Source organism: Sceloporus occidentalis, unplaced genomic scaffold, assembly GCF_023333645.1.
Source record: "Sceloporus occidentalis isolate IW3139 unplaced genomic scaffold, rSceOcc1.0.p SCAF_3, whole genome shotgun sequence".
NCBI classification, from domain to species: domain Eukaryota; kingdom Metazoa; phylum Chordata; class Lepidosauria; order Squamata; family Phrynosomatidae; genus Sceloporus; species Sceloporus occidentalis.
The window spans coordinates 241722854-241779893 of NW_028316983.1; the positions used below are offsets into that span (position 1 = coordinate 241722854).

General features: G+C 40.0%; 4 protein-coding genes across 4 annotated transcripts; all 4 read left to right on the forward strand.

The window, feature by feature from the left end:
• Positions 1-1033: 1033 nt before the first annotated feature.
• On the forward strand, positions 1034-1927 carry LOC149317675 (mas-related G protein-coupled receptor member H-like). Its single transcript, XM_089518400.1, has one exon. The coding sequence runs from the start codon at positions 1049-1051 to the stop codon at positions 1925-1927; it is 879 nt and encodes a 292-aa protein (XP_089374526.1). The 5' UTR covers positions 1034-1048.
• Positions 1928-18331: 16404 nt separating this feature from the next.
• LOC149317676 (mas-related G protein-coupled receptor member H-like) lies at positions 18332-19318 on the forward strand. The gene has a single exon (XM_089518401.1). The coding sequence runs from the start codon at positions 18332-18334 to the stop codon at positions 19316-19318; it is 987 nt and encodes a 328-aa protein (XP_089374527.1).
• A 3234-nt stretch (positions 19319-22552) lies between these two features.
• LOC149317677 (proto-oncogene Mas-like) lies at positions 22553-29334 on the forward strand. The gene is made up of 3 exons (XM_089518402.1): positions 22553-22655; positions 24094-24180; positions 28319-29334. The coding sequence occupies exons 1-3, from the start codon at positions 22553-22555 to the stop codon at positions 29332-29334; spliced, it is 1206 nt and encodes a 401-aa protein (XP_089374528.1).
• A 23092-nt stretch (positions 29335-52426) lies between these two features.
• LOC149317678 (mas-related G protein-coupled receptor member H-like) lies at positions 52427-53407 on the forward strand. The gene has a single exon (XM_089518962.1). It carries the CDS (start codon positions 52427-52429, stop codon positions 53405-53407), a length of 981 nt encoding a protein of 326 aa, XP_089375088.1.
• Positions 53408-57040: the final 3633 nt, after the last annotated feature.

Here is a 57040-nt window from a genome sequence, read left to right on the forward strand (position 1 = left end):
AACATCTCATCAGAATCCATGCCAGCAGAAGAAAGCAGACTCTTTTCCTTCAGAAGTCTTTCACTGCTTCAGGGAGTTGCTGATACATGTTGCTTCACAGGTATGTAGGGTAAAAATATTTATAAGAAACATCAGTAGCGCCATACCTCAGTGACAAGGCCAATTGCTTTGCATTAGTGAATTTCATTCTGGCATCTCAGATTAAAAGGAACTCAAATGCAGTATTCACAAAGACTCGATATGAAATTTTATAAGTCAGAGAGCCCTGGGCTAGAGTGACCTATGGTCTCAGTGAATAAAATAGTTTCATATATGTCTTTCTCTATATAACGATGGCATGTTACATCCTAATAAAAAACTGATGGTGGCGTGTCATAGATCCAGTTTGCAGTGTAGCCCGTCTTTCACATGACAGCCCTTCAAATATGTGGAGGGCTGTCATGTCGGAAATAGAACAAGCTTGTCTCTTGTTTCTACAGAAAGTGGGACCTGAACCAGTAGATTCAGATTACAGGAGAGGAGATTCCAATTGAACATTAGGAAGAGCTTCTTGATGGTAAGAACTGTTTCACAGTAAAAGAGATTGCTGTTTTGGGTGGTGAACTAACCTTCTTTTTGGTTTAGAGGGGGTATTCCATTGCCTCCCTCTGAGGCTAAGATAGTGTGACTTGTTCAAAGTCTCCCAGTGGATTTCCTTGGCAGAGTGTGGATTTGAAGCTGAGTCTGCCAGAGTCTTGGCCCAACACTTCACCACTTCATCATGCTGGCTCTCCATTTCTGTACTAAGCAATACAGAAGTGAAAAGGTTTAGTTGTAATATTTGTTAAAGTTCATAGGAGGAACAAAATCCAAACCTCTCTGTTTTCCCTTTGCAGAAGTGTCTACAGTAGAAAAAAAGCACAAGAAAGCAGAAGTTTGAAGAATGATCAATTTCAGCCTAGGATTCCCATCCCCTTTGGATTCAAGCAATGGATTTTATTCACTGGATCCTGGCAATGAGTCTTATCCAGGTTATGGCTATACATTTTATCAGGCATTCAATAATGCAATGGCATTTGGCAACATTTCACATTATGATACAGGATATATCTATTCATCTTTTGAAATATGCGTCAGTGTTCTGACTATTGTTTTCTGCATTTTTGGACTTATGGGGAATGGAACAATCATCTGGCTTCTCACTTTCTGCATTCAAAGGAATCCTTTTACCACTTTCATTCTAAATTTGGCTGTTGCTGATTTTGGAGTCCTTCTGTTCATACCTCTCATTATTAGTTTATATCTTTGTAACCTATATAAAATTTTCTATCCTTATTTTTATTTGGAAGATCTCTTTATGTACATATACATCCCTGACCAATTTCTGCTGACAGCCATCAGTATGGACAGGTGTGTGTCTGTCCACTTCCCACTTTGGCATCGATGCCATCGGCCAAAACATTTCTCTACCATTGTATGTGTTGTAATATGGGTCATCTCTTTCTTTCTCTGTGGAATTCCATCCACTCTCAATCTAATTGATGCAACTCGATACTATACTGCAATGGCCTGCCTATCTGTTTCAATTTCCCTACTTTGCCTCCCACTCATGACTATCTCCACTCTGTTCTTGTTTATCAAAGTCTGCTTGAAACCGAGACAGCACCGACGTGGAAACATTTTAACTGCCATCTTACTTACTCTCCTCTTCTACATCATTCTTGCATTTCCATATAATATATTCTTTTCTATCTTTTATTTTTCAAGTCATTCCCCCTTTTCTCTATCTATATATGGGTTTTTATGTGCCTCCTTAAACAGCAGTGTCAATCCACTGATTTATTTCCTAGTTGGAAGACAAAAGGGGCAATATAGGGAGACCATGAAAGTTATACTGCACAAGGTTTTCAATGAAGAGCACGAGCCCCCAGTTCAAATCCCATTATGATTTCTCCATTAGAGTGCAAGCCTATCAGTCTAGGAAAAGACTGACTAGGGATGTGGAACGTCTTCTAGATTCTATTGAACTGCAGTTTCCAGCTCCCATATTTCCTCACTGTTGGTCATTCTGCTTAGGGCTGATGGCAGCTGCAATTCAACATATGTTCACATGTTGAGTTTATTTGTTTGTTTAGTTACTAGAAAAGACAGCTTGATCTGTTCTAGACTGGCTACTACACTTTCTGTGGTAAGTCTTTGACTTGCCATTTACCATGTAGTTCGGTTCATTTTTCATGGTACACACATTACAGTTAGATAATTTGTGTCATTCCCTTCTTCCAGTACATGGGCATGGAATTACTCAGAGACTGAAGCAGTGGACCTTCTTGGACCTGCTGCTGAAGTGGAGCAGGAGGAGGTTCCAGAGTCACAAGTCTCAGATACAGACCAGAGTGCAGTATCAGCATTGGCAGAGGCTCCAGATACTCTGTACCTGACTTGGATATTGCTGAACTCTCTTGCTGGACCTGAAGCTTGTGAATGAACTCTGTTTAGGACTTTTGTGTTTACTAAGTAAAGTAAATGCCAAACTGTAAGCTGCTCTGTTGTTGTGTATGCTCATTAGCTGGTATCTGTTAGCTGAAATATAACATGAATATAGATAAATTATTGTTATTGCTGCTGTTATTGCTATGGTCATTATGTCATTTTAAATCACAGTATTATCATGATGAGATGAGTAAAATGATACTTACTATGCTACTGCTCTCTTGCTATTTGAGAATAGACACAATTTTGTTGCACAAACTGATCATAGAAAAAGATACAGACTGATATAGATGTACAATAAGCATCTTTAACAATGTGGGTTTGTTTGTTTGTTTGTTTATGTTTCCATTATTTTGTACATCTCTTTGAAGGCCCTTGTGGGCAGATATTTTTTAATAAGTACTAAATGAAGAGCCAGTATGGAATAGTTATTTGAATGATGGACTATGACTATGGAGACCAGTTTCGATTGCCAGCTCAGCCATGAAACCTACTGAATGACCTTGGAGAAGTCACATTCTCTCAGCCTCAAGGGAAGGCAATGGCAAACCTCTTCTGAACAAATCTTGTCAAGATAACACTATGATAGATTGACCTTAGTGTTGTCATATGTTAAATGACTTGAAGGCACACAACAACAACAACAACTTCAAACAAATCAATACTAGATATAAATAAATACTAAATATAAAGACACTGGACATATCCCCATTGTCTATTTATGTTTGTAAATGAAAGGGATGCTATGTCAACTGGCATCAGCTCCAGTAATCTCAGACATGTGTACATTGGCCAAATGTTGGGGTTGTTGATTTCTCCTCTGACTGCCTGCCATTTTCCAAGTGGTCATGTAGAAAAAAGACACTGGTTGACATCTCAAAGACCCAACCCTAGCTTTACTACTTCTCCAGAATCATCTGTGTGCAAGCACTTTCCATTCATGTTTTATGCATTTGGCACATTTGCAACTGAACTGATTTCTTCCTTGTTGACATTGTTCTCCAGAATGCATTCCCTATCTTCACTTACTCATTTGGATTTGTGCAGTGTTGTACATTTGCTGGATATAGAAATGTCTTATTTTGCAGCAGTCTGTGCTTTTTGTCCCAGGCTGTGTAAATTGAACCAGAATGGTAACTGGCAGCAATTTCCTGATCTGATGTACTGAGTGGCTGCTGTAAAATTGCTGGTTTGTCCAGCTGCTGAAACACCTGCAGTTGGAAGGAAGAGGTAAGGAGGCAAGCGCGGCCCTTGTCCTAAATGCATTATGGAGCCCTTTGAAAATTTAGGGCAAGGGTCATGATTTGCATCTTTCTGGATCCTATTACAATCCTATTACATTACATTCAACTTCCACCACTGTATAAATATGCTTTACACCTGAGCACTTATTATCACTCTGTATTGCATCTGAAGAAGTGAATTTATAACCACAAAAACTCATACAGAAATAAAAGTAAGGCCTGTTACAGACTGCCAAAATAAAGCTGCTTCGGGTCTCTTTGGAGGTATGCTATTTAAATGATGCATGGGTCCTAAGAGTCTGGCGGTCACGCCAAAGCCACACTCCATTCCTAAGCACTGGAGTGCAGCTTTGGTGCAGCTTCCGGATTCTTAGGATGCATGCATCATTTAAACAGCATACCTCCAAAGAGACCCGAAGCAGCTTTATTTTGGCAGTCTGTAACAGGCCTAAGTTAGTCTTAAAGTTGCTTCCACATTTCTTTTTTGTTTTCTCCACCCCTCCTTCCCCAAACAAAATCTTGTTAGTGAATTGTGAAAATGTGTCTCAGGGCACTATGAAGAGTGTACTAATGCACATCAGACACTTCTGATGAACACTGGGCTCTTCTAAAGTGTGTTGGACCCTTCCACTGTATATCAGCCCTCTTGTTGGCTTCCAATACCTCCCAGTGTCTGGGTGTGCACTAGGAGATGCCTCACAATGGTTCCCATTCTTCCATGACACTCCACCTTTCTGCAATAAGTGCTCATATGTTGTAATGTCATTGCAACCTATAGGTGAATACAGGCATTGTGAAATTGCTCAGTTCTAACTCCATCTATAGTTAGAACAATAATAATAATAATAATAATAATAATAATAATAATAATAATAATATTTATTTATATTGCCCCGCCTCTCCCTGTGGATCGAGGTGGGATTACAACCTGATAAAAACATAGAATACAGTCATAAAATCCAACAGTCAATTCAATAAATACATCAGTGGTTTATTTACAGAGGATCATCATCACAAATACGGGTAGTATCTTAATCAGGCACAGAGGGGATAAGCCTGCTGAAAGAGCTCCATCTTGACTGCCTTCTTAAAGGCGTCCAAGGTAGTAGGAAGATGGATTTCTTTCGGCAGGCTGTTCCACAATTTAGGGGCAACAGCAGTAAAAGTTTTTTGGGAAGTCGTGTGCAACCTGGTAGTTTGTATTTCCAGTAAGTTTTTCCCTGAGGTTCTGAGAGTGTGGGGCGGATTGTGTAGGGAGAAGCATTCCCGCAAGTAACTCGGGCCCAAACCATATAGGGCTTTAAAGGTCATAACCAACACCTTGTACTGTGCTTGGAAGCTAATTGGTAGCCAGTGAAGTGATTTTAATATAGGTGATATGTGGTCAAATCTAGAAATATTAGTGACCAATCTGGCTGCCATGTTTTGGACTAATTGAAGCTTCCGAACTTGGCACAAGGGTAGACCTATGTAGAGCGTGTTACAGAAATCAAGACGAGACATTACCAGTGAATGTACCATTGCTTCAAGGTCCCTTTGTTCCAGGCAGGGACCCAGCTGGAGTATCAATCAAAGTTGATAGCAGGCACTCCTGACTATCGCATCGACTTGAGATGACAGGTGTAATGATGAATTCAGGAGTACCCCCAAACTGCGAACTTTGTCCTTTAGGGGGGAGTGTGACCCCGTCCAGGACAGGTTGGCAAATTTCCCTCCCTGGTCCAAGGGTGCCTATCGCTAGTACCTCTGTTTTCTCTGGATTCAGCCTGAGTTTGTTTTCCCTCATCCAGCCCATTACTGACTTAAGACAAGCATTTAGAGGAGAGATGCCATCCTTTGTCACTGCAACAGTCAGGGACATAGAGAAGTAGATTTGGGTGTCATCGGCGTACTGGTAACACCACACCCCATTTCTCCGGATGATCTCTCCCAGTGGCTTCATGTAAATGTTGAACAGCATGGGGGACAGAATGGTGTCTTGAGGGACACCAGATGTCAGCTCTCTTTTTGAGGAGCAACTATCCCCCAGCATCACCATCTGGAATCTACCTGAGAGGTAGGAACAGAGCCATTGGAGTGCAATGCCCCTGATACCTAACTCCCTCAGGCGTTCCAGAAGGATACCATGGTCAATGGTATCGAAGGCCGCCGAGATGTCCAAGAGCACCAACAGAGTCATACTTCCCCTGTCGATGCCCAGACAGAGATCATCGACCAAGGCGACCATGGCTGTCCCAACTCCATATCCCACTCTAAAGCCAGTTTCAAATGGGTCTAGATAATGGGCTTCATCCAAGACAGCTTGGAGTTGGGAGGCAACTGCCCTCTCAATCACCTTGCCCAAGAATAGTAAACGGGAGACCGGTCTATAATTGTTTCGAATCAGGGGATCAAGGGAGGGTTATTTCCAGAAGCGGTTTAACCACTGCTTGTTTAAGTTTTTCTGGAAATTTTCCCTCCATGAAGGATGCATTTATTATGAGTTGTAACAATCTTTTTATTGCATCACCTCCTTGAATGGTCAACCATGAAGGGCATGGGTCGAGGGGGCAAGTTGCTCCTTACACTACCAAGAAGCTTGTCCACTTCATTGGTATTTACAAACTCAAATTGATCCAGTTTAACATAGTCTGCGGAGTCACTGGATGCCTCTCTTATTGTTTCTGTTGTAATGCCTGCATCCAGATCAGTCCTTATCTGAGAGATTTTATCTGCAAAAAGTCATTAAATTTGTCACAGTAAGCTTTTGTTGGTTCTAAAAAAAGGTTCTGGGTGGAAGGTAGTTGAGTCAGCTCTCTTACCACCCTGAACAGCATTGCTGGACAGGACTGTGCAGACGCAATACGTACAGCATAGAACAAATTCTTTGCTGTATCTATTGCCACTCCATAGGACTTCAAGTAGTCACTATGGCGTGTCTTGTCAGGTAGTAACTGATGTTTCCGCCAGCGACACTCTAGTCGTTAAGCAGTCCGCCTCATATTCAGAAGATCTTGGGTGTAACATGGTTTTCTATTAGGAGAGGACTGGAAAGGACGCTTCGGAGCGATAGAGTCTGTGGCCCTGGTAAGATCATCATCCCAGGTATCAACCAGGGCTTAGACAGAATCGCCATTATTCCCAACCATATAACCATCTAGGGCTTCCTGGAACCCATCAGCCTTCGAGGACGGACCATTCTAATAGGCCCTCCATCCCCGAGGGGGTTCTGGGTAGTGGCCTTCAGTCCCACTTTAACCAGGAAAGGTCCATCCATGACAGGGCAGTGGTAGAGATAACCTCTGCCCACGGATATTACTGATCCATACTGAAGACCACATCGAGTGTATTACCCGCACAATGTGTGGGGCCCGAGACTAATTGGGATAGGCCCATGGCTGTCATGGAAGTCATGAACTCCAGAGCCGCACCTGTCAGATTTGATAAGCCAGCCTCGAAGGGGATGTTGAGGTCCCCCAGAACAAGAAGCCTAAGGTACTCCAGCACCAGCTCCGAGACCAGCTGTGTCAGCTCGGGCAGAGAGTCTGTTAGGCTATGGAGTGGACGGTAAACCAACAGAATCCCCAGGCTGTCCCTAGCCTTCAGGGCCAGGTAAATTTATGCTGATCTCCCTATGAAGAGATAAGTCAAATTCTGAATTCCAGCCTAAGCTTCCATGGAGAATGGCAAGCTGGCAGTTCAGAAGCTGTAAGATGCCACTTACATACCCAATTGAATTTTCCCCCTATACATCTGTTTCATTATCTTTTATCCTTCTGTTCATGCTTTAATTCTAGGTATTTCTTAGATTGCCAATTGTAGGTAGTGCCATAGGCTATATTTCAAAGGAAGGAAACCCACTTCTAAGTATTCCTTGTATAAGAAAACCTGGTGAAATTAAAGGGGTCACCATAAGTTGACAGGCAAATTGCAGACAGGCATATACATACACTGTTTAATTGTATTTTATTAATAATTTTTTATATGTTCTTACCTCTTTTGGGGTAACTCTTTTTAATTATATTTGTTTTCACTTTTGTAAGTTGCTATGGATCCCAATAACAAGGGAAAATATGGTATATAAATGAAAGGAATAATAATAATAATAATAATAATAATAATAATAATAATAATAATAGTCCCTGGGGGTGATTTCAGTAGGCAAGCAAGTCTCTGCGTATGAAAATGGGGTTTCCAAAGTAAGCTGCTTTTACTCTATGCAGATAGGATAAGCAAATGCAATGAGCCTGGGTATCACTTTCCAGGTTCATCAATTGCTCAAGGACCACACCTTTTCCTTATTTACCTTTTCTATCTCTATTTACGTACACTTTTTATTACTCTACTTTTTAGTTTTTTTAAAAAAAAATCAAGTAGAATTGATACAGTTAAAGTTATCTAGGTATACATTGTTGTTATTTCTTCCACATCATCAGCAGTGTGAATACACTTCTGAATTGATTCGGTTGCTGTGTATCATTAAAGGAAGGGAGGCAGATCCATTTTAACCTGAAATGATGGCATGTGTAAATAACACAAGGCAGGGGTTAAAATGACTCAAAGAAACTTACCAACCCAAAACGTAATGGAAAGAAAAAAACCCAATATGTATCAGCATGGCAATCCACATCTCCCCAGGACAAAAGAGTGTGAATGCCCCCTTTATGTCATTGAACTAAAGACTTAAACCAAATGAAGTGCTTTGTTTTGCTCTTTTAAGGCAACAGTCTTGCCTTATGCATTTTTTAAAAAATTGATCAGCCTCATTGCTGTTCTTCTCTAATGTTTTGTAAGATTTTGCCATGTTGCAGAGGCAGATGTCATCTGTAAGTAAAATAAATAAATATTTTAATCAATAGATGGGACACCTCTAGAAACTATCATAAATCTTCAGGGAATGTGAGGAAAGACTCCTGCCTGAAACTGTAGAAATACTATTCTAAGTAGCCATCTTGGGGCCAGTATGTCTTCTGAGGTCAACTGCATATGATCTGGGACTGTGGCTAGGATATATCTGCTTGAGGTTTGAGGAATTTTCATTCAAAAAGGTTGGTGTGCTGGCAACGAGAGATCACCAGAATTTCCACGTTGTTCTTTCTTGGACTGTACATTCCCCAATGGCCAGATGCTTTGGCTGTTTGCTAAGGCCAAGAAGTTGTTGCCTATCATCATAATAATCTTGCTATGGCATGTGAAGAGGAAATGTTGAGATCTTGATCATGTGAGAAATTTCGTTTGAGAGCAAACACAGACAAAGAATGCCACGGAACAAACTCATGCCTTGGAACTGGATCTATATCATTATGTTGTTGTTGTTTTTTTTAAAAAAAAGACCTTTCAGTGATTAAAAACAGCAAAGCCAGCCCCAATCACACACTTTCAAGAAGACACAAAACTCCAGCCAGATGCAGCATTGCCCCCAAACCTTGTGGTGACATCTGAATTTTATACTCAAGACATCACTAATAAGAAGTTTCTTTGGAATGTCAAGAAATTCGGTCAGCCTAAGTAGTCCTAGTCAAGTTAAACCTTGCCTCAATGTTAGGGGTTCTGGCATTTTCCCACCACTACCTGAGGCATTCTTAAATGGGGTCCATGAATAGACCTTTTCTGTGGCTGCTTGGAGACTCTGGAACCCCACTGAGCTACCATTCTGTTGTTCTTCGACCAGCAGGCAAGGACAGGTGAGCTGCTTGGAGACTCTGGAACTCCTTACCAAGGGAGGCCACATTTGCTCCTTTTCTCTTTTTCTTGTGCTAGAAGAATAAGACCAATAAGGACATTTTAGTTCAACAGACCTGTAACACTCAACTGGTCTGAGCTAATTGGTTGGGTGCTTTCTATTCCTTTCTTACGTTCTCCATTTCCTAGTAGCCTACCTTCCTCCCCCTAATTTATTTTCTTATGTTTTATTTATAATGCTAATGTTATTAATCCAGGTTTCATTGCTGTTTGTCATGCTAAGACCATTGTTCAGAAGAGGTGGAGAGAGGGAAATAATTTTAAGAAATCATAGAGCTGGAAGAGACCTCAAGGGTTATCAAGTACAGTAAATAGAAATAAGTAGCTTAGTATACTTCTGTACACATATTAAAAATTGTTCTGACAGAATGCTCTCTTTAAGCCTAATGGCCATGCAATAGTGCAGTTCCTGTCCAATGGATAAGGTCTCAGTGTACAAGAACATTTCTTATTCACTGCTCAGCACTCTGACTGGGTGTGAAAAATGGTTCCACCTGATGCCTGATACAAGTCAAGCCTATCTGAAAGACTGCATCTCCCTATACAAGTCCACCAAAGTTTTAAGATCTTTGGAGGGGGCTTTGTCTCAGTCTACCACCATCAGAGGTATGTCTGGGGAGGTCTTGGGGGAGGGTCCTTCTTATTTAAACAAGCATTTTGTTTAAACAGCAACAGGTGTGCGGAGTTTTAATGTGTAATAGGCTTTAATGTATTTTAAGTGTTTTAAATGAATGTTTTTAAGTAGCTTGTTCTTTATGTTTTTCAACCATTTGCACAGATCGCTTTATTTACATTATTTTAGCATATGGTATAAGCTACTTTGGGTTCCATATAAGAAAATTAAGAATAAGAATGTTATATAGAATCATAGAATGATAGAATCATAGAGTTGGAAGAGACCACTAGGGCCATCCAGTCCAACCCCCTGCCATGCAGGAAATCCAATTCAAAGCATCCCTGACAGATGGCCATCCAGCCTCTGTTTAAAGACCTCCAAGGAAGGAGACTCTATCACCCTCCGAGGAAGTGCATTCCACTGTCGAACAGCCCTTACTGTCAGGAAGTTCCTCCTAATGTTCAGGTGGAATCTCTTTTCCTGTAGCTTGCATCCATTGTTCCGGGTCCTGTTCTCTGGAGCTGCAGAAAACAAGCTTGCTCCCTCTTCAATATGACATCCTTTCAAATATTTAAACAGGGCTATCATATCACCTCTTAACCTTCTTTTCTCCAGGCTAAACATCCCCAGCTCCCTAAGTCGTTCCTCATAGGGCATGGTTTCCAGACCCTTCACCATTTTTGTCGCCCTCCTTTGGACACGCTCCAGTTTCTCAATGTCCTTTCTGAATTGTGGTGCCCAGAACTGGACACAATATTCTAGGTGGGGCCTGACCAGAGCAGAATACAGTGGCACTATTACTTCTCTTGATCTAGACACTATACTTCTATTGATGCAGCCTAAAATAGCATTGGCCTTTTTAGCTGCCGCATCACACTGTTCACTCATGTTCAACTTGTGGTCTACTTGGACTCCTAGATCCCTTTCACACGTAGTTTCATTCAGCCAGGTGTCACCCATCCTATATCTGTGCATTTTATTTTTCCGCCCTAAGTGCAATACCTTACATTTCTCTGTGTTGAATTTCATTTTGTTAGCTTTGGCCCAGCTTTCTAGTCTATTCAGGTCATTTTGAATCTTGATCCTGTCCTCTGGGGTATTAGCTATTCCTCCTAATTTGGTGTCATCTGCAAATTTGATAAGTATGCTCCCAATTCTGTCATCCAGGTCATTGATAAAGATGTTGAATAGCACTGGGCCCAGGACAGAGCCCTGTGGGACCCCACTGGTCACTTCTCTCCAGGATGAAAAGGAGCCATTGTTGAGCACCCTTTGGGTTCGGCCGGTCAACCAATTACAGATCCATTTAACAGTTCCTTTGTCTAGCCCACATTTTACAAGCTTGTTTGCAAGAATGTCATGGGAAACCTTGTCAAAGGCCTTACTGAAATCAAGATATACTATATCCACAGCATTCCCTTCATCTACCAAGCTGGTAATCAAAGAAAGAGATTAGGTTTGTCTGGCATGACTTGTTTCTCTGAAACCCATGTTGACTTTTTGTGATTATGGCATTGCCTTCTAGATGTTCACAGACTCTCTGTTTAATGATCTGCTCCAGAATCTTTCCTGGTATTGATGTCAGACTAACTGGACGATAATTGTTGGGATCCTCTTTTTTCCCCTTTTTGAAGATGGGGACAACGTTTGCCCTCCTCCAGTCAGCTGGGATCTCTCCTGTTCTCCAGGAGTTTTCAAAGATTATTGCCAATGGCTCCGATATTACATTTGCCAGTTCTTTTAATACCCTTGTATGGAGTTCATCTGGTCCCGGAGACTTAAATTTATTTAGATTAATAAGGTGTTCCTCTACTATCTCTTTACTTATTCTGTGCTGAAATTCCCCTATTCTGTCCTCTGCTCCATTATCCTCAGGTTGAGCACCCTTTGCCTTTTCTGAGAAGACTGAGGCAAAGAAGGTGTTGAGTAATTCTGCCTTTTCTCTATCTCCTGTTAGCATTTTGCCATCTTCTCCACGCAGTGACCCTACCGTTTCCTTCTTTTTCCTCTTGCTGCGGACATATCCAAAAAAGCCCTTTTTATTGTTCTTAACCTCTCTAGCAAGCCTGAGTTCATTCTGCGCTTTAGCTTTTCTGACTTTACCCCTACACATGCCTGCTATTTCTTTGAATTCCTTTTTTGTGATTTCCCCCTTTTTCCATTTCTTATACATGTTCCGTTTCAAACTTAGCTCAGTTGAAAGTTCCTTAGTCATCCATCCTGGTTTCTTGAGACACCTCCCGTTTTTCTTTCTCACTGGAACTGTTTGAAATTGTGCCTTCAGTATCTCTCTTTTGAGAAACTCCCATCCATCCTGAACTCCTTTATCTTTTAGTATTTCTGACCATGGAATCGCCCTCAATACTTCTCTAAGTTTACTGAAATTCGCTCTCCTAAAGTCTAGGATGCGTGTCTGACTATGCCTGGCTTCTCCTTTCCACTGTATTACAAACTCCAGGAGAACATGGTCACTTCCACCTAATGATCCCACCACTTGCACCCCATTAACCAAGTCATCCTTGTTGGTTAGGATCAGATCTAAAATAGCTGACCCCCTTGTTGCCTCTTCCACCTTTTGGACCATGAAATTATCTTCCAGGCAAGTGAGGAATTTGCTAGACCTTGAGGATTTTGCTGAGTTTGACTTCCAGCAAATATCAGGGTAGTTGAAGTCGCCCATCACTACTACATCTCTCCTTTCTGAGTGTGTGGTCATCTGTTCTAGAAAGGCATCATCCAATTCCTCAGTCTGACTTGGGGGTCTGTAGTAGACTCCCACTGTAACATCCTTGTTGTTTCCCTCCCCTTTGATTCTTATCCAGATGCTCTCCACCTGGCTTCCATGATTGATGTCCAGGATCTCTTCACTGGTGTAAATATCTCTGACATATAGTGCTATTCCTCCTCCTTTCTTGTTTGGCCTATTTCTCTTAAAAAGGTTATACCCCTCCATTTCCACATTCCAATCATGAGACTCATCCCACCAGGTTTCAGTGATGCCTATTATATCATATTTGCTTTGTTGTACTAGGAGTTCGAGTTCATCCTGCTTATTTCCCATGCTCTGTGCATTAGTGTAGAGACATCGCAGACCATGGTTCCCTTTTACTTGCTGCCTGTGCAAGTTTTTTTGCCTCCCACTGTTGGGTCCTTGCACTGTTTGCCTTGTTTCCTCTGTGTCAGTTTGACTATTTTCGCCATCCCTTTCGCCTTCCTTAATATTGTCTCCCTTCCCCTCGGAACTCAGTTTAAAGCTCTCCTGATCAAGTTCTTGAGACTGTTGGCAAAAACATTTCTTCCAACTGGCGTGAGATGCAACCCGTCTGTTGCAAGAAGTCCCTCCTCATGGAACCGCAGCCCATGATCGAAGAATCCAAATCCTTCTCGGCGGCACCATCTGCGAAGCCAGTTGTTCACATCTGCTATTTTCCTCTCCCTTCCTGGACCATGCCCTTCAACTGGCAGAAGAGACGAGATGACAACCTGTACATCCATTCCTTTCAGCTTCCTACCAAGCGCCTCGTAATCCCTTTTGATGTTCTGAATGCTGTCTCTAATAAGAATAAGAATACTATCATAAGTGTTCTGAGCTTAATTGCTGAGGTGGGGAAAGAAGGCCAGGGGAAAGAGAGGAGGGGCTTCTATGCCGTTTCCTATGCAAAACAACTATGTGTAAATTTTAAGCAGAGTAAATCGCCAATGCACTATTTTCTCTGCAGAGAACAGTATTTTCTGTGCAGGAATTCTATTATTCTAATCTTGATGAAAAGATTCCTTGTAAAATGAGAATCTTCTCAAGACTTTTTTTCCTGGGCAAAATTCATGGTGGTTTTGTGCACAGTCCAGCATTTTCTAGACACAACTATTTAAAAAGATATTTTTGAATATTCTTTCCTTCCTTAGTAAAGATTTTATTGGGAGGTTTTCCCCCAGTTTCCTATGGATTTGAAGTTTATGACTGTGTACAAGTGTGTCTATGATGGCTGCATATTTATTTAATATATTGTGAAAATAGGATGAAGGGTTTTCACCAAGACTGGATTCATGTTTTATAAATTCATTAGAATGCTAGTTTCTCCAGCTTTGTAACTGGGAAATCCTTTCTCTCTTTAAAATGGTTAAATAAGGTATATTTTAGAAAGTTAATTAAAGCAAACTCATTTATTATTATTATTATTATTATTATTATTATTATTAACCTTTATTTATAAAGTGCTATACATTTACTTAGCGCTGTACATACTATGTTTTTAATTAGACGGTTCCCTGCCCTCAGGCTTACCATCTAAAAAGACATGACACAAAAGGAGAAGGGAGTGGTGGCGGGGAAGGGGATGAGGTCCAGCAGTTCCTCTCTACCTCCAAGGCCTGGACCAAGGCAGATGGTCTGGAGGGAGGGCTTGGCTTCATAATGGATGGTCAATCTTCTTCCAGGGAGGCCTGTTGGAGTTAGCCTGCCTCTGTACATAGCAATACAGGAAATGGTTCTATAAAACAGGTACCAAAAGAACATCAAATAGCAAGCGACAATTATGCAATGCCTGGGAACGCTTCTATGAACAGGATGGTCTTCAACTCTGTTTTGAAGCTGGTTAAAGAAGCAATGGCTCTTGCTCACGGGGAAAGAAGGTTCCAGGAGTGAGGGGAAGCGAGTGAAAAGGGTCGAATCCGAGATGGGGCAGAGGAAATCCTGGGCTGAGACAGCAGACCTTGACTACCAGAATGGAGGGCTCGAGTGGGAAAGTGAGGAGAAAGAAGGTCTGATAAGTAAGGAGGGGGCAGCCTATAGAGGGCTTTAAACATCGACAGCAAGAGCTTATACTGAATGCGGAAAGGGAGGGGGAGCCAGTGAAGGGATGCCAAGACAGGAGAGATGTGGTCAGAGCGCTGGGCAGTAGTGATAATGCGTGCAGCTGAATGCTGAACAGAGATTAAAGGACGGAGGTGAAAAAGAGGAAGCCCAGCCAGGAGGATGTTACAGTAATCAAGTCATGAGATCACTAGGGCATGGACCAGGATCTTGGCAGTAGAGGCGGAGAGATATGGTTGGATTTTGGCAATATTGTACAAAAAGACTCTACAAGCCTTGGCTGTGGTCTGGATCTGAGGGACACACAACAGAGAAGAATCAAAGATAAAACCAAGACTGCGGGCTTGTTGGACTGGTTGAATAGAAATATTGTCCACAGAGACAGAAAATGAGTGTTGAAGGGTGGACTTAGGAGGAAAGACAAGAAGCTCCGTCTTGGACATGTTGAGCTTCAAACGGCGATGGCACATCCACTGTGAGATAGCTGTGAGACATGACAAAATTTGCTGTTCAAGCCTTGGAGAAAGGTCGGGGATGGAAAGATACAACTGGGTGTCATCGGCATACAGATGGTAGGAAAAACGAAAAGAGTGAATGAGTTTACCTAAGGACAGGGCGTAGAGAGAAAACGGAAGGGGACCCAGAACAGAGCCCTGGGGAACTCCCACAGATAAGGGAACAGGAGATGAAGTCTGACTGCCTGCAACCACTGCAAAAGATCTATCTGACAAATAAAATCTAAACCAGTCGAGAACAGAGTCTGAGAACCCAAGGTCAGAAAGTATATCAACTAGAAGACAGTGATTATTATTCCATCTCTAAATGACATTATTATTATTATTATTATTATTATTATTATTATTATTATTTCTTCCCTAACTCTCCCCAGGGAGCAGGGAACAACAACAAATAAACAATTCATAACATTCAAACACATTAGTTAAATATGCAACAGTTTTATGGCAGCTGGGTATGTTTAGCCTGGAGAAGAGAAGGTTAAGAGGTGATATGATAGCCCTGTTTAGGTATTTGAAGGGATGTCATATTGAGGAGGGAGCAAGCTTGTTTTCTGCTGCTCCAGAGAATAGGACATGGAACAATGGATTCAAACTACAGGAAAAGAGATTGTGCCTCAACATTAGGACATACATATTCTAAAAGAATCCACAGTTAAAACCCATCATTTAAAATTCATAATTTAAAAATCATCTGGAAGAGACTGGTCTTCAATGCTGTTTAAAATTTGGACAGTGTCATCCCACCAGCTTATTACTTCTTCAAAGTAAACAGAGTTAACAAAATGAAAATCTTGATAATCTTTTTCCTTTTTAAAAAAAACTGAAAAATACACATTTTCACGTAAAGTCCCTATGTTGCATTTATGGCCCCTAAACAATGTGTGCTTTTAAAAAATCTTTTCTTTTCTTTTCTTTTTCTTTTGCCTTCCCTCCAAGAAAACATTGTTTAAAATTTGGAGAAATATATTAGTAAATGACGGATGTGTTTCAATCTCCATATTAAATATAAAATATGTGAATTTGGTAAATTTCCATTAAAGTGCAGAGGGAACACTTTTTCTGGTTGTCCAGATGTTCCTGGAATGCATCCCAAACTCTATGCAATTATCATAATGTCTTAGATGTACACCTTGTCCTACCACACAGCTATTCTCAACTTTTCCTCAACAGTAGAAATCTATATAGATTAATATTTTCATCAATGCATTTCATATATTGTGTATTGCCTTTTTAGGGTCTTTAACTTACATTTTACTAAGTAGCTGGCAGTATGGTATACTTTAAGCCAAACAAAAAGCCTCAGCTTCTACATCCACATGGGAATGCAGCAGTTTTATCCCCTTTAAATGTAAATCCACAGCAATTTAAAAACAAAACAAAACAATAAGCCCACTTATAGAAATAGTTCCATAATAAGTTTGGGGTAAAGATGTGATCGGGTATAGGCAATCTTTACCCCCAGCTTGCTATGGTGCCATTTGATATAGGCAATAGATAGCCAATATGATGTAGTAGTTTGACCACTGGACTTTGATTCTGGAGATTAGGGTCCAATTTGTCGCTCAAGTAGAAAAACCCACTGGGTTGACCTTGGGCAAGTCACACTCTCAGTCTCAGAGGATGGCCATGACAAATCTCCTCCCTCTGAAGAAACCTGCCAAGAAAACCCTATGATAGGTTTGCTTTGGGTCACCATAAATAAAAAATAACTTGGAGGAACACAACAACAACAATAGGCAATAGCTCAAATGGCAATAGGCAAAAGGTCAAAACCTAGAAGGATTTGAAGGGGAACCTGATCAGGGATAGACATTTTATGGTGCTGTCACTGAGCCAAGGAGTGTGTTTGTACATGTTGAATGGAGGACTGGGAATTTCTCATGGTCCATTTCTCCTACCTTACCTTTGAGTCTGAGGCAGGAATAAACCTTTAAATTCTAGATTTAGATTTTGCAGATGTGGATATAGAGTCACAGGTAAATATTTTAATTAATGATTTTTAATAAATTAATAAATATCAGGAATGTAGGAAGCTGCCTTATTCTGACTTAGCCATTGTCCAATCCACACTAGTATTGCTAACTCTGAGTGGTAGTCATGGCTGTCTAGGGTTGCATCTGCACTGGAGAAATATTGTAGTTCAACACCACTTTAACTGCCATGGCTCCACCCACTGGAATCTTGGGAATTGTAGTTTGTTGTGGCACCAGAACTCTCTGCCAGAAAATGCTAAATATCTCACAAAATTACAAATCCCAGATGCCACTGAGCCATGGCAGTTAGGGCTGTCAAACTTCATTATGTCTCCAGTGCAGATGCAGCCAAGGGTTCCCATCAAGATTCTTTCCCAGTCCTACCTGAAGATCCCCGCAATTCCTTGGTGAGCTTCCATCCAAACACCAAACAGACATGACCTGCTCATCTGTCAAAATTAGACAACACTGCCTGTGTTCAAGGTGGATATTGGGGAATTGTATGCTGCAAAGAGGAATGGAAAGGAAGACTGCAGACAGAAAAGGGAAGACAGATGCTTCTGATACAAACCCACATCTAATTCCTCTGTGGGATGTAGAATCAACTGGTGTAAGAATTTTAGGTCTCATAGAACCATCCTCATGTGAGCAATGTGTATGCAAAATCTCCAAATGCAGTGCAAAATTGATGTGAATTTTCACCTCTTGTGATGCAAAGAGTATTAACCAGCTCCATCTTTCAACCTGGCAGTCACAATATGAATTGTGAAATGCTGATTTAGACTTTTTGTGGGAAGGAGGTTTGAGCTAATATATATTCCTAGATCTGTACAGTTCATGAAGCCAACAATGCAAATGTGGAAAATGGAATTAAGTTAATTCACTTTTATAATAACAGAATACACATCTTTTTCTTCTCCCATCAGGATCTTCTCTTCCAAGAGAAGAGAACCAAATTTCAGATGGAGAGCCTGGGCACAATGATGAATATCAACATGACATCCCAACCAGAAAACTCTGGGGATGGTGAACTATCCCTGCACAATACCTCAAATATTAACACAGGAGAGGACCCTTATTCTGGATTCGAATTTTATATTGGAATAGTCATTTTAGTAATCTGCTTTGCTGGATTCATGGGAAATGCAGCTGTCATCTGGCTTCTTGGATTCTGCATTAAGAGAAACCCTTTTACCACCTACATCCTTAATCTGGCTGTTGCTGATGTTGGAGTCCTCACTGCCATTGCTTCCCGTTATATTTTAATACATACGAGGGGGAAAATGTTTCTGCTGTTTCTTTGTCTGTATCTATTCCTATTTATGTTCACCACTAGTCAAATTCTTCTGACAAGTATCAGCATTGACAGGTGTGTGACTGTCCTCTTCCCAATGTGGCATCGCTGTCACCGACCAACACACTTGTCCACCATTATGTGTGCCTTCATCTGGCTCCTCTCCTTCCTGCTTTCTGCAGTTATCTTAATTCTTGATGTAACTAATTCCTTGGTATATAATGACAAAATATTCTACTGCTTTCTTATAACTTCTCTCTTCTGTCTCCCACTCATGACTATTTCAGCTGTGACTCTTTTCATCAAAGTCTACTGTAAATCCCACCAGCGGCAACGACAAAAAATTATAATGACGATTTTACTAACTCTCCTCTTCTTCTTTATGCTTGATTTCCCATTTAATACCCTTCTTCTCATTCATTTATCTTTTGAAGCAGTGCCTTCCCTTTTCTTCACATGTGGCTATTTGTGTGCTTGCCTAAACAGCAGTGTTAACCCACTGATCTATTTCCTAGTTGGGAAAAAGAAGGGAGGCCATTCTAAGGAAAGCATGAAGCTCATCCTACAAAGGGTTTTGAATGAAGAGGAAGACTGCAGACATAAAATGGAAGACAGAATCTTCCGACAGAAACCCAAATCTGGTTTCTCCTTTGGAGGTAGAATCAAGATGTAAAAACTTTAGGTCCCATATAACCATCGTCATATGAGCAACATGTATGTAAATTCTTCAAATGGAACAGAATTATAGAATCATATCTAGAAGGGAAGTCATGGGCGACTGAATCCAATGCTGAATCTCCAGCTAGAGTATCCCCAGCAGCTAGCTGTCCAGCTTCTTTTTGAAGATATCCAGAAAGGAGACTGCCACCATCAATCTAGGCAGTTGGTTCCACTGACAAACCACTCTTATTGTCAAGATGTTCCCTCTCATGTTCCATTAAAATCCAACCTCCAGCAAAATAAAACCGTTAGACCTGATTCTACCTGCACTCTCCTCTCTGTGATAACTACTTGAGATATTTAAAAAGTACAATCATGTCACTCCTCAGTCTTCTTTTCACCAAGCTGAACATGCACAGCTAGTTCTTCTGAATGACTCTATATTCAAAATGCCATAAGGGTCTAAAAATACAAACAGAAAATTAACTCGGTTTAAAAAGATTGTCTTTCCAGGAAAATAAAAGGATTCTTGTGAGAGATGGGAAGACAGCTAGAATCAAATGTGGTTATATAATCTAAATATGCACAATTTCTGCCTATCTGCACAAAAAATATTTTTTTGAAAAAATATGAACCACAGTGGGAAAAATCTACAACATTAAACAAAATATGGCTTGCACTTCCACCAACCTCATATATATGATTGACTGCCAGCCTCTCAAATGCACTGTGAAATACCACCACTGATCTTCATACAAGATTCAGGGACTCAAAAGCAGCAATTAACATTAAAAAGTTGGAACAACCGGCAGCAAAGCACTTTAATTCTAAGGGACCTAACCTTTCCAACACAACTATACTTTTACTAAAGAATCTCTTTAATGCAACCATGCTTAAGAAGAGAGAAAACGTTCTGGATTTATAGGTGTGACATCTTGTTCTCATATGGCCTTAATTTAGGGAACAGTACCAGGCTTTCCTGAAGAGCACTAGATCCTATCTGATCTTGGAGGCTAAGCATGGTAAACTCTGGTTAGTACTTGGATAGGAGACCACCATCTGAATACCAGATGCTGAAGGCTATATTTCAGAAGAAACTGACAAAACCATCTCTGAGTATTCCTTGCCAAAAAAAAAAAAAAAAGAAAGAAAGAAAGAAAGAAAGAAAGAAAGAAAGAAAGAAAGAAATGTGTGGGATCTTGTATCTTAATACCATTTTGCTGTTTACTTTCCTTATGAATCCATTTCTATCTTATATAATTACTCAACTTTAATTATGTTTTAGAAGGGTAAATATAAATATGGTGAAGGTTTAAAAAATGTAAATTAATAGATGCTATAGGATAAGAAAAATTGCCCCTGAATATGTTTTCTGGATGTGAAGACACCACATTTAAGCATTTAGGTTTTGACCTCCAACAAAGGTAAAACTTTGTTTTTAACCATGGAGGCTGTGACCTCACAAAGGGTGGAAACATCTAATGGGATTCAAATTTTATTTCATGGACATTGAAATACTTTGTTCCCAGTACCACATGGCCAGAAGGAGGAGGGACAGACCATCCACATTTTTTTCCTCAGAAATAATATGTATGTACAGGAATATCATGTGCAACCATCTTGCCTGGTTCTTTATGCTCTTCTGACATTGTAGCTCCCATCTTGACAAATGGCACTTCCCCAACCATTGATGCTAGTTCCCTCAGGTATTCCTCAGGGGGTATAGTTGCTAATCTGGGAATCAGAAGTCCAGGTACACTTGGTCCTGTTTGCTCCAAAGTGGAGAGAGGTGTTAAAATTTCTTTTCTCTTTTCCCCCACTGCAAGTCTCAAGCACCCTTTTTGTGTGTGCCAGGGCTAGCCACAAGACTGCTGCAGATGCCTGGGCCTTTTTCAGAGCACAAAGCCAAGACAAAAATATGTAAAGGTCCACATCTTGCCACATGTTTCACTTTGGCTATACCTAACCCTCTCTTGATCCTATAACTCCCAATTGCTCCTAACTAACCTGCATCTTCCCCACTTCCTTAGCTGCATTATTAGTAAAAGCAGCAGCAGCAGCAATAGCAATAGTACTGTAGTGACTGTCCTCAGCCACCATGATAGTCCACTATAATAGCTCCAAATATACCTTCCTCCTTTAATCTAGAACCTCTCCACTGACTTTCATGGGAAGGGGAGAAAGATTATTTTACCTGCCTAAAGAAGAAACAAAACCAGCACCCATATTCAAAATTCCCTTGGTCTCCAGAAGACTCACAACCAACATAATATTCTCCTGACATTACACCCAGAAGTCAGGCCACGGCAACCTTGATGGATATAAATAAAATAAACTTTATTCTTACACTCCACTTTTCTGCTACAGCAATCAAGGTGGCTTACATGACTAGAATATATTGGAATAATACATACTCTCAATAAATAAATTGACCCCCCCCCCCCTTTAAAACAGGAGTAAATACAATACAGTTTATAATTCAACCTGTTAAAATGGCAGCAATTTTCTAGCAGAGGCAGTGGTTACATAAAGTAGGGAGAGTACAGAAATTAGATTGAACTATTCTGGGAAGACCTGCTGGAAGAGATCCATCTTGACAGCTTTTTTGAAGCTGTCTAGGCTGGTTATTTGATGGGTCTCCTCTGGCAAGGTCTTCCATAGTCTGGGAGCAGCAGCGGAGAACATCCTCGGGGAGGTTGCCGTTAGTCTGGTTTTATGGGTAGCAATAAATTCCTCCCAGAGGACCTGAGGGTGCAGGGCGGATTGTACAGAAGTAGGCAATCCCTTATATAGGTTGGACCCAAGCCATGTAGGGCTTTAAAGTAATCACCAACACCTTGTACTGTGCCCGGAAACCAATAGATAGCCAGTGAAGAGATTTCGGAATAAGCGTAACATGATCACCTAATATGATTATTAGGTCACATGCTTCTTTGGGCTTTGTAAAATCATTGCACTGCTCCTACTGTCCTATTGTGCCCCTCTCCACTTCAACAAGAGCTCCTGGCTCATTTACCCTGTGCTACAGTCAGGATGTGACCCAAGAGCCAGGAGGCAAAGAGCAGTAAAGTAGTCAATCCAGTCCAATTCAGTCATAGCTAATCCAGCAAAATGAAGGGAGGAACAGGAGCAAGATCAGAAAGATTATCAGTCAACCCAGCCACCAAGCCAGGAATCCAGATAAACACAACTAACAAGGAGTAAAACACAAAGCCATAAATCATAGCAAATCCAAGGTCAAGAGTACATGAAGCAAGTGCACTGCCAGTCAGTGAGACAGGATGGTTACAAGCAACAAAAACACAATGGACCTGCTGGAGGATTTATAGGCAGCTGCTTCTGGACACCAGGTACTTAATTTGTAAGAATTTCATGTTTAACAGTTTCTGGGACCTAAAGCCTATCCTTATCTCTTCTTCAGTCTTCAAAGCAAGGTAGTGCATTTTCAATGTCTAATTAATTCAAACTAAATATGTAAAAGCATCCCAAGATTTACCTTGAAATGACTCAGAAATGACCTCCCACAAACATGTAACACATCCCTTGATCAATAACTTTTTTAAAAAAGACTTTGGTATTTAAAGGGACAATAGTTCCAGTACCAACCACACCACATTTAAAATCACTTATGAACGTTTTTTGGTGTTGCCATGGAGAAGTGTAGCCATGGGACTACCATGTATGACAAGGCTTTCTCAGTGGCGGCATACCTGTTATAAATACTCTTTAGTCAGAAATCTGGGTGGGAAGAGCAGATTTTCCTTTCAGACATAGTTTAATATTTTCAGGAAGGAGAAAGGTGTTTTCCTGTCTTTAGTGCTGTTTGCATTGCTTTTTGTGTACAATAAAAGCTATGGAAGCTCTCCACATGAAATGAGACTTTTACGGTCAATGACCAGCACAAAATAATACAATACAGTACAATATTATACAATGTCCAATAGAAAAAAACAATGCAAGGATACAAAAAGGAATACAGCTTGGAGATACCTCAAACAAGGGTCAATAGATACTAGAATAAGTAATATTGTACATCAGGTTGTATCAATTTTCTCAGTAATTCAGAAGCTAAATAAATTCTAAGAACTATATAGTAAAAAAAACCCTATTCAAATAGAAAATAGGGCCAATAAAATTAAAATTAAAACACGATTCTGCATCAGCACACTATTAGAGCAACACAAAAATTTGCCACCTTGGCTGTAAACCCTGGCTGAGGGTCAGCCCAGAGGTAGTGAGGTTTACCTGGTATTATTTGTAAGATTAATGCTGTAAAATAATTATGAAAAAAACAACATGATTCCTATTCATGTGGAGAGCCATTTTGTATAGAGGAATCTCCCCTCTTCAGACCATCATTTTCCAAATGATTAAAAGGGTGAAGGGGTGATGCAAGGCTAGCACACCCTCCGTAACACTTTAATAGGATTATTGTGTTTAAGGATATTGGTTCCCAAACTGTCTACATTTTTTAAAAAGCCACATAAGGGATCCATGTAGCTGGCTAATTCTAATTCTTAATAACAAATATAAACCTGGATTTCTCAAAAGTGCTATTTTAGAACATAGATATTTAAAAGGAAAGATGCATCATCCATTTAGATCACTGGGGTTGATAAGTAATTCACTTCTCTTTTTTAGAATCTTCATTTCTGGTAAGATGACATGTCCTTCTTGCCATGTGAAACTGAGATATGGATTAAACCAAGATAAAGATTTGGGGCAGGAGAGGGATGTTACGCCTAGCAATCTGATTAGTAAAATTTTATATTTTTCTTTATATTCCAGAAGATTCCACTTTTGTCCATGCTACTGAAGTCTTTCGTCCACTCGATCTGAAGACTACTAACACTCAGGTGTCTATTCCAAGGATAGGTAAGTAGACAGAATGTCAGACAATATTTACTTTCTTTTCTACAACAGGAGTTGCTTACAGAGTGGCATATGTTCCAATAAAAAAAGACAAGGTGGTACTTCCTTTCACTCTAAAATCTATAAACTTAAAATTTATTATTTTATAAACTAAAAAGACATGACATAAAAAGATAAGGGGGTGGTGGAAAGGGAAAATAAAATAAAATCCCACGCAGAGTTCTCAGAATTATGAACCATTACAACCTGGTAAAATGTGGCATCATGAGAGCTGAGAGCAAAACTCAGCATAATAATTTGAGTGTTGGACTAGGACTCTGGGAGAGAAGAATTCAAATCCCTGTTTGGCCATGGAAAACCACTTGGACAAGTCACATACACCCAGTTTAAGAGCAAGGCAATAGCAAATCTTCTTTGTTGAAAGCTTGCAGAGAAAATTGGACGGTAGGGTTACTGAAAGTCAGAGTCAATTTGAAGGAACATAACAAAGAACAGCTCAATGGGACTGGCTTCTGTGTATTTGATACAATGTATATAAGGATTATATCAAATACACAGAAGCCTGTCCTATTGAGCTATTGTTTATTATAATGTATGTAAGGATTAAGAGAGTCAGTGTAGTGTAGTGGTTTGAGTGTTGGACTGGTGACCAGGATTTGATTCCCAGCTTGGGCATGAAACCCACTGGGTGACCTTGGGAAGTCACACTCTCTCAGCCTCAGGGGAAGGCAATGGCAAACTTTCTCTGAACCAATCTTGCCACGAAAACCCCATGATGGGTTTTCTGTAAGGCAAAAATGACTTGAAAATATACAACTACATGTAAGGAATATACATGAGAGTCAGTGTGGTGTAGTAGTTTCAGTGCTGGACAACAAGTATGGAGACTAGGGCCCAGATCCCCATTTGGCCATGGAAATGCACTGAATGGCCCTGGGCAAATCACACTCTCTAAGCCTCAGAGGAAGAAAATGACACCCCCCCTGTTGTAATTGTTGTTGTTGTTGTTGTTGTTGTTGTTGTGTGTTTCAAGTTGTTTTCAATTTATGGCGACCCTAAGGCAAATCTAGCTAGGCATTTTCTTGGTAAGTTTAGGGTCACTTTATAGGGTCGTTGTAAGTTGAAATGAAATGAAATTCTTTATTATGGCCAGAGACCAGCATCAATATAAAATATAACGTAGCAAAATAAATAATACACATAAAAAGATTGCTTGGGATAAAAATCTGTCAACTAGAAATGTAAATAATTCATTTCTGTTACATTTAAGATAGCTTCATTTAAAATAAAATAAAATAAAATAAAATAAAATAAAATAAAATAAAATAAAATAAAATAAAATAAAAACTTTTTCCTTTGTTGTAAGTTGGAAATGACTTGAAGACAGACAACAACATGTAAGGTGTATAATATGAAGCTCTTTCCTTGCTGCCATTATTGAGTTACAGCACATACACTTTGTTCCAATTATTATTATTATTATTATTATTATTATTTATACCCCACTCTTCAGCCAAGGCTATCAGAGCGGCTTACAATTTGTAAATTAGACATTTCCCTGCCCTCAGGCTTACAATCTAAAAAAGACAAGACACAAAAGGAGAAGGGAATGTCAATGGGGAAGGGGGAAAGTCCAGGAAATGTGCTCTCCCTCGGAGGCCTGTTGGAGCTAGCCTGCCTCTCTCTCCCTCATAAATAGCAGATTTCGAAAAAGACTCTACAAGAAACTTTCAAGATCCATAGCTAGTCATATGAAAAGTTCTAGTAGAGCATGGCAAAGGGTTTAATTCAAAAGTATAAAGCAGCTTCATACATTTTTTTCTATATGTAATGATACTAGGCTTAATGTAATTCAGAAGAATTGTTGATAGTGATGGTTGGATCGCTCTCTCTTAATCCATGGAAAATATTGCAGATGTGGTGGCTGTGGCCAGCTTTCCAAGTGGGTAGCAGGTGAACCTGAAGCTGTATTTATTTTAATGTAGTGCTAGGAAATTCACTTCAGATTGGTTATCATTCTTCCTGCAGCTGATCCAAGTTGAATGGGATTTCTCCTAGTGTTGATCAAGGGTCTCACCCCAGCACAACCCCCATTCAATTCAGAGCAGGTGTTGAGAAGCAGCAGTAAAATTCAGAGTTGATTTGCCACCCCATGACAGCAGATGTACTCACCATTCCTGGTCCCAATCATTCCACACATGTTACTTGTTTACAAAACTACACACCAGTCAAGGTGCAGAATATCCAAAGACATAATAATAATAATAATAATAATAATAATAATAATAATTATTTATAGCCACCCAGTCACAAGGAATCCAGGTGGATTATAGCAACAAAATATAGAGAATACAATAAAATAAAACACAAAAAATAAATAAAATACAATACAATAAAATAAAATAAAATAAAAGAGAGTGATGTGAGTCTGTTAGGCCTGATGGAATTGAGTCTATCTTTTTCACTCCTTCCCAGGTCTGATGATGACAGTTGGGACGGAGGGAGGGCTCTTCTTCTTGAGGCAAGAATATAATTTTTATTAATTTTAATTTAATTCTTCTCATTAATTTAAGAGACAAATTGGTGGACAGAGCGACCTAAGTCACAGTAAACAGGGAGAGGAACTAGGTAGGGAACTAGGTAGGGAAGGCCTGCCGGAGGAGATCCATCTTAAGAGACTTCTACTCTGCAAGAGTAGAAATGTCATGGATCTCCTTCGGCAGGCCATTCCATAGCTTCGTAGCTGCGATAGAAAAGGCCCTCTGGGTGACTGAAGTTAGCCTAGATTTTATTGGCTGAAGTAGATTCTTCCCCGAGGACCTTAGAGTGTGGGACGGACAGTACGGAAAAAGGCGTTCCCTTAAGTATTCTGGACCCAAGCCATGTAGGGCTTTAAAGGTAATCACCAACACCTTGTACCTTACCTGGAAATCAATTTATTTGAGCATCCAAGGCTGAAAAATCCCAGAACAAGCTTTTTCTTTCACTAATGCAATGAGTAATACTAAAAATTTACTTACAAGGAAACAACAAAGAATGTGTGTTCCCTTCCTGGCACCCTAAATCTGTTGCCTGATCTCAGATGTGTAATCAGTCCCAGTCCAGGTCAGTTGTCTATTTCTTTTTCTTATCTGTACAGAAACCAAATTTGTTCCACTTTATATGCAACAAACTTTCAAATAATGGGAAATGGTTGTTATATTGCCATCTGTGAAGATGACTAATTAGTTTTCAAATCTCAGTTTAAGGGCAGAGAACAAAAGTTATCTTGTGGCATCTTTTAGAGTAAAAGATTTATTTTAGCATGAATTTTTATGCATCATAACTTGCTTCCCAGATGCATAAGGGGGTACAATATTTAAACCTCGTATGTTCCATATCCATCAAGGGGTGAGGAATGATGAGAAAATTTGGAAGACTACCCAATTCACACTCATTCACACCACTAAATTATAGTGCTGTTCTACATTAGCTGCCACGGTTCCCATTCTATGCAATCTTGGGATTGTCAATTTAAGGGAAAGCAGTTAGAATTTGCAGCCAGAAGACTAACTTCTCTTCAGTCTTCAAACCTGAGGATTCTATAGGATGGAATCATGGAAATTAAAGTGGAATAATAGCACTATAATTCTGTAGTGTGAATGGGTACCTGGTCTACTAGAAAGGGCTGGAGCTACTGCTAGAAGTTAGTTTGTAGAGCATTGAAATCCAGTTGTAAGAAGACGGGGAGATTTCCCTTTTCCACTATAGTGTCTAAGCACTCCTGAAACCTGAAATTGTTGCGACTTGTGGGAAACCCTCTAGAGCCAGAGTTGCATGACTTCTAGGGCTTCAGGATGGAGGAGCAAGGAAGTGAGCAGAAGCATCTCATTAGAAATACGCAAATATACACTCGGGAAGAAAATATGTTTATGTCAGTTTTCAAACTTTAAATTGCAGCTTGTCTTGGAAAGAAAATGGAATGGACTCATGGATATGTGAAGCTGGCATACTGGAAGTAGAGTGAGTCTTCAAAATACAAGATTTTACATTTGGTACATTGCACCAAATTAAACTAGAGCAGCACTGAAAACGTCATATGCATCGTTATTTATTTGGCTCCGTGGGAAAAACTAAATCCTTCTTAATATCCTTACTTTAGTAAGAGCTATTTCTACAGACGAAGCAGCACAGAAGAAATCAAGCATAATGGTGACAGCTGGAAATGAGTACAGTGGAGAAAAACATCACACTTGGACAGGGACCGATCCAAATTGTCCCTATGTTCAAGGCGATCAGAAGTTTTATGACATAGAAATGATTCTCACGACCACCTTCACTCTTCTTCTCTCCCTTTTGGGATTTGTGGGAAATGGAACGGTCATCTGGCTTCTTGGCTTCCGCATTAAGAGGAATCATTTCACCACCTACATCTTGAACCTCTCCATTGCTGATCTGGGTGTGGTCACAGCTCTACTCGCTATTAATATGTACTGGCTTGTTGCTCGGTTGTCTTCTCTCCAATATGTTGATCCATTGAAGACAGTCTTTCGTACCTTCTTCCTAGTTACATACAGCACAAGTCAATTTCTACTGACAGTCATCAGCCTTGATAGGTGTGCGTCTATCTTCCTCCCACTTTGGTATCGATTCCACCAGCCAAGACACTTGTCCACCATCACATGTGCTGTAATCTGGATCTTCACTTTCCCACTTTTTCCTGCTCACATCAGTCTCTATCTGTCTTTTAACTATTGTGGCCTATGGTTCTCCCAGTTTCTGCTGAATGCTGTGGTTTCCACTCCAGCTATATCTATATCTACTGTTGCCATGTTAATTAAAGTATGCTTAATATCTCCACAGCATAAACAGGGGAAGCTTTTAACTGCCATGTTGCTTGCTCTCATTTTCTTCCTCCTCTTTGCTTTTCCAATGAATGTAATTCAATATATCTCTCGCTATATTGATTTTAAACACCCCTACCTTTATGAATATGGCTACATATGTGCATCTTTCAACAGCACCATTAATCCATTTATCTATTTTCTAGTAGGGAGAGAAAGAAGTGGTCAATGGAGGCAGAGGATACAGCTAATATTAGAGAAAGTTTTCAAGGAGGAAGAAGACAGTAGAGAAACTGGAACTTCAAATTCAAATACAGTGGAGATGGTACCATAAATGGGTCTGAATTCCAGTTTTGCCATTTTGGCTGTAATGATTTACACTTTTTGCTCAAAAGTATAAGAAAAACTTGTTTAGTTTTCTAGCCTGTAAAGTTACCATAAGTTCTGTAGCTGAAGAGATATAGAAACCATTCCTTGTTGACCTTGAAGGAAGATAATGCCACCACAACAGATTTTGAAATTCATGTAGTGAATCCTTTTGCTGGTTTCAACTAGAGTAAAAATTTGCATCAATACGTTTTACAGATTTATTGATTCACCAGTCAACAACTGACTGAATAGGTCTATTCTGTTAGGGACTGAGCAATAGGATTTAGGCCAAGTTATTTTAGCATAGTACAGGTTTCCTTCAACAACCATCTATTGAAACAACAACCATCTAAGATTCTGCCATTCAAGAACTCTTAATAAAAGTTTATATGACACAATATGAGCATTAAAATGTATTGTGAGATTAAAAACATCTATAGAAGACAAATGCATTGTAAGGTGCTTAGAGTTCAATTAGCAAAACACAAAGAAATAAGGAACTAGGGCACTGCAAAGGTTGGATGAAAATATATAGATACAAATCTGTCACTTTTGTTCTGTTGAGTATCATAATTTTCAACCAAATGTTTGGTTTCATCCTGGTTCAACACTATGAGACTAGTATGCAGACATTTTTCTGTCTCTGTTTTCCGAAGGTCCATGTTTTGACCAGAGTCCTGTAAGTGCAGTTGTTTCACAGTTTGCAACTGTGGTGACAGAAAGCAAGAAAAAGCACAAATTGACTGTCAATTCCAATGAAAGTAGATCCACTGAATAATTAAGATTTAAGTAAATATTGAGTCACTCTAGAACAGGGAGACAGCATATTCCAATGGTTTGAGTTTTGGACTAAAATACTGAAGATCAGGATTGGCCATGGAAGTACATTGAGTGACCTTGGGTGAACAACACAGTTTCAGCCTCAGAAAACTCCGTGATAGGATTGCCTTATGGTTGCCATAAGTAGGAAACCCCTTGAAGGCACACAACAACACTATATAACAGTTTGTTGAATAGGTTTTCTTTATTTTGAACTATCCATGGGGTTCAGGCTACCATCTCCTGGCTCTAGGCAGCCTATATTTTTCTCTTGTATGATTCTTAACACCTTTCCCTGATAAAGAAGCCAATGGAGCTTCAAAAGCTTGACCATGTATTTTGTGCATTTTGATTTGCTGATTTAAGGTCTCACTTTTTTGTGGGTTTGGGATGTTATTGTACTTTACTTCTCCCATGTCTTCCTTCCTTCAGGACTATTGCACCCATAACCCTTCTATTCCTGCAATTATAGTTAAGATGGAATTGTGCACCAAAAAGATTCTGGTATTTATGTCATTTCTTTCTGATTAAAGGAAGTTTCTGTATATTTTCAAGTTTTGCACTTGTGCGTATGTTTTTGAAAAACATGCAACATTCTGATGTAATGAAGCAGATCATACCTATTTCATTGGTAGGCTTAAAAGTTTCATAATGAATAGTTTTTATGGAAAAGGAAACCTAACTTCTTTCTTCGACAGTGGAACACACTCCCTCGGAGTGTAGTGGAGTCTCCTTCCTTGGAGGTCTTTAAGCAGAGGCTAGATGGCCATCTGTCGGGAATGCTTTGATTTGGATTTCCTGCATGGCAGGGGGTTGAACTGGATGGTCCGTACGGTCTCTTCCAACTCTATGATTCTTTTTTTCCCATCCCCAGTCATCACTACATTGATTGATTTCAGATTTTTGTTCTGATTCTGTTTGGTGGAAAACAGAGGACCTACAAAGAGGCCTGTGGCCTCACAGGATTGGAGATGTATTGGATTATAAAAGAGGAATCCTTGTTGATATGCAAATGGACTTTAAATTTCCTGGACTTTGCCCAATTGCCACAGGACCAGAGGAGGAGGGACCAGCCTACTAAAGATACCCTCCCCATACTATCTTAACTAAGGTCAGAAACAATAAAATGCAGGCATCTTGTTAATATCTCTATTTTTTTCTCTTGTTTGATATGTAACATCTGGCCTGATGAAGAAGCCAGTGGAGCTTCAAAAGCTTGCAACAAGTATATTTTGCATTTCGGTTGGCCAATAAAGGTATCAATGGTAGGTGGATTTTTGTTTGAATTTACTAAATGGACAACACAGCTACCCCTGCATGTTTTTGAATTGTTCAGGTTCACGTTAGCATACTTAATGTTATCTTAATGGTATACTACTCATGTGTACAAGTTCTCAATAAATGTTGCATGAACAATTAAACAGTTGTCTTTCCAAACATTCCACCATATATTGGAATAAAATTACAGGAGTGGAGAATGGGATGGGTGAAGATAAATAGAACAGGAAGGGTAGGCTTTCTATGTTTCTACAGGTAGAAATGTTGATAAAAGGAGGAAAGAGTGGGAAGCCAGAAGAATGTGAGACTAGGTGCATCTGTCTTGGTTCTGATAGCTTTATGCATCCCCAAAAACATTTCTGCAGATGTGAGGTTGTGAAGCCATAGCTTCTCACTCATGTGCCTGACTAGTGCCCAGTGCTGGACAGGACAGGATTATTGTTATTATTATTAACCTTTATTTATGAAGCGCTGTAAATTTACACAGCGCTGTACATACAATCTTTTTAATTAGATGGTTCCCTGCCCTCAGGCTTACAATCTAAAAAGACATGACACAAAAGGAGAAGGGAGTGGTGGAGGGAAAGGGTAAGAGGTCCAGCAGTTCCTCTCTACCTCCAAGGCCTGGACCAAGGCAGATGGACTGGAGCTTGGCTTCATAATGGATGGTCAATCTTCTTCCAGGGAAAATACATACTCCCAAGTAGGATAATATGTATACAGTACATAGCAATACAGGAAATGGTTTGATAAACAGGCACCAAAAGAACATCAAATAGTAAGCGACAATTATGCAATGCCTGGGAAGGCTTCTCTGAACAGGATTGTTTTCAACGCCATTTTGAAGCTGGTTAAAGAAGTGATGGCTCTTGCTTGTGGGGGAAGAAGGTTCCAGGAGTGAGGGGCAGCAAGTGAAAAGGGGCAAATCTCCGATGGGGCAGAGGAAATCCTGGGCTGAGACTGCAGACCTTGATTACCAGAACGGAGGGACCAAGTGGGAAGGTGAGGAGAAAAAAGGTCTGATAAGTAAGGAGGGGCCAACCCATGGAGGGCTTTAAATGTCGACAGCAGGAGCTTATACTGAATGCGGAAAGGGAGGGGGAGCCAGTGAAGGGATGCCAACACAGGAGAAATGTGGTCAGAGCGCTGGGCAGTAGTGATAATGCATGCAGCTGAATGCTGGACAGAGATTAAAGGATGGAGGTGAGAAAGAGGAAGCCCAGCCAGGAGGATGTTACAGTAATCAAGTCGTGAGATCACTAGGGCATGGACCAGGATCTTGGCAGTGCAGGCAAAGAGATAAGGTTGGATTTTGGCAATATTGTACAAAAAGAATCTACAAGCCTTGGCTGTGGTCTGGATCTGAGGGATACACGACAGAGAAGAATCAAAGGTAAAACCAAGAGTGCGGGCTTGCTGGACTGGTTGAATAGAAATGTTGTCCACAGAGACAGAAAATGAGTGTTGAAGGGTGGACTTAGGAGGAAAGACAAGAAGCTCCATCTTGGACATGTTGAGCTTCAAACGCCGATGGCGCATCCACTGCGAGACAGCTGTGAGACAAGACGAGACTTGCTGTTCAAGCCTTGGAGAAAGGTCAGGGGTGGAAAGATACAACTGGGTGTCATCAGCATACAGATGGTAGGAAAAACTAAAAGAGCTGATGAGTTTACCTAAGGACAGTGTGTAGAGAGAAAACAGAAGGGGACCCAGAACAGAGCCCTGGGGAACTCCAACAGATAAGGGAACAGGAGATGAAGTCTGACCGCCTGTAACCACTGCAAAAGATCTGCCAGACAAGTAAGATTTAAACCAGTCAAGAACAGAGTCTGAGAACCCAAGGTCAGAGAGTATGTCAATTAGGAGACAGTGATCAACGGTGTCAAAGGCTGCAGACAAATCGAGAAGGATGAGAACAGAGTAAATGCCATTAGCCTTGGCCCGTAAAAGGTCATTGGAGATCTTAGTGAGAGCTGTCTCTGTAGAATGCCTTGGGAGGAAACCAGACTGAAAGGGATCGAGAATGGAGTTGGCTTCAAGAAACTCAAGACAGCGCGAATAAACAACCCGTTCCAAAACCTTAGAAAGAAAGGGAAGAAGAGAAATCGGACGATAGCTAGACAAAGAGAAGGGGTCAAGAGAAGGTTTTTCCAGAATTGTGGAAATGAGAGCATGTTTGAAGTCCAACAGGAGGGAGCCTGTAGAGAGAGAGAGATTGAAGATATGGAGAAGCGAGGGCAGAAAGGAGGGAGCTATAGAGATTAGAAGATGAGTAGGAATTGGGTCAAGAGAGCAAGTTGCAGGTTTGGAAGAGTTCAGAAGTGTAGAGAGTTCATCCAAAGAGGCAGGAGGAAACACAGAAAATTTGTTAGGCGAGGGTGATAGAAGATTAAGAGCAGAAGAAGAATTGGGGGGGACTATCTCAGAGCGAATAGTGGTAATCTTAGAGATGAAATAATTAGCAAAGTCATTAGGAGAGAATGATGAAGGATGTCTTGTGGTGACCAGGAAGCCTGGTCATTATGACATTATGACTGACAACCCAAAATGTGCTCACCAATGGAAATCTGGGCATTCAGACTGATTACTGAAATCAGGAGTACACCAAAGTATGAACCTGAGATTTCATGGGGAATGTTGCCCTAACCAGCAATTCGTATTGTTACCCAAGAAAACGTGACAAGAGTGGGAGTCCCCACCAACTAGAGTATGTCAGCATTACTTTAAAAGTTAGGGAAATTAGCTTTCCAAAAGTCTGGGTAAGCTTTAGGACCACTGGCACCTGTGTATACCAGGAAAAAAACTGAGAAGAACTCCAGGTTTGGATGAATTCAGAAGGTTTCAGAACATTTCAGAGTGCAATCATACAGAGATGATAGCAATTCACACAGATTCAGAGATCATCAAAATGGAAATATGGAAAATATGGGCTACTGGAGTTTGAGGGGATTAAAAAGGGAGATATTTACCTGTCCAAAGAGTATACTATAAAAAGTGAGAAGTGGCTCAGACTGGAGTCTTTGGGCAACACAGCACATACATAGAATGCTGTCTAGGACAAATGTATGCACATAGGCTAGGTTTTTGGAACCTATATTTATACTTGAAACTATCCTCTGAGGATGGGCTATCTTGCAAGGTAACAAAGACGTTACGGTTTCCTCAATAGTCAACAATGGGATTCTGGACTGGTTGATGGCTTTAACTTTAGGGTTACAAATATGGCATCTGTAGGTCTTTGCTCCTTCCCATGGGAACTTCATCTAGTGTTCCAAAAGGTTATCATGACCTTTGAGAACATGCTGGCTCCATATATGAAATCTGAAAACATGGAGACCCCCAAATACAGTGCTGGGTATGCAGGGTAGTATTATTACTACCCCCTAATCTGCCTTTTGACTGATCAGGTAAACCTCTCTCTTGTTGGGATTAAGGCTCAATTGTTTGTCTGCATTCAGTCCATTACTGATTACTAGTTTAGCAGACATTGGTTTAGCAGAGCCACAGTTTCCTTGGAATGAGCAACAAAGAAGAGCTTGTTATCAGCATACAAGCAACATTAAACCCATAAACTCCAGACAGTCTCTCCCAGCAATTTATTAAATTGGAAAGGTAAGCAGATAATAGAGCTTAACAACAACCCTTGATGATTTCTTTAGCCTTTATTTACATCTTATAAACGCAGAAGTTGGATGTGTCAGTCTGTCTATGTTCCATGTCAGTTTCACATGTTTAATGTCCTATGTTATAAGACTATCCTTAAAATGACTTTCTAAATGCAAAAATCCCTATTACAGTATAGTTTCTTCTGAAATGCACAGTGCTTCTAGTATGGATAAAAATCTAAGAAGGCACTGAAGAATGTCCTGGGCATACCCTGTAGAGTGTAAAAGGGAACTTCTGTAAAATCAGTTGAGATAAGAAGAAATAGAAGGAAGTCTATGCTGACCTCACAGGAAAGATTCAAGCAGCAGCCAGTTGGCACGTACTGCACGATTCAAATTGGGGATTTCAAGCTGGAGACACAATTTATCAATCAGATCTGTGCATCACCAAAACTGATGGAGAAAGGAACAACAGGTACTTTTTCTTTGCTTGGGTTGTCATGCAATATCAAAGGCATCTTCAGCTGAACCTAAAATAACATTATTTTTTAAACACAAAATGAATCTTCCTAGGGAAGGCATATCAGCATCTGGGAGCCACAATTTAGAAGGCCCTATACTGTGTCACCAACCATTTGGGGACGAAAATAATATTTGCTAAAAGTTTGAGCACCCAAGCAAATTTGTGTGCAAAAAAGTAGTCCTTGAGGTAATTTGGTTTCAGTAATATCCTGCTGATAGATTTTTAGACAATGGGACCCCATGGATGCAAGCAGTGTGTTAATGTCCCTTTCAGTATCTAATAAAAACTATTTTTTCTCAAAGGTAGCATTTTATGACACTGATTGTTAAATGACATCTTGTTTTAACTTTCTCTGCATTATCTCTAGGGATGTAAAGAATATTCTCCAAAATTCAAAAATTAGTAGAAATATGTCTAATTCGAAAATTTCGAAAGCATTTTATAGAGAAGAAATTCTGATCACTTCTCGATCAATAAGTAAGAATTTTGATTTTTAATCATTTCCAAATGAAGAGAAGAGAAGAAACTTTCAGCTGACAAATTCGACCTACAGGATTTGGGTATTTTGCGTAAGAAAAGCTACCATTCATCCTGGGTTTTACCAGAGGCTATTTCCTTTGTTAGGGTGATTCCCCCCCATCTTTGCTCACTCACAGCTTTGCTTTGAAAAACAAAAGAGAACAAAAGGGGAGGCATTTTGTGTGTTAGTGGTGGATAAGACCTTCTGCCCTTTCTGCCATGCTCTTTTTGGATACTTCACACACTCTTATTCATGGATATTTTGAACTCTCCTTGATATATATATATATATATATATATATATATATATATATCAAAATAAAAGTAGGTTTGCCTTAGCATCACCTTGAGAGAGCTGGAGAGAGAGGTTTGTCATGCCCTGCCTCTGAGGCTGAGAGAATGTGCACTCTCCTTGCCAATTATTATTATTATTATTGCATGACCTTAGCATCACCATGGCAGAGGTGCAGAGAGAGAGGGCAGGGAAATGTCTAACAATTTGTAAGCTGCTCTGATAGCCTTTTGGCTGAAGAGCTGGACAATAATAATAATAATAATAATCCCAGCTCAGCCACGTAAATCCTTGGGTAAGTCATATTCTCTCAGCCTCAGGGACATTCTTAACCATCGTTGCCCAAAAGCAAACCAATCATAGAATAAATAAATAAACAAATAAATTTAAAGAGGCTTTCTTGAAATGAAACAAAACCAAAGGGCAGAACCATAGGAATTTACATGGCTGAGCTGGGATCAGGACTCTAGCCTCCCAGTTCACCATAGAAATTCACTGGCTGACCTTGGACAAGTCACATGCTCTCAGCTTCAACTCCAACTCCTAGGTATTCCTTCATGGTAGAAGGGGGGTTTGGATGACCCCTGGCAATCCCTTTGAATGCTAGGTTTTATCTATGGCAGAATTCCTGCCATTGCACCCGACTCCACTCCTTTTTGAGGATTCCTGCTTGGCAGAAGAGCATTGCCATTTGACACGCCACCCTCCCCTTCTCATCTGTGAGGGTCACACTGTCTCAGCGTCAGGGGCAGCCCATGGCAAAACTCCTCTTTATGCCAAGAAAACCCTTGGTTTGTCCCATCTTCCAGTGCCATCCTGATGTTGAACAGGGGTCAGACTACATGTCCTCTAGGATCCCATGTATTCCTATGTATTCCTTCATAGCAGAAGGGGGTTGGACTGGATGGTCCTTGAGGGTCCCCTCAACTCTAGCATTTCTTGTTGGGGCTTCAATCACAGTTTATTTGTTGAGACTGGGTTTTTCCCCCTTTTGTGTGTGTGCCTTCAGGTTTTTTTAAGCATAGGAATGTTCTTTAAACATCTGCCAAACTTCCTTTTGACATGGTAATTGAATTTGAAATGCAAAGTAATTAGCGTAATTATTCGACTTGTCTTTTATTGTCATTCGAGAAATCTGTGAAAAATATTTCTCTAGCTGCTGAAAGGGAGAGAAGAAATCACCTTTTGAAAGGGGGATTTGTGGAACGAATAATTTTTTAAAAAATTCTCATCAAGTTCTCAATGAACGAGAAGAAAAACATGGGTTTCTTCAATCACTAGTTATCTCTGTATGTTCCATTTTAAAAGCTAAAAAGAACATGATATTCTAGTCACATGAAGCTGATGAACAGATTACATCAAGATACAGGCTAGAAGAGAGGGGGGAATGAGTGTTACATACTTTAGTCTGAGTGGTGGAATGTTATATTTGTCTTTGAGAGGTGGCACATCTGGCCTTCCACTCGTTGAATTTGCACCCTGCTCACCTATACTGACTCACAGGTATGTAATGTAGAGACCTCTGCTCCAGGTATGTAATGTAGAGACAGTCAGGGACCAGGGATCCTTCTGTACCACACAGTTATGGTACTATTTTAGTCACAGAAGAAGACATGGAGAAAGAAGCCTATTGCTAATGGACAATAATATTTCATTTTCAAGCAGAACCACAAAGATGGGCAAAAAGTTTAGGGAGACCTATAGTAGACAACTACATGGGGGCAGGGACCAATCTCTCCCCAACCCATCAACACATCACCCCGTAATGAAACTTCTTTGTCCAATTCCTGGCCACTATGGTGACTAGAAGTGACACCATGTCACTTCCAGTCACCATTTTGGTTGGGATACAGCTGAAAAGGCAGTCATTTGGGGATAGAGAACTTTGAGGATCTATTCGGTATGTATATGGGGGGAGGATGTCAATTAGACCACCATATTGGTTGGGAAACAGCTGAAAAGGGAGTCATTTGAGGATGGGGATGCTTTGTGTTAGTATTCAGTATGTGTGGGAGTGGTTTGGTGGATTCAGATAAGTGGGAGGTTGGTGTGGTTTGGGGACACACATTGCCTAAAAATCAGGCCAGGGGGGGATTGACAAGGGTCTGTCAAGGCCCCACTCACACCATCTCTTCAGCGTTTTAAAGGGACACATGCAAACACCATATTCTGTTTCTGCAAAACAACAACAGATAATAATAATAATAATAATAATAATAATAATAATAATAATTGATATTCTGCTTAATCTCTTGGAATCCAAGCGGATTACAACAATAAAAGAGAATACAGTTAAAATTCTAAAACCCCTATCCCTCCCCCCCCCACCAGTATAAAAACATAGTAATACTAAAAAGAGATTAAACCAGACAGATATTAAAACAGTAGTATAAAATCACAGTTAAAATCAGTGGAAAGGTATAGTGGGGACCAGATAGGATGGAAAAAAGAGATGGAGAAAAGGGGAGAGAAGTGGAGGGGGGGAGGCAGGAAAACAGAGGTGGACCTAGTCTGGAAAGGCCTGCCAGAAAAGATCCATCTTAATAGCCTTCTTAAAGGTTTCCAAGGTGGTAATCTGACGGATCTCATTCGGCAGGTCATTCCAGAGTCTAGGAGCAACTGCTGAAAAGGAACGCTGGGTCACTGCCGAAAGTCTAGTCCTCTTTGGTTGAAGCAGATTCTTCCCAACAGAACGAAGAGTGTGGAGAGGATGATATGGGAGAAGGCATTCCTGCAAGAAGTCAGAACCCAAGCCATGTAGGGCTTTAAAGGTTAAAACCAACACTTTGTATCTTGCCCGGAAACTAACAGGCAGCCAGTGAAGGGATTTTAAAACTGGTGTAATGTGGGCAAATCTAGATGTGCCAGTAACCAGCCTGGCTGCCATATTCTGTACCAGTTGAAGTTTCCAAACTTGACACAGAGGTAGCCCCATGTAGAGTGCATTACAAAAGTTGAGCCGAGAGGTTACCAGTGCATGTACTACTGTTTCAAGGTTTTCCTGCTCCAGGAAGTGGCGTGGTTGACATATCAGCCGAAGCTGAAAACGAGTGCTCCTGACCGTCACATCCACCTGAGCCGTCAGATGGAGAGACGAGTCTAGGAGTACCCCCAAACTGCGGACAGAGTCCTTTAGGGGAAGTGTGACCCCATCCAGAACTGGCTGACATAACTCCATTCCCGGATTGGGAGTCCCTATTACTTGTACCTCCATCTTACCTGGATTCAACTTGAGTTTGTTTTCCCTCATGTGTATGGGGACCAGTACTTTACCCTCTCCCCTAGAGTGTTACCAGGTGTTGTCCACACTCCCCACACCCCTGTGGTGACACCTGTGCCTCCAAACCCAATATGGGCTGCTAGCTTACACCCACACATGGGAATCAGCTTTTAGGGTCTCTTCTATCCAAAAGTAGGTCAACTTCTTTTATCTGTCTCCTTTCTTATCCTAAGAAAGGTTTCCTGGAACAATTTAGTATTATATCTCACCTCTAATATACCATGTTAAAAAGCATAGGGGACAGGGCTGAACCCTGAGGGAAACCACAGGTCAAACTTTCCACAAATAACTTGTCTAACTAGTACAGAGCATTCAGCCCTAGGCAGAGAATGTATGAAAGTTGCTTCAGAAGTTGATTTGGAAAAAAACAAGGATACAAATATCTATATCATGATGAACTTCCCTACCAATCCATTTGCCAGAGCCCTATTAGAATTGGATCCATTATTCTCCTTGGCTTCTTCCTTGATCTTTCAAGATAAATAAAAACAAATTATTGAAATATGAAATATTTCATATTTTGGGCACCCCCAATACAGAGACTCCAGGGCAGGGGTAGGCAATCTTTTTGAGCCGGGGGCCGGGTTGCTGTCCCTCAGACAACTGGAGGGCCGAAGCCAAAAACTAAATAATTAAATAATTTTTAAAAAAATTAAATATATAAATAAACCAGGACAAATGTAGGACAAAATTTTCAAATGGAAGACGCTTTTTTTAAAAAAATGGAGGACATGCGAAAAAAAATTGCTAATTTTAAAAAAAATGTTAATATAAATGCATGTTTCTGAGGCTTCTATAGACAATTGCCCCCCAAAGGCCCCGGCGGCAATCGGCGGCAGGACTGGGCTGGGGCCGGTCCCAAGGCCTTGCCGGGCCGCATCCGGCCCGCGGGCCGCAGGTTGCCTACCCCTGCTCCAGGGAATGGTTTAAGAATGTTTAGCTTGGAAAAGAGAAGGTTAGAGGTGACATGTTATTCTTCTTCGTAGGACCATCATGTTGAAGGGATCAAGATTGTTTTCTGATGCTCCAAAGACTGGAATATAAACCAGTGGTTTCAAGTTACAAGCAAAGAGATCCCACCTAAGCATTAGGAAAAACCTCTTGACTGTAAGAGCTGTTCAACAGTGAGATAGACTGCATTTGGGGGTGGAAGGTGATCTTCCTTGGAGGCCTTTAAACAAATGTTAGATTCCAGTTCTCAGGAGTACTTTATTTGTGTATTCCTGCATGGTCAAGGGTTTAGATGGCCCTAGTGACCCTTTCTAATGCTAAGATTGTATATTTCTACACTCACAATTGCTGAGCCATATGATCAGGATTTTTTGTTTCTTCCCCTAGCACAATGATCCTATTTATCTCTGAATTATCAAGAAAGAAGAATGTGAGAGATAAACATCTGCAGTAAGAGCATTGCATTTGAGCTGGAGATTGACACTTTATTTCCAGAGCAATATTAGACCCATTAATAGTTATCCCAGAGATCACAGAGTGTAGTCTGATCCATTAACACAGGAAACATCAGGTTTCTTGAAAGCAAATTAGGGATGATTTTTTTTAAAAAAAAACACCTTACTGCATCTTCATAGCATGTTTCTTCCCATTGGACAAAATTAAGAGAGGTTTTTGAAATTATTTATTCTACACTTTCCCTCTCCACCAGGAATTGTGAGGCACTAAAATCATTTGTGAAAAAAATCTCCAGAAAAGCAACATTTTGCATATAAAATAGCTTAGCTTTGCAAAACACTCTGTTCTGTGCTCTTTTGTACAAAACAATAATATTAAAAGACCCACAGGTTTTTACACAAGTAACTTTTATGCAACTGATTCCCCAACTATCATGTCAAAAGTCTGAGAGAGGGCTGTTTGAGAGCTTGTGGACTGACTGACTGAATTAGGGCCCAGATATGACATTTTAGGAAAAAACAGATTATTTGGATAGCCAAAAAGACTTTTTTTGGGGGGGAGGCACATTTGCAAATGTGGGGATTTTTTTTTTAAAGAAACCCTCCCAAATTGGAAAAAATGTCATGTAATTAGAACAGAAAGTCACATAATCTCACTGAGAAGGAAGACTCCTTTGGAAATTATTCATGTTTGTATGTTTAAAAAAATGGTCTTTTAAACCTCGAAGGTAACGACTTAAAACATGGCTGGCATCTATATTTGTTTAGTAAGGACCAGAAAATAATCAAGGGCTTCTTAGATCATCCCATTAGGAAAGCACTTTTCGATGCGTGGGTGAAAATAAAGACAATGTTTTATAGGAAATTACCAATGTGGATATCAAGCCAAGAGGCATTTAGACATACACGGAACCAAAAGGGAAGATGGCTGACATACAACGATCTCATTAAAATAGAGAAAAAGGGAAAGATAAGACTAAAAGAGTGGAAGGAATTGGTAGAAGATGGGGCCAAATTGAACTGGTTCGAATACGCACAAATAAAAGCAAAATATAAGAAAGATGATAAGGAATATGGGATTGATACGGTAATAAATGAAATAGATGTAATATGGTGGAAAATCGGAAAAAAGAAGATAAGTAAATTTTATAATATACTCTTGAAAAGAGCCTTGGAAGGAGAAGTTATAAAAAGCAATATGGTGCGTTGGGCACAAGATTTTGGACGCCCAATCACATATGAAGCTTGGCAAAAATCCTGGGTAAAAACGAATAGGTTTACCGCCTCGCAAACTTTAAAAGAAAATCACTTCAAAATAATAAATAGGTGGTACCTTACTCCCGTAAAGATCAAAAGAATTTATAAATTAAGCGAACTGAAATGCTGGAGATGCAAAAAAAAAGAGGGATCGCTATTTCATATGTGGTGGGCCTGCAAAAAGATTAGTGATTTTTGGCACAAAATTCATTTAGAAATGCAGACCATCTTTAGTTGTAAGTTTGATTTTTTACCGGAACTATATTTGTTGAATATGCTGACTCATATTGATAAAGAAACAGAAAAGAAGTATTGGAGAGTGTTTCTATATTTGATAACGGCAGCAAGACTAATTATCGCACAAAATTGGAAGAGTAATAACCCTCTGAGTATAGAAAATTGGAGATTTAAAATACAAGAAATGAAAGAAATGGACAGGCTAACAAGATTATTAAATAGTAGACCAGAGGAGGACTGGAAACAAGAATGGAATCCGGTAATAAGGTATTGCGAAAAATCTTTTGAGATTAAAGAGGACTTATGAATATGTTAACAGTAGAGAAGTGAAAGAGAAGATATATGGTCAATAAATTAATGAGAACAAATGGCAAATAGAATAAGGGGAAACAATTGCCAACTTAAAAGGATTAAATATTTAGTAATTGGACAAATATAAATTGGCTTAAGGAAGAGGCCGCCTGTATTGTGTTTTATTGTGTTGTATTATATTATGCGAAAGTCGCGATTATATGCTGATATTTGTAGCTTAATTTCAGGTTTTTTTTTTCTTCTTCTTTGGTTTTTTTGTTTTTGTTTTTTGGTGTGTGTGTATATGTGCTGAAATAAGAAAATAAAATAAAATAAAATAAAAAAAAATGGTCAAGGAAGCAGCCAAGGAGAATAATGTATCCTGGTTTATAAGCATGTGGCTGATATACACACGCCCTTCAGAATTGTGGCACAGACACAAAAAAGTGCATTTGTGAATGAAAAAGAATTGAATTTTGCTGATGCAACAAGGTAAATATTGAGGGATTGACGGGGGGAATTGTGGAGTGGGTTACTAAGGCTCACATCTGACCAACAGCTCCTTGTGCTATTTTTCAGTTTCATCATTTGCTACTCTGCTCTGGCTGGTTCCTGCCTTTTCACTCCCTTCCGGGCCGAATGATGTCAGATGTATTAGTCATACATTTCTATAAAACATTATATAAAATATTCAAATACAGGTTCCTTTGCCTAAATTTCAAATCATAGAATCATAGAATCATAGAATCGTAAAGTTGGAAGAGACCACTAGGGCCATCCAGTCCAACCCCCTGCCATGCAGGAAATCCAAATCAAAGCATCCCTGACAGATGGCCATCCAGCCTCTGTTTAAAGACCTCCAAGGAAGGAGACTCTATCACCTTCCGAGGAAGTGCATTCCACTGTCGAACAGCCCTTACTGTCAGGAAGTTCCTCCTAATGTTCAGGTGGAATCTCTTTTCCTGTAGCTTGCATCCATTGTTCCGGGTCCTGTTCTCTGGAGCAGCAGAAAACAAGCTTGCTCCCTCTTCAATATGACATCCTTTCAAATATTTAAACAGGGCTATCATATCACCTCTTAACCTTCTTTTCTCCAGGCTAAACATCCCCAGCTCCCTAAGTCGTTCCTCATAGGGCATGGTTTCCAGACCCTTCACCATTTTTGTCACCCTCCTTTGGACACGCTCCAGTTTCTCAATGTCCTTTCTGAATTGTGGCGCCCAGAACTGGACACAATATTCTAGGTGGGGCCTGACCAGAGCAGAATACAGTGGCACTATTACTTCTCTTGATCTAGACACTATACTTCTATTGATGCAGCCTAAAATAGCATTGGCCTTTTTAGCTGCCGCATCACACTGTTCACTCATGTTCAACTTGTGGTCTACTTGGACTCCTAGATCCCTTTCACACGTAGTTTCATTCAGCCAGGTGTCCCCCATCCTATATCTGTGCATTTTATTTTTCCGCCCTAAGTGCAATACCTTACATTTCTCTGTGTTGAATTTCATTTTGTTAGCTTTGGCCCAGCTTTCTAGTCTATTCAGGTCATTTTGAATCTTGATCCTGTCCTCTGGGGTATTAGCTATTCCCCCTAATTTGGTGTCATCTGCAAATTTGATAAGTATGCTCCCAATTCTGTCATCCAGGTCATTGATAAAGATGTTGAATAGCACTGGGCCCAGGACAGAGCCCTGTGGGACCCCACTGGTCACTTCTCTCCAGGATGAAAAGGAGCCATTGTTGAGCACCCTTTGGGTTCGGCCGGTCAACCAATTACAGATCCATGTAACAGTTCCTTTGTCTAGCCCACATTTTACAAGCTTGTTTGCAAGTATGTCATGGGAAACCTTGTCAAAGGCCTTAGTGAAATCAAGATATACTATATCCACATGTTGAAAGCATTGTTAGATATTCTGTCCATTGGATCACAGGTTAAGAAAAAAATATCTTTTCAATGACAAAGTTTCCATTTTTGAGCAGTCAAAAGGGTGCAAAAATCCACTTCCAGTGGCCATTTCTTAATTTCCAAGAAACAGGTGAATAATTCAGAAGAACATGCATGTTTAAGAATATCAATGAACTTTCCAAAACCAAATTTATTCATGCGATTAAAGGTAAAGGTTTCCCCTTTACATGAAATGTCAAGTTGCAACTCACTGTAGAGTGTGGTGCTTATCTCCGTTACTAAGCCCAGGGAGCCAGTGTTGTTCAAAGATGACTCAACATGCCTGCACTGAATGCTGTTACCATCCCACCAAAGTGGTACTATTTATCTACTTGCATGTGCATGCTTTTAAACTGCTTGGTTGGCAGAAGCTAAGACTAATGACGGAAGCTCACTCCATGGGCCTCAAACTGTCATCCTTCTAACCTTATGATCATCAGAATCAGCCACTTAAATACTAAGCCACCATGTCCTGCATTCATGTGATTACTTCCTCCAAAAATGTAGCTATTACGGGACAACTCAAAAATATATGCATTAAAGAAGGATTAACAGTATCAGATTTCCAACAATTTGTTGATTTAGAAAGTCCTTTCTTGAATAAATGTTCTGGTGACCAATATACCCAAAAGGACAATTTCTACTAAATAAGACGTATTCAGAAACCTACAGCCATACAGTTATAGATGTTAAAACCATTGACTAGTCAGAATTGTATAACCAAATTCTCTATTCCATTCTTACTGTAAACCTTGCAGTCATATTTATTTGGAAATAACAGAAATGTGTGTGTTGTGTTGTGCTGTGCTGGTTTGGATACTTGATTGGCCTCAACTAATGTCCCTAATATTAAGGGTGCCTCAAATGCACGCTAAATCTGGGACTTTAGCAAATGTTTCAGTTGTAAACATTGTCATGTTTAAACAGCTCTTGCAAAATTAAAAAAGGCAAAATCTCAACACCAACAGCCTTATCGCATAAGGATCCTATCTTGTGACAATTGTGCTGTCTGCAAAAACACGATTGCTTTCTTACCTTGCACTGCTTTGGAATAATTGCAGGATTAAAGTGTTCATTTGAGCTAAGATGTTTTCATACACAGGGATATACAGTCTGCCAAATAGGCTGGCAGACTGTTGTCAAGCCAGGTATCACCCCTCCTATATCTATGCATTTCAAAAAAAATTTCTTTCCACATATAGTACATTGCATTTCTCCCAGTTGAAATTAATTTTGTTAATGACTTGTTTGATGGAATAGATGGCATGCTTATCAAATTGGCAGATGCCACCAAATTAGGAGAGGTAGCTGATACTCCACAGGACAGTACTCAAAATGATTTTAACAGATTTGAGAGCTGGACCAAAACTAACAAAATTAATTTCAACAGGAAGAAATGTAAGGTACTACATGTGGGAAGAAAAAAAATGAAATGCATAGATATAGGAGGGGGTGATACTTGGCTTGACAACAGAAAGGGATCTAGGCGTCTTAGTGGACCACAAGCTGAGCATGAATCAACAATGTGATGCAGCAGCTAATTATACTCTAAACTGCATTTATGATTTTATGATTCTCTGATTCATGCAAAGTCTTGTGTAGGGAGCATCTAAAATAGGAAATCATATTTGTTCCACTTATTTCTTTGAGTGCTTTATCACAAAACACAGCTGGACATGCCAGATAAGGCCTAGCACAGCAAAGCCACCAGTTACCTAGAAGTAATCTCTATAATCTGATGTACATTGTAGATACTCACTGACACCAGTCAAGTAATCCTGGCAGGAAGCTACTATTCATTATTACTGTATCCTTCTCAGAAACATAGGAAAATGGAGTCTCAGCCAATGTTAAGCACACTTAGAGTGAGCCCACTGAAGTGGATGGGACTACAGTGGGGATATGAGCAAAATCTGCCATTTAATCTGTAGAATTGGATTTGCCAGAATTGTGATGCCAGATGCCAAGGATTCACTCCCCTTGAAATGTATAGAGAAATATACATACATGCTGAAATAATAGCAATAAAGAACAACATCAACAGAACAGCTCTACTGAATGCTAGTATATTGAACCAATACCAAACTCACCAAAGTCAATAAATATGTATTAGGAAAAATCATACGAGTATCTCCAGTAAACATTTTTTACTTTCATGTTTTACCATTGCCTTAATCACACACAAATTGAAGATATATGAAATTATCTTCAATAAATAATATTTGGCATATTTGTCAGTTGGACTGGTCACAAAAAAAATCATTGGACAGTTTTGTTATGCTCAGTGGCAGTTATACTATTATAGCCATTATAGTCAGCATTTTAAGAAAGATCTTTATAAATCAGTTTTCAGATATTTTGAGTAGAAATATGTTTTCCTGGAGATTTGCTGGAATAATTTTTACTCCATTCTGGTTGAAGTCTAGGTTAATGGATTGCCAGTCACCTTCCATGAGAATCATTTAAAAATTCACAGGCCAGAATTCACAAATATTTTAGAAGATAAGAGGAGCATCAAAACTGGACATCAGCCTTGAAACAAGGAGAGGTTTGCAAAAGAAATAATAGGAGAAACCAAATTCTACAAAAGAATTAAAAAGTGGTAAGTACTCAAAGTGATCCATGTGGATTAACAAATGAAAACTCTTTCAGACTGGCAAAAAAAGGAGAGAGTTCTATTAATATAGGTCCTTTTCTTTTGCCAAATTTTACCAGTTGTTTTTGCTTCTTCTCTTACTTATTCCATTCTTTTTAGGCACTGCTTTTAACCATTTTTTTTTAAAAAAAATGTACACTAGCACTCTTCCAAATATGTTTAAAGCATGATGTGAGCTGTTGAAGTGTTCCTATGTTTTTATGAGCAAATTTACTTTTCTCTGGATTGTTTTAAAGGGCATTAGAATTATAATGCAAGAAAATAGTCCAGAACAACAAAAATGTCATTTGGATATTTCCATTACAAATCCCCAAACTCCCCTCCCACCCAAAAACCCCAACTAAACCCCTCTCTAAACATTTGGCCTATTGCGAAGAGATCCATCTAATTTTTACCTTTTACAGTCTCCCTTTTTTTTTTAACAACCACAAAAATCTCAGGTTGTGTGTGTGTTGCATTCATGATAAAAACTGCAAACTTTAAAATGGCCTTATAGAAAAAAAATATCAAACAAAACTTCATGCAATCCCTTCAGAATCTACAACATCCCCACAGTTTTGTAGGGGAGGTGCTTTAACCTGTTCTGGATAGGGTTGTACTCTCACAAATTTGGAGAAAAATACAAGTGGAAGCTGTGTTTAATATTTTGAAAAACAGAGGACTTGGCCATTACAAAAATAGAGGACTTGGTTTGGTTAATGCATCCTCTTTGTTACCTGGTAGTTGCAAATTACGTTGTGGCAATGCCTAGGGATCTTTGAGCTACATAGACTCCTTGGAATACTGGAGGGCTGCACTATGTACTCATCAAGTCTGAACTCTCCCTGGAAGCCAAGGCTTTTGTACTTTGGCCACATCACGAAAAGGCATAAATCATTAGAAAAGGTGCATGGCAGTAGAAAGAGAGGAAGACCACACACCAGATGGATAGACTCCATCAGGAAGATCACGGGTTTTAATTTGCTGGACCGAAGCAATGCAGTGGAGGGCAGGGGGTCTTGAAAATGTCTCATCCACAGAGTCACCATGAGTCATGGTTAACTTGAGGGCAGTTAACAACAAAACTGTGTACTGCAACCTCCTGCATCACCACCCTCTCTCAAAAATGAAGAGAGATGCACCCCAAAATGGTCAATTGATGTCTTCCAGCGTGACCAGCAGCTCAATTCTAGTTTGCCACATTTTCAGGTATTTTCATACACACATGTGCATGCGTGCACACACACACACACACACACACACCACTATTTAATTTCTATACAGGCCTTTTTTTAGGGAGGAGATGAAAAGGTAATCAAAGTCCCACTTCTGAAAAAGATCACATTTCATCCAAATTAGAAGGAGATTTCTGATTCTTCCTATCAAATGAAAAGGAATTAGGGGTGGGAAAATATTAGAAATATAAGAAAAATGACTGAAAACCCTGTTGTTTAAGTGTCAAGAAGCCTGACAGTCAGACTCCTGGACTGGTTATAACTGTCTTCATTCAGGATTTATTCTGTGCAAAATCCAAATATGGTTTTGCAAGGAAAACATACTTTTCTATGCAGGAAACAGTCTTTTCTGTACTGAAGTATTACTTTCTGTACAAAAAAGGCTGTTTTCATCGTAAAACAAACACATGCATGATTTGCACATAATAAATCCCAATAACAGCCTTTTCTGCACAGGAAACAGCCTGTGGTGATATTTCTTTGCAGAAAAGTCTGTTCCCTGCACAGAAATACCTGTACAATGGGAGTTTGGTATCTGTGGGGGATCTGTTCGCCCCCCCCCCCCACCGATACCAAAATCCACAGATGCTCAACTCCCGTTGTCCCAATGGTGATGCATACACATGGCTGTGCTGCCATAAGGGATAGCCCCTGTTGTACCCAATGGTGGACATGCACATGACTGTACCACCATTAAAGACAATGGGCTGGGGCTTACCTGAAGTCCCACTGTTGCTAATGGCAGTGTGGCTATATGTATGCACCACCACTGACATCTGCGGATGCTGAAATCCATGGATACCAAGTCCATGAATAGCGAGGCCCCACTGTACATGGTGACTTTTCTTTCCTTTTGTGCTCAGGAATGGCTGCATTCTGTGCAAAACACTCACATGTGAATTTACACTGGCCTAAAGTAGACGGGCAGGAAAGAGCTGCCTCTGGTGCTCTGGCTGCTATCAGGCTGTGATTGATCCAGGACTGTGGTGACCGCATGGCCCGCTCTCAAAGTAGGCCACCACCATGGTCCCAGAGCCAACAGCCAGCAGGAACAAATTAAATCCACTTCTGGAAGGGCTGGCTTTTGCTGGTTCGGTGTAGCCTTGCTTCAGTGTCCAGCATAATGGGGGCATACATCATCTGAACACCACATCCCAGAAGTGGCCGGAAGCTGCTTCTTTTGGGTTATCTGTTTCAGAGGACAGGATCAAAATTCAAAACAACCTGAATAGACTAGAAACCTGGGCCAAAGCTTACAAAATGAAATTCAACATGGAGAAATGTAAGGTACTGCTGTGGTGATCCCTGGGGCAATGAGTCCTGTGCGTGGCTCTTACTCCCAGGGAATCCCTTAAAACTTCCCTTCTAGGATCTCCTAGTCTCCATTCCCACTCCCTGCTGAGCTGAATGAGACCCCTTGAGGTCCTATATCTCGCTGTCACCACTCAGTGATTTTTCCAACCAACCTACGTTTCCCCTAAGCACACACTGAGACTTGCTAGGGATCTCTAGATTCCTTCCTTGCTAGCTTACAGTAACCAGTAAACCGAGCTTAAGACGCATGTACAGGAGCAGAGACAGACAGCAGATACTTTTTAAATAAAGATGTTTATTTTAAAGAAATAGCATAGGATAGGAAGGTATCCTTCGTGCAAAGCCCCCTTGCCTTGCAGGTATAGAAAGCATAGTTACAAAGATGTTCATTTCAGGCAAGCTATTAGATAAACATAACAAAACCTAAGCGCACTAACTAACACATTTCCTAGCTACTCACACAGTGATGGGATTTGCAGTCCGTGTTGAGTTCTTGGATGCAGGGAGTTGGCTTCTTGCCAACTCCACCTGCATTCCTGAGACGGTTCCCCAGCTGCCCAGAGAACAAAGAAACATCTGGTTTCCCCCAAGAGGAGGGAGGAAGAGACAAAGAACCACATGGCCCCCAAGGACCTTGTAAATGTTTTCCATGGAATGTTCTTGAATCTCGCGGTCCTACTCTCTGATTGGTCAGTTAGACCTTACATCAGCTATGATGTCACAGCTCATTAGCATGTGATGTCAGCTCTCATTAGCATGGACCTCCCCCTAGATTAACCCTTTGTAGTTCAGGAGAAGTCCCCAAAGGACTGGAGGGCCCAGTCATTACAACTCCACTTAGGGCGGAAAAATGAAATGCATAGATATAGGATGGGGGACACCTGGCTGAATGAAACTACATGTGAAAGGGATCTAGAAGTCCAAGTAGACCCCAAGTTGAACATGAGTCAACAGTCTGATGCGGCAGCTAAAAGGTTTAATGCAATTTTAGGCTGCATCAATAAAAGTATAGTGTCTAGATCAAGAGAAGTAATAGTGCCACTGTACTCTGCTTTGGTCAGGCCCCACCTGGAATATTGTGTCCAGTTCTGGGCACCACAATTCAGAAAGGACATTGAGAAACAGGAGCGTGTCCAGAGGAGGGCAACTAAAATGGGGAAGGGCTGGAAACCATGTCCTATGAGGAACGACTTAGGGAGCTGGGGGTGTTTATCCTGGAGAAGCAAAGGTTAAGAGGTGATATGATAGCCCTATTTAAATACTTGAAGGAGTGTCATATTGAGGAAGGAACAAGCTTGTTTTCTGCTGCTCTAGAGAACAGGACCCAGAACAATGGATGCAAGCTACAGGAAAAGAGATTCCACCTCAACATTAGGAGGAACTTCCTGACAAGTTAGGGCTGTTCGACAGTGAAACAAACTCCCTCAAAGTGTAGTGGAGTCTCCTTCTTTGGAGGTCTTTAAACAGAGGCTTGATGGTCATCTGTCAGGGATGCTTTGATTGAGAGTTCCTGCATGGCAGGACATTGGACTGGATGGCCCTTGTGGTCTCTTCCAACTCTATGATTCTATGATTCTAGGCTGTATAAAAGGATCCAAATTGAAAGAGGGAACTGGGCATAAAAATACTTTGTGAAAAGGAGATTTATTTGTTGATTTTTTGTCATAGGATTTATTAACTGAGGCATTTCAGTAGCAATAGTCTGACTGGACCTACCTTCTGATTATTACCTAGCATTAGGCAGCTTTATGCATTCACATACAAAAGATCTTACACAATCTTGGACACCAAAAGATCTTGCATTATGATGAATTTTAAACCCAAAGATCTAGAAAGTGGTTAGAATATTCTCCCAGTGGCAAAGAGGAAAGATCATCTGCAACAACAAATGCTCATCAGAACAGATTTCTTACAGTGGTGGCAGCTCCATTTTATGTTTCATTTTGGTGAGCCATTTTATCTTAAAAGGCTAATATTCAAACATTTTTACTACAAGTCTCACATTGGCTTTCTTAGAGGCTTTGCGGGAATAAATATTCCTTCCTGTCTGTTGTCTAGCTAAAAAAACCATGCATGATGCAATAGAGTCAAATATATATATATATATATATATATATATATATATATATATAAAGCTAAATATGTCATGCCTTCTAGAGACTTCATCCTATATACTGTAACATCACACATTGTTGTGGCCATGAGGGCAATAGTATTTCAGGTGAACAGGGAGTAAGATGCAACAGATAATAAAACAGTCTGGTTCACCTCTTTTTAAATTAGTCACTTTTTAAATTACTTCACAAGCCAAACAACACCTAACTGAAATATCCACATAAGGAAAGTGATGGTTTCTCTATCTGTTTTGCTCTAGGAGACATCTCTGCTCCAAAAGAAACAATAATTCAGATATCGAATATGGTGACAACTTTCAATTTGTCAGTGTTATCTTCATTGGATGCCAGAATGGATGATAATGGAACACACAACAGCACTATATTCCACCCCAACAGCAGTAACAATCCAGAATTTAACATATCTAGAATGATAGGATTGCTTTTAACAAGCACCATCATTCTTCTTAGTTGCCTCCTTGGATTTTGGGGGAATGGACTCGTCATATGGCTTCTTGGGTTTTGCATTAAGAGGAATCCCTTCACCACCTACATTTTGAACCTCTCAATTGCTGACTTTGGGGTGCTTACAGCTCTAGCTGGTTATATTATAAGTTGTATTTTTTATTGGTTTTATGATATTGACACTGTTTTTCTCATAGTATCATTTGAGGCCTTCTTCCTATTCACATTCACCACTAGTCAGTTTTTACTGACAGCCATCAGCATCGACAGGTGTGTGTGTCTCTTCTTCCCACTTTGGCATCGATGCCACCGGCCCTCACATTTATCCACCACTGTTTGTGTCATCATATGGATCCTCAGCTTCCTCCTTTCTGCTACCTTCTTTGCACTATCATTCAAGAAGTGGTATGACATAAAATTGTACCAGTTTGTCCTGAATGCCCTACTTTTCACTCCCGTCATGTCAGTCTCCACCATCACTATGTTAATTAAAATCTGCTTATTATCAAAACCTTATAAGCGAAGAAAGCCTTTAACAGCCATTTTGCTTAGTCTTCTCTTCTTCCTCCTCTTTGCTTTTCCATTAAATGCTGTTCTGTCTCTCTTCCTTAAGGTCCTTCATATTAATATGTATGCCGTTGCATATGGCTATATATGTGCCTCTCTAAACAGCAGTATTAACCCTCTGATCTACTTCCTTGTAGGCAGAAAGAAAAGAGGTCGATCTAGGGAGAGAATAAAGAAAATATTTGAGGAAATGTTCAAAGAGGAGGAGAACTGTATAGAGGAGGTGGATCCACCAGAAGAAACTAAGTTATGATCTCCATAATAGAGCCTTAGTATTGTAGATTTAATTATGCATATTCCGTCCCACCTTTTAATCAAATAGATTGGTTCATCCTAAAGTAATGGTTGCCCACAACAATTTTCCTATTCAAAGATATAGCCATGTGAGTCTGTATCAGCATACAAAGGAATGCTACAGGATTCTTTTGTGAACAGTTTCCATAGTATGAGATGTACAGAAATGATCTTTTATTGCTGTTGAAGAGACAAGATAGATGACACTGCAAGAGGCTTTGACATGGGAGTGAAAGAGTTTTTGTAGCATAAAATATCTATTTCTTTCTTGGAACATGTGATCCCTAAAGCTCCCAGGAAGACTTAAGGCCAAAAAAGAAAAAGAAGAAAAGAAAAGAAAAAGAAAAAGAAAAAAAATGTGTAATAATTTAAAGACACAAGCTGGTATTCCCCATCACAATTATGGATATGTAACCCAGAGTTACTTACCCATAACTGCTTCATATTCATGAACCCTCCATACTCCTGATTGTGGCACTATTGCCACAGTTGTAACAGTTCTAACCTACTTTATCAGGCACCACCTGCTCAGAGGGAAGGAGGTGAATTCTGTTGCGATCAAGATGCATGTTAGTGACATTTCCACACACGCACCACCAGCAAGAAACACTAAAACAACCCAAAACACACCCCTGTCACCATTCCTCATTACAACCTTGCTTGCTGGTGGGAGGATGCTGGAAACAATATACCCAATGTCTGCCAGAGTTGACCCGTTTCTCTTGGAGCAGCTGCCACATTGTAAAGTAGGTTGGGGGAATGGGGTTGAGCCCAGAATTGCTGTTTAGTGAAATATACATAATAATAATAACAATAGTAATAACAAATTGTGTATCTTTGGCGTGGTACAGACTGGCCTTTTGCACCGTGCTGGAGCCAATTTTAGGGTTAGGAAGCATGCACCAACCACATGCTCCCTAACCCTAGTATGTGTGGGGGCCACCATGATTGCACGGCCCCGCCCACACATCGCATGCATCGGTGATGTCACAGCTGCACAGCATCCAAATGGTGCTGTGCAGCTGCAATGCCACTGCCCCGTCCTACGGCACTTTGCTGCATTGCAGCTGCACTGCAAACAGAAGCTGCTTCTAAGTGCTCCTTTTTATGCTGCACAGCGGTATTGCACCATTTGGATGCTGCGGTAACTCTGCACAGCAAAGTGAGGCGACCCCAGCCCATCTTTTGCCGGTGGTATGTACCTCCCTTTTCCCACCTTTCCTCAAGACTTGAGGAGGGGTACAACATGATAAAATGCAAAACACAATTAACCAACAGTTAAAATACAGTACTATAACCAATCTTTCTTATAACAATCGATGTTTCCTTCTCATATTATGATTGTTAATTTATCCATCTCCAGTAGTTCATATATTTACCAGTTATAAATTATCTCTCTAAAAATGAGAGAAAAAAGTGTAATTGCTTTTAAGGATTAGAAATTTATACTTAGGTTGTTTTTGTGGGAAAAGAAAAGGTGAAATATGAATGTTCTACAGTTGGTATAAGAGTAGGGGCATGATAACGATGAATGAATTTAAGAATTTAATAATATTAATAAAGAAAGATTGGTTATAATGAAATATATATACACACACACACACACACACACACACACACACACATATAGAAATGGATATTAAAAAGAAAAATAAGACAGTCAAATATTTAATAATATTTTATTCACAGTAAAGGAAGGGAAGTCACTTTTAAATGTATAGTCGTATTTATCTAGAGAATAATAATAATAATACTTTATTATTATATACCGCTATTCCTTTTTCAAGATCATAGCGGTATACACATTAAAAAAAACAGTATAAAAACAGTGTTTCATGCTTTTGTCTTTATGATTTGTCAATTCTATTCAATGTGTAAGTAGTTGTATATGTTTTTTATCAATAAAAAACACAGTACTATAAAACCATTAAAATACAAGTAAGTATTAAGTAGATAAATATACTTAGCTAAGTATCCAATGTAGAATATTGCCCTCTAAATGTTATGCTGCAATAAACTATTGAATAAAAAGATTAAAAGACTGTTTTGTGTGCCTTCAAGTCGTTTCAGGCTTATGGTGACTCTAAGACAAAGCTATCACATGATTTTCTTGGCAAGATTTGTCCAGAATTTGTCCTTATCTTTCTCTTAAGATGAAAAGGTATGGCTCATCCAAGGCCACCCACTGGTTTTCCATGGCTGAATGGGGATTTGAACCCTAATCCCCTGGAGTTTTAGCTGGACACTGACTTAGAATACCTTACATGACATGTAATGCTAAAGGTCCATCTACTGATTGCTTTACATTTCTTTAAGTGATTTCGTTGTACACTGTCCTGTGGTTCCTTGATCAAGGGTGGCCTATAAATGTTAACAAAAAAAAATAGATGAAGTATTATTTCTTTTATATATCACATAAATTTAAGCTGCCTGCATTGTGAACGTCTTAAATTTTTGCATGTTTGTTGATCTTTAATGATAAAGTCCCATTTACCATCTCATTCTGCATTTTGTTTGATGCCTGATCTATGAGGATATATTTATTCCTTATATATATTAAAGAGTAAATGAATATAACAAATGCAGGAAAGAGCCTAGTTTATTTGTCTGTTTTTAAGTAATGATGATGTAAGCATAAGGTAAATTTGGGCTCACAGAATCATGAAGATTGATGTGATCTCAGACATCATCTAGTCCATACCTCTCCTATCTAGGAATACATGGCTACATCAATCCCATTTTGGGAAACGGTTGGGATATAAATCAGATAGATAGATAGATAGATAGATAGATAGATAGATAGATAGATAGATAGATAACCTCTGAGAGGTGGCCATCTAATATCCATTTTGAAGTGTCCAGTGAAGGAGATTCCACCATCTTCCACCATCATCTGAGAGAATATGTTCCACTGGCAAGCAACTCTTTGTCAGGAACTCCTTCCTAAAGTTTATTTCAGCTGGACAATGGCTAGACTGTAAGTAGTGTAGGTCATGGGACACGTTTGAAGCAATGAGGATAGCAAAGAAGTCATGCTATGGCTATGCTCTTGCATCCATGACACACCATTCAACAGAGTTATTCTGAGTGTTGAAGAGCCTGTTGGGATCAAGCTCAGAGAGAGCAGAAGTATACCAGTAGTAACATTGTTCCCATCTTCAAAAAAAAAAAAAAAGTGGGGGGAGAGGATCCCAATAATTATCGTCCAGTTAGTCTGACACCAAGACCAGGAAAGATTGTAGAGCAGATCATTAAACAGAGAGTCTGTGAACATCTAGAAGGCAATGCCATAATCACAAAGAGTCAACATGGGTTTCAGAGAAAGAAGTCATGCCAGACAAATCTTATCTCTTTCTTTGATAAAATTACCAGCTTGTTAGATGAAGGGAATGCTGTGGGTATAGTATTGTCAGGGATTTGAAGGGTTAAAACACAGCACACAGGGAAATGCTTGATGTGTGTGTTTGACCATGAGCATTCAGCAGAAGGACAAGGTTGATTAGCACAGCTGATGCTCATTGGCTCAAGGACACTTCAGTGTCTAGGTGCACGTAGCCATGGATGATGAAACCATGTGTCTGGATTGCACAGG

What these genes read in the sequence shown, in the direction of transcription:
- LOC149317678 (XM_089518962.1), top strand. Translation starts at nt 52,427, where the DNA reads ATGGTGACAACTTTCAATTTGTCAGTGTTATCTTCATTGGATGCCAGA.
- LOC149317675 (XM_089518400.1), top strand. Translation starts at nt 1,049, where the DNA reads ATGGCATTTGGCAACATTTCACATTATGATACAGGATATATCTATTCA.
- LOC149317676 (XM_089518401.1), top strand. Translation starts at nt 18,332, where the DNA reads ATGATGAATATCAACATGACATCCCAACCAGAAAACTCTGGGGATGGT.
- LOC149317677 (XM_089518402.1), top strand. Translation starts at nt 22,553, where the DNA reads ATGAAGCAAGTGCACTGCCAGTCAGTGAGACAGGATGGTTACAAGCAA. An exon ending in CAGCTGCTTCTGGACACCAG is followed by an intron (nt 22,656 to 24,093) that starts GTACTTAATTTG and finishes TTTATATTCCAG; the next exon opens with AAGATTCCACTTTTGTCCAT. An exon ending in GGTGTCTATTCCAAGGATAG is followed by an intron (nt 24,181 to 28,318) that starts GTAAGTAGACAG and finishes TCCTTACTTTAG; the next exon opens with TAAGAGCTATTTCTACAGAC.